Below are 72089 nucleotides of genomic sequence, written 5' to 3' on the forward strand. Positions count from 1 at the left end.
ATTTCTGAAATTTTGTTGTTTATCTTTTGGATTTCTAGTTGCTGTTTTTTCATGGTTTCTAATTGTTTATTCATTTTGACATTTTGTTTTTGTATTATTTTCCTGAATTCATCTATTGCTTTGTCTGTGTTTACCTTGATTTTGGCCATGTTTTCATTATTTTTGCCTGTGTTTTCCATGACTGTGTCTATTTTTTCCTTGGTTTTGTCTGTGTATTTTTTTTTTTTTTAATCTCTTTCCTAATCCCTTGAAGAGCCCTAAATATTAGTCTTTTGAATTCCGTATCAGGTAATTCCACTGCCTTTTTTTCTACTAGAAGCTTATCTGAGTCTTTATTTTGGTCACTTTCTTTTAGCCATCTTGTCCTGCTTTTTTATATGTTGTGGTATTGTCTGCTGTCTCCAGGACATGAAGGTATTATTTTCTTTATTTATTGATGTATGTTTGTTGTTTACACCCTGCTTTTTTGTTTTGTTTTGATATATCTGAGCAGGCAGGCCAGGCATGCTTTGCTGCTTCCGCGTCTGTCGGCCTGATAGCTCTCACCACCTTATCCGGGTGGGCAGGTCAGCAGCAGTCAGGATGAGCCCACTTCACTGTACACTGGATTAGCGAGGTGGCGTAGAGCAGACTGGATGAGTGCCGTCTGCCTCCTGATGTTGATCCAGTGGTGTGAGAACATTAACAGCTCCTTGCCAGATGGGTGGGGTTGTTGGATGAGGAGCAGTATGGGCTCGCTTCCCATGGTTCATCAGCTGATCGAGTGGCAGGAGGGAGGGGCAGTGTGGGCCTGCCTGTTGCGTGGCAGGCCTGAGCGCTGGGGATGCTCTAACATTGTAGCAGGGGCCAGTGGAAAGGTGGGGGGAGGTGATGTATGGGACTGTGTGGAAGAGAGAAAGAAAAGAGGGCACAAGAAAAATAAAAATAAAAGGGGTGGTGTGGTGGTAGCCAGCAGGTGGGAATGGGGCACACCCTGGTGCTGGCAGGAGGAGAAGGGTGGGGAAGAAGGTGAGGGGTGGGAAAGCAAGTTTCTCTGTTTACCGGCTGCTCTGTCGCATGTTGGGTGCTCCACGAATCTGCCTTCCTGTGATCCCTCTGGGGTTGCTGCTGGCTGTGTTCCAAGATGAAGACACTGTGCCATGTTAGCTGGCAGGGAACCTCCACTCCATATCTCTCCTCATTCACTGTTTTCTGTCAGTTTGTTTTTCCATTCAGTGTTTGATCTAGTTCTTTATCCTTTCATTTGAAGCTTAGGGTTCCAGGATTGACGTTTCTCAGGTCTTTGCTGCAGAGGGTCAGCATGTTGCATCTGTCTAGAGCACCATGTTGGCTCCACCTCCTGCATTTCACAAATTTTGATATATTGTGTTTTCATTCTCATTAAGTTCAACATATTGTTTAATTTCCACTGTGATTTCTTCATTGACCCACGGGTTATTTAGAAATGTGTTAACTTCCTAATATTTAAAAACTTTCCAGATATCTTTGTTTTATTGGTTTCTAATTTAATTCTCACATAGTCAGATTATACACGCTGTATGATTTCAATATTTTACATTTGTTGAAACTTGTTTTACAGTTAAGAGCACAGTCTACCTTGGTGAATGTTCTCTGTGCAATTGAAAATGTTGTGTACAAAAAGAAAAATATTAAGAAAAAGAAAATAATGTGTAATCTGCTGTTTTGGGTGGAGTGCTCTCTAAATGTAAATTGGGTCCAGTTGCTTGTAGTGTTGTTCAAATATTCTGTGTATTAACCAATTTTCTGTCACTTATTCTATGAATTACTGACAAGAGTGTTAAAATATTCAACCATCATTGTAGATTTGTCTATTTCTCATTTTATTTTTGTCGGTTATTGTCTCATTTGTTTAAAGTTCTGTTAATGGATATGTAGACATTTAAGTTTGTTCAATCTTCTTGACAGATTGGTCTCCTTAACCTTATCTCTCTTTATTCCTCAGAAAGTTCTTGTTCTGAAGTCTAGTTTGTATGATATTAATATAGCCACTTTAGTTTTCTTTTGATTAATGTTTACATGGTATATTTCCCCTATACTTTTACTTTTTACTTGTCTGTGTTTTATATTTAAAATGAGATTTTTTTCTAGTTAGCATATAGTTTAATATTGGATCTTAAAAGTTATTCTAACAATCTATGCCCTTTAGTTCCATTCTTTAGATCATCTATTATTGCTATTGTTAGTTACCATTGAGTCTGTTCGAACTCATGGTGACCCCATGTACAACAGAACAAAACATTGTTCGGTCCTGAGTCATCCTCATGATCATTGATATGCTCTATGTCATTATTGCTGCCACTCTGTATTTTGAATGTCTTCCAACCTAGGGGACTGTCTTAGTCATCTAGTCCTGTTATAACAGAAATACCACAAGTGGATGGCTTTAACAAAGAGAAGTTTATTCTCTCACAGTAAGTAGGCTAGAAGTCCGAATTCAGGGCATCGGCTCCAGGGGAAGGGAAGGCTTTCTCTCTCTGTCGGCTCTGGAGGAAGGTCCTTGTCATCAGTCTTCCCTTGGTCTGGGAGCATCTCAGTGTATGTTTAAATAACATTATTCTATTTCAACTATAAGACCTTTACAATAATATATTTCCATTTCAACCTCCCCATCATTTGTGCTAAGGAGCCCTGGTGGTACAGTGATTAAGTGCTCAGCTGCTAACTGAAAGGTTGATGGTTCAAACCCACCAGCAGCTCCATGGGAGAAATATGTGTCAGTCTGATTTTGTAAAGATTACAGTCTTGGAAACCCTATGGAGCAGTTCTCTGTCCTATAGGGTCATGATGAGTCAGAATCTACTCAACAGCAATGGTTTTATCATTTGTGCTATTGTTATAATTCTTATCACAAACTGCACAATAAATTTTTATTTTTACTTCAAGCTATTATCTTTTAAAGAAATTAAAAGTTAGAAAAGAATGTTTTATACTAGCACACATACCATTTCTGACACTCTTCATTTCTTTCTTTAGATCCAAGTTTGCATCTGGTATAACTTTCCTTTTGCCTTAAAAATTTCCTTTAACAGTTCTTTAGTGCAGATCTGCTGCTGATGAATTCTTTAAGCTTTGTTTTTTATGAAAATATTATATTTCACCTTAATTTTTGGAGGACATTTTCACTGGATATAGATTTCTAGTTTGACACTTTCAGCTCTTTAAAGGTGGTATTCCACTGTTTTCTGGCTTGCATAGTTTCTGAAAACATTCTGTATTAAGTCTTATCTTTGTTCCTTTCTACCTAATGTATCTTTTTTATCTCACTGATTTTAAGATTTTCTTTATATCACTGATTTTCAGCAGTTTGATTGTGATGAGACTTGAGGGGTGTGTGTGTGTGTGTGTGTATTTACTTGTAATATGTGGGGCTTCTCAGATCTGTGGATTTACAGTTTCCATCAGATTTGGAAAATACTCAGCCATTATTTCTTCAAACGTTTTTGTCCCCTTTCTCTCTCTCCCTGACACTCTAAGTACATGATGTTAGACCATTTGATATTGTCCCATAAGACAATCGTTTTTTAGTTTTCTAAATCTCTTTCATTCAGTTTGGTTTGATCCAAGCTCACTAATCTTTACTTCTGCAATACCTGATTCTCTGTTAATCCTATTGAGTGGAATTTTGCAGATGTATATGTATGTTTCATTCTTAAAGTTCTATGTAGTTCTTTTTCAAATCTTTTCTTTCTCTGTTCATTATGCTCATATTTTCCAAATACTTGTACATAGTTTTCTATTTCCATCATCTCTGTCATTTCTAGGTCTGTTTCTACTGACTTTTTTTTCCCTCCTAATTACAGGTCACAGTTTCCAGTTTCTTGGCATGTCTAGTAATTTTTTTTGTTGGATTCTGGACATTGTGATGTTACATATTTGAATGCCTGGATGTTGTCTGGCAATTGTGGATTGTCTTTCTGTTTGAGGCCTGTTTTTAGGCTTTACTAGAGTGAATCTTTAGTACCTTCAGTTCAGGGATAGTTCAGCCATGCCTCTAAGGCATGACCCCTCTTAGAGATGTTAACTCCACTCTGGTTGGTTTGAGTTCATAATGTCTCTCTACCCTCTGTGAGCTCTAGAAATTGTTTAGCTAACAACTCTGCCATCTTTCTTTGCCTAGGCTAACAGAGTGTCTTTCAATGCGTGCGCAGCCTATTACTCAGCAAAAACTTAAACAGATCCCTATGCTGGAGCTCTTTTTCTGCATAGCTCCATTTATCCCAGAATTATGCTTTACAACTTCCAGCTGTCTCAGCCTCCATGAATTCCAGTCTCTTCCTCAACTCACAAAGGCTGCCAGGCTCCATTTGGTTTTCATCTATCTTTGCCCATGGTCTGGAAATTGCCTTCTGTTAGAATGCTGGGGCAATCAGAGGGCTAAAAATTTGTTTCTCCACTCTCAGGGATCAGAGTCCTGTGCTGCCTGTTGTCCAATGTCTGAAAACAATTGTTTCATATATTTTGCCCAGTGTTTTAGATGTTTACCATGAGAGACTAAGTACAGTTCTTATTATGCATCATAGTTGGAGGCAGGAGTCTAAACTGAATTTTTAAGTATTTCTTAGACCCTGATACTCTCAGTTTTCTTGACCAATAAACAAAAAATACAGTTATTACAGATTATTTTGTGGTTTGGGTACCAAAGTTTCAAGACATTCTATTGTCCTTTATTCAGTTTTTCCTGAATGACTCACAAAATGGCTGACGGGAGCTAGAACTTCAGTTGTGCTATAGAACATTATCTCTCATACATGAGCAGCTCTACTTCTGTGTGCTTTAAACAACTGAGCTTTATTTTTCAGATTCCATATTCTAACCTATATCCCCTCCCTAATTAAAAAAAAAATCACTGTGATGCTTTTGTAAAACTACATTGATTTTTCTCAGTCCACATATCTTATCTGGTTTATGAACCTCTACATCTTCACATATCACCCCTTGGGGTAGATAACTCATGGTTCAGTATTTGACAGACATGGGTTGAGATACCTCAAAATGCCAATTTAACAACTGTTGGGAGAATGCATGTGGTAAGTCTGTACTTGGAATTCCAGAGTTGAAGAACCAAGTGACCATAGTTTTTAGATCCTTTATTGTCAAGAACTAAGCAAAGCCAAGTAGGGAGTGGTCCAACTTCACTTGAAACTTATTACTGGAAGAAAACTGACTGGATTATTTCCATATTTGACATGGATAGGGGGTTAGAACTAAAGCAGCCATAAGGACCCTAAGGCTTCAGGTTACTTTGAATTTACTTTTTCAAAAAGCAGTGTCTAAGTTTCAAACTGAAGTGAAGAAGTACAAGTGGTTATTAAGGTGTTGTTTTTCACCATCATTCTCTAAGCTTGGCCATGGGTGTTTTGGGGCCTGTGGATGTGAAGACTTTGGGAAAAATCCAGGGAGGTCTGGTGGTGTGAGACACCACCACTGGCAGTGGGCAGCTGTTTCATCACCCATGGTCTGAGTGGCTTTTTACTTGGCCACAATTCTGCAAATAAGTTATTTTGTGGTTTGGGTATCAAAAGCCTCAAGACATAGCTATTAAAGATGATATTCCACTGTTTTCTGGCTTACAAGAGGATAAATACACAGACACCCCCCCCCCAAGTCTCATCACAGTCAAACTGCTGAAAATCAGTGATATAAAGAAAATCTTAAAATCAGTGAGATAAAAAAGATACATTAGGTAGAGAGGAACAAAGACAAGACTTAATACAGAATGTTTTCAGAAACTATGCAAGCCAGAAAACAGTGGAATACCATCTTTAATAGTTATGTCTTGAGGCTTTTGATACCCAAACCACAAGGATTTTTTTCTGAGCAGACTGTAGAACTGGACCTGATTTTTTTTCACTTTTCAATGAACAGGTCCATAGACATTATGCCAAAACAGAATGATATTTAGATACTGAAAAGTACATCATAGTCTATGACATTCTTGGCTTTCTGGAATAGTAATGACCAAAAGTTCCAGAGGATGGATTACTTTTCAGCTGGCAAAAGGGATGAAGTGGATCTATGTGTGCTAACAGGGGGAAGGTCCAAAATATATATTTATGTTAAAAAGGAAAAAAAAGTACATTTTAAAATATATAGTGATTAAGACAATTCAATTTTTATATTAAAAATCTGTGTATATGTACATACATACATGTATATATATTCTGTGTTGGTATATGAATATTAAAATCTGGAAAGATACATCTATTAATGAACTATTCAGTGTTTGCTTCTGAGTAATTCACTTTTGGGGGGAGAAAAGATATTTTTCTTTTACTTTATATACTCCCCCATATTAGTAATTTAAAAAACTGACATTTATTGAATACTTACTGTGTGCCCACCCAGCATTGTGCTAAGCATTCCAAATACCTATATTGTCCTAAATCTTCATAACCCTGTGACTATTCTAGAATTCTGTATTGGAAGTGATTTAAGGTGGTAAGCTGTCAGGAAAAAGCAGAGCTGTTTGCGTGCTAGGCACATCATTGTTACCCAGATTGTATGTTTATTTAGGATGAGTTGGTGTGTGTGTTTGGGGGATGCTGATGGAGATGGGAGGGGGTGATTAGTTCTCCAAGCAATCCCTTGCTGCTAATACTACTTATAACAATCCAACGAAATTAGTACTATTATTAGTCTCAATTTATAGATGAGGGAACTGAAGCACAGAGGTTAAGTGATTTGCCCAGTGTTACAGCTAATAAATAGCAGAGCCAAGATTTGAATCCCTATCTATTGAAATACACAGTTCAGGGTCTTAATTTAAATTTGTTAAAACAAGACAAAGTTACTCTCGTAATTAAAAAATATTCAAAAATTCAAATGGACAGTCTAAAAAAGTGACTTTAATACATTGTTGAGACAGAGATGAAAAAAATTTTGGAATATATTATCACTGATCAAGGTGGGTATCAAATTAGAATAAATATCTATCTAATGTGTTAAGGAGCAATGCTACTGATACTAAATTTCATCAGAGATTAGTTTATGTGACTGTCTATTTTTACCTTTTTTAAACAGGAGAGATTTACAAATAGTGTTTGTGCAACATGGAGCTTTTAGGTTCTACTTTAACGGCAACTTATGCCCACCCTAGACCAACACCAACCAACTTTCTACCAGCCATCAGTACCATAGCATCAACCTATAGGGACCGCTTCCCCCACCACAATTTGACGCATAGCTTGAGCCTCCCTTGGAAACCTAGCATGTACTACAAAGTGGCCTCCAATTCACCGACCTTGGCTCCATACTGCACCAGATCTCAGAGGGTGTCCGAGAGCACCATGCTTCCCTTCGTTTGCAACAGAACCACTCTCTTCACCAGGTATACTCCTGATGATTGGTACAGGTCCAATTTAACCAACTACCAAGAATCCAACACCTCCCGCCATAATTCAGAGAGACTAAGGGTAGATACAGCTCGCCTGATTCAAGACAAATATCAGCAAATGAGGAAAACTCAGGCAGATTCCACCCAAAATTTGGGAGAACGAGTCAATGACATAGGGTTTTGGAAATCTGAAATCCTTCATGAGTTGGATGAAATGATTGGTGAGACCAATGCACTCACGGATATTAAGAAAAGATTGGAGAGGGCTTTGATGGAAACTGAAGCCCCTCTTCAGGTAACTATGAGACCCTGTGATAAAAGAGTCTACATTTTCATTATAATAATCCACTGGTTGAATTTCTGAGGCTATTTATATATTGAATTATGTTTCACTTCACCTATAGAAGCCAATCCCCTATCGATAAGTCTGTAGCTGGTTTTAGTAATGGTAAAATCACTGTCATTTTTACACATTATACAGAGCAACCACTTAACTGGACAGAATTCTAAATGCAAAACAAAGAAAACTCATTAAAGAGATACCATTAGGACATGGAACATTTTATGGTGAACATGTAGTCTTCCCATCTTTCATATTGGCTAGCTGATCATTGCTGTCCCTGGATTAAGTAAACAACGTGTGAGAAAAAACTTTGTTCTTCTAGTCTGTGTCATGAAATGCCTCCTGTGCATACTCTATGATTCTGGTTCAGGGCACAGTGAAAATTTATTTTGGGAGATGGATTAAGTAGAGAGAAATGAGACTTAGGTTAGAATTAGGCCAGTTGCCCTGGTAATAGAGGCATTATTTCAGCTGATGACTGATCTCTGACCAGGTTCTGGGTGGGCTCCAATCCCATCTGACCCTCTGAGCATGTGATGGGCACTGCAGCCTCACTCAGTCCACCACCACTGAGAAAAGGTCATTCTTATTTTGACGGTCTGCAAATTATAGAAATTATTCTAGAAATTGTATATATTTCTGTGAGGAAAGCTAACCACCTTTTTTTTTTCTTTTTTCATTTTTGTGTAACTTGTTTCCAGTAGGATAAGCAGTAGGTCTTTGCATCTGGTAGTAAAAGAGTTTAGGGAATTAAGGAAGTCTAGTGGCTTGAATGGAAACCCTGGTGGTGTAGTGGTTAAGAGCTACTGCTGCTAACTGAAAGGTAGGCAGTTCGAATCCACCAGGTGCTCCTTGGAAACTGTATGGGGCAGTTCTACTCTTTCCTATAGGGTCACTATGAGTTGGAATCGACTTGATGGCACTGGGTTTGTTTTTTTTGGTTAGTGGCTTGAAGAGTTTGCTGGTCACCTCTGCACAGTGTCACTTCTTATTGCATCCCCTTCCCACTAAACACAAACACAAATACACACAACCCCCAGGAATCCCAAGAGAGGCCCATAGTATACTAATGATATCTTTTAATTAATTCCTTATGAATTCTTGTTTTGCATCAGATGCCCTTCTCTGAGCCTGGCCTTATTTTGAGAATTACTAGGCTATTCTACACCGCTTTCCCCACTGTCTCCAAGGATTTGAAGTGTCCTTAAAACAATAGCCACTTGACTGTTTCTTCCCCTAGTCCTCCTTCAGTGATGAGGGCTTTCAGTGAGATGGGTCTAATTTAAACTTTTTCCTGCGGTTTTTGTCCAGATGTTGTTCTGTGTTTGAACATTTACTATCGACACAATATTGAAGATCCTGATTAAAATGGGAGAGAGTTAATTGCATAAAGAGATAAGTCTCAAAAGAGAAAATATTGATGATCAACTAATATCAGGAAAAATGTTAAACTTAATAATAAATGTGCAAATTAAATCAGTGAGGTAACCATCTTTGGCCTATCAACCTTGCAAAAATGAAAGCTGATAGCATCTAGGGTTGACAAAATGCAGAAAGTTGGCACTTTTATGTATTGCTGGTGGGACTGTCAATTGGTAAAAACTTCCTGGAAAGCAATCTAGTAATACGTGCTAAAATAATCAGAGTTCCCCTCAATCCATTATTTCCTCTTCTAGTAAATGCAAATTATACTATTAAAAAAAGAGTAGAGGTTCACTCGATTTTATTCAATGATACTATATTCAGATTTTAGTGTACATGCTATTATGTTTTATGCTTTTAAAAAGTTAACATTATACAGTCATCCCATGTCATAAACTAGTATTTGACAAAAACATTTTAACAGCTGCATAATGTTATTGCATACATAATTTATTGTTAGCAATTTAAGCTGTTTTCCACTGAGGTCATTAATATACTTTGTCTCAAAGAATATTTCTTGATTCAGGCCTTCTACTTAATGTTAATTCTTAAAAGTGTACTATAAAGTTGTAAGGACATATAACCCCAATTTGTTAAACAAACAAACAACACAGTGATGGGATTATGGCCAAGTCATATTTTCTTCTTTCTTTTCCGTATATTTTTTTCTTCAATGGATAAGGCTTTTTTTTTTTTTTTTTTTTACAGTGAGGAAAGGAATAAATAATACTTTAAATATAATCACCTGCATTTTTGGCTGCACAAATATTGTGATGTCTTTAAAGTTTATAATTTGTTTCCTCCTCAGTCTTCCTTAGTAGAAAATATTTGGAAATAATGTCTGCAAGACTATGCTTCATGTTATTAAACTATTTTTCTCGAAGAAACTAATGCTAATTAATGGGGATCCAGTAGATGCCATCTGATTCATTCTCTCAATTTTCCAAATTAGAAATTTTTTCAAACTACTTTGAAGAGCTAACCCTGTACCTTTTAACTAGCAGCAAGGATTTACATATTTTTCGTAGTCTGTTTCATGCTAAATTTTCAACAAAATGTTGGATAATTTGGTATTGGGAGTATCTATTGACTTGTTTTAGTCATTAGAACTGCTAGTCACTGATTATAGTCAGTTTGTGTTAATGCTTTTCATTATTTATGTATCTGTAGGTAGCCCGAGAATGTCTACTTCATCGAGAGAAGAGAATGGGAATCGATCTAGTTCATGATGAAGTGGAAACACAACTGCTCACAGTAAATTCTGGGGGAAATGCAAGAATAACAACAAGCATAGTTGTAAACATGTGCTTAATATGTAGAAACAAAAGATGATTTTCTATAAAACCTATAAGGGTTTTTGTATCAGATATTCATAGCTTCTAGAAAAGATACATTTTTGCTTGGTTATAAAAGTAATATATGTTCTTTGAAAGAATTGGAAAAATATAGAAAAAGATAAGGATAAAAGTCATCTGCATTTCTATTAGACAGAAAGTCACTGTTAAATTTGGAGTTTGTCTTTTTTTTAAAAAAATCATACTTAGATAAACGCCACCCAACTCACACAAATACGCACAAACTTGTCTTCAAGAACAGAATAATATTTTATATATAATTTTGAATCCTGCTTTATTCATTTAAAATTATATTGGGGTAATTTTCCCATATCATTATTCTTTTAGGTATGATTTTTAATGACTGCATAGTATTCCACAATGGGAAGGACCTATCTTTTTTTTTTTTTAATCAATCCCCTCTTGTTGAGTAGTTATGTTGCTTCCCTGTCCCTCTCTTTTTTCCCTATTTTAATAACACCACAGTGTCCCAAAATATTATTAAGGATAACTGTATGTAGCTCTAATTCAGAAAGTAAAGTTGATGTCAAAGGGTATGTGCATTTGGAAAGCTTTTGACATACAGCCAAATTGCCCTACAGAAGCTTACAGTCATATCTGCTCTACTACGCGATTCTCCTGCTACTCTCTCTTTCCCACCTTCCATCAAGGAAATATGATTTAGTTCCAAGTTCTCTGACCTTCATCTCCTAGACTTGCTCCCCCAAGGTCTCTGCTTTCCATTAAGATCTCCACCATCGTGAACCTGGAGCCCTTCGTTGTCTCTCTCTTCAGCCCAGACACTGTGTTAAACATCAGTTCTCTACCCCTAATGGCCTGCCAGACATTTTTACTTCGGTAACTCATTTTTTGTTCACATTCATGATGCCTAGAAGCAAACTTTTCTGTCTTCCTTTTTCTATTGATGGCACCAATGTTCTCTACTCACCATGGCTTGGCCTGCTTACCAGCATCTCCTCAACCCTGTCATCAGTTTGTAGCTCTTGTAAATTGTTCCTCTGATTTGCATCTTGCCTCTGTCCTTTCCATTCCAATCCCCCTACCATTATTCTAACTCATCCTTTCCTGCTTCAAAGCTGGTTAATGTGAAATCCCCCAACACTTTCCCTTTCCCCAGTGTCTTAGCTTCTTAGTGCAGCTATAACAGAACTAACACAGGCAGTGGCTTTAACTGACAGAAATGTGTTTTCTCACAGTTCAGGAGGCTAGAAGTCCAAATTCAGGGCGTTGACTCTAGGGGAAGGTTCTCTCTGTCTGCTGTGGAGGACAATCCTTGTCTCAGCTTCTCTGGCATTCTTCTCACATTCCTTGGACATCTCCACGTGGTATCTGTCTTTTCCTCATTTGTGCTTGCTTCTCTCTGTGTCTAATTTGCTCTTTTTATATCTCAGAAGTTTAAGACACCCTACACTATCATGTCCTCATTAACATAACAAAGAAAACCCTGTTTCTAGATGTGATTACATCCACAGGTATAGGGGTTAGGATTTACAACACATACTTTTAGGGGACACAATTCAGTCCATAACACCCAATTTTGCTTGTATCTACATATTATTTCTAGCTTCTTTCTTCTTCTTAAAATCCTTCATTGACTCCCTGATTCCAGCAAGAGAAAACCCACTAAGGCCTTCCACCATCTGGCTCCCACCTAACTTGTCAGTCTCATTTCCCACTCTGACCTGATGAGCTCTGCTGCAGCACATTGATCTTCTCCATCCTGAATCAGCTTTGCCTTTGTGTGATGATTGGTGATAAGGAATTAAATAAGATGAGCCAGCAACCTGGTCATCAGAGGCACTTCATTGTCACAAGCTGTCCACAATCCCTTTTAGCACTACATTACATTTTTTTCAATGAACCATGACACTGAGGATGATAAACAAAAGTTTCTTCTTTGCTCTTTCCTTTATTCTCCTTATCCAGTTTTCTAAGAGAAATCTGAGTTGAAATGGTATACTCAGGAAAGCTTTGGCCACCACAGAGAGGCTATATAATCTTCTCTGTAAACCCACCCCTCCTACTGCTGAACACTAGGGATTAGGAATAGAACTTCCTGAATGAAGTGTTGCAGTGATGGTTCATTGCTCTGCTGTTTCTTTTTTCCCAGTCTCTGGTGAATCTAGCAAATCTTAAAATAATCTGTCCTCTACTTTGTCATCCTAAATGGACAGGAATTTACTAATCTACCTGTCAGTTTGTCGTACTGTGGTGGTTTGTGGTTGCTATGATGCTGGAAGCTATGCCACCTGTATTTCAAACACCAGCAGGATGATCCATGGTGAACAAGTTTCAGTGGAGCTTCTGGACTAGGAAGAAAGTCCTTGTTATCTACTTCTGAAAATTAGCCAATGAAAACCTTATAGACCACAACAGAACATTGTCAGACTCATTTGCTTTGGCCACATCAACAGGAGGGATCAATCACTAGAGGAGGACATCATGTTTAGTGAAGTAGAGGGCCAGCATGGGTGAGGGAGACTCTTGATGAGTAGCTGCAATGATGGACTTGAACGTGCCGGCAATAGTGAGGCTGACACAAGACCAGGCAACGTTTCGTTCTGTTGTATGTAAGGTTGCTATGAGTCAGAGTTGACTTGACAGGAGCTATTTATCTGTCTATCCCTTGGCCTCTTGTTCTTACCAGTCCTGAGATGCTCTGCCTGAAGTAAATTATAAGCCAGTTCTAACAGCTTAACCTCACCAGTTTGCCCACAAACCAGCACACTGTGGTGTTTCCAAGAGATTTCTTGAATCTGGGCTACCTCTGGTGTTTCCATTATTCTAGCAGTGGCTCTCAAACCCAGCTGCACATTAGAATCACCTGGGATGTTGTAAAAATATCAGTGCCTGGATCCTACCCTGAGAGATTTTAATTTGAATATGGAGTGGAACCTAGGCATTGATATTTGTAAAATACTCTCCAGATAATTTTAATAAATAACCAGGGTTACGGGCCACTGCTTTTTAGAGGTTTAGGTTTTCCAGGTTAGTGTCAGGGGCTGCTTTCTCTCAAAAATAACTGAATCTGCAGTTATACTAATAGTGTATCACTGAGGGGCTGCCTTGATTCAAGTAGTGAAGGTATTCTGCGTGTGTAGCTTACTCGAGGTAGGGAAAATGGATCTCAATTTTTAGAACAGCTAAATAAGCATTAGCTAAGAAAAACAGGTAGTGTTAAAAAACCTGCTTTTGAAAAAGAAAATATTCAGATGCAATGAAATATTTTCTCATGAATTCTGTTGACTATTATTCACGTTGAATCAACGATACTCAACAAATCTTTACAAAAGCACTTCTCTTGGGGAATAGGACATCATCCCATCCTCTTGGGACCCCCAGATCATGCCAGTCCCTTGGACTTTGATGCCAGATAAGTCTGCAGAGCCGTCCAATATACAACCTCCCCTGGCGTTCCTAGGAACGTGGGCTGGGGCTGCTGCTTGGGGCCTGGTGCTAGCTGGCCAGTTTCCTCTCACAAGTGGCTTCTCCCTCCTTTGTGTTACAGAAGCGGAAAGCAATGACAGTCTCATAGGTTTCCTGACCTGTGCAAGAATGAGTTTTGGAGCTGTCAGTTGACTAGATCTACTGCAGTAGAGGCATTTCAGCATTTCAGATGAAGGGAGACATTTCAGTGTGGTGTATCCCATGGGGGCTGTGCTGTGAGACAGAGTTTAATTGAACCTTGACACCAGCATGGTATCATGCAAGCACATGATCAGACAGTTCCCCAAAGAAGAATATCAAATGACTAACAAATATATAGAAACATGCACATTTGTAATAATAAAATGCAAATTTAAGCGATTTACTGTTTTGAGGGGTCCTAGCACATTGGTCCACCACCCGTCTGTCAGTTTGTTGTACTGTAGTGGCTTGCATGTTGCTGTGATGTTGGAAGCTGTGCCACAGGTATTTCAAACACCAGCAGGGTCTACCATGGTGGACAGGTTTCAGCAGAGCTTCCAGATTAAGACAGAGTAGGAAGAAAGGCTTGGTGATCTACTTTTAAAAATTAGCCAGTTAAAACCTTATGGATCACAACATAACATAGTCCTGCTCTCTTGCTTTTGATGTGTCATCAGGAGGGATCAATCACTGGGGGAGAACAACATGTTTGGTGAAGTAGAGGGCCAACGAGGGTGAGGGGGCCCCTTGGTGAGATGGGCTGCCACAATAACTGAAATATGGACTCAAACATGCTGGCAATTGTGAGGATGACACGGGACCTGGCAGCATTTCACTCTGTTGTACGTAAGGTCACCATGAGTCAGAGCTGACTCTTTGGAAGCTGTCTGTCTGTTACACTGGTGTTGGTTGAGAGAAATGATAATGACCACTGCACCCCCATTCATTGCTATAAACAGTGTAACTTTTCTGAAGGGCAGTTTGGCTGTACTTGTCAAAACCTTAAAAAATGCACACTCTTTGATAGTGCCTAAATATTTATTGAGATTTTTCACAGCAGCATGGTTCAATGTCATGGGAAAATGCTCAAAGTTTAAAATGAAAAGGAGGCCACCAAACAATATATGGAGTATGATGATTTTTTACTTTAAAAAATGATCATGGTGATTATGCACTTCTTTTGTTTTCCTCTTGGTGCTATTTTGATTTCAAAAATTTTCTAATGTGAGTATGAACTTCAGAGGGAAATGGATGTTATTAAAAAGACTCTGATACAACATGTACTTTGTACTAGTATATACATATTGGCAGCATCCAAACGGAACATGTGGTCAGTATGGAGGCCTAGCTAGCACGGGGGCTTGGGCAAGGACAGGAGCGGGGCTGCTGTGCACAGGTGGGGACGTAGGTGAGGGTTGAGCCAGCCGGGTGAAGCCGACCTCACGGGCAGACAAAGAATTTTGATTTTTTTTTGTGGTGGTGGTGGTTTAATTGAGGGCCAGAAAACCCTAATCTTTTAACCATGTCAAAACTTGTTCCATAATATAATTTCCCTATAGCCCTACAAAGAATGGATCTTAGTTCAATAATAAGATTACAGTCTCACAGGCCATATAGGTAAATAAGTGAATGTAAAATTATTCTCTAGTTTCACTTCACTATTTTTTTTTAACAAAGTTTTCTCTCATTGATGACTTTGAAAGTTACATTGATGAAAACATTAATGTGTGTTTTTTTTTTTTTTCAATCGAGTAGGAAGTCGATATTATTCAGTGTTGCCAAGAAAGAATGAAGCTGCATTTGGATAAGGCCATTGCCCAACTCGCGTAAGAGCTTCACCTCTCCGTAGTTTATGAACTATCATTAAAGCTTTCATGCCTTCATTCGGATCTCTTTCAGCCTTTATCAGACTACACGCACACACACACACAAACACGTTTTTATTCAAAGGTTAACATGTGTACTTGAATAAATTTGCTTTAAACTTTTATTTAAAGAAATAATTTTCACATGCTGTGTAAAGGATTTCTGCCTTAACTGTGAGTGAGTTTGGCTAAGATTTCTTTTAACTCAAAATACTTTTATTCTTTGATAAGAGACTGACTTGTATATATTCAGTGCTAACAGTCTGTGCATTTCAAGGAAGGGCAGTTGGAAAAGTAATGAATCGTGGCTCACTTGTGTTTATTTCTTATACCCCCTTGAAGACTCAGCCTTAGCTGAGTACACCTTCTAGTGCTCTGAGTACACCATTGCAGTATCCATCTCATCCCACTGCGTGATAATAGTTTATCGATCCTACTCCCCACCAGAATACAAATTCTGTCTTTTCTTGACAATAAAAAAAAAAACGAAAGCCGTTGCTGTCGAGTCGATTCCAATTCATAGTGACCCTATAGGACAGACTAGAACGGCCCCATAGGGTTTCCAAGGAGCACCTGGTGGGTTCAAACTGCCGACCTTTTGGTTAGCAGCCAAGCTCCTAACCACTGCACCACAATAATAGGTATTTAATATTTATGGGGAGGGGGATGATAATAAAAGGTAGGTCTTAAGCAATGATAGCAGCTGTCAGCATAGAAAAGTGTTGATTGAGTGTGCTGCCCAACATTAATAGAAAGATCAATGTCCATTTGCTTATGGCCATACAAAGAAGTAGTGTCAAATATATCATACAAGGGAAAGAACTATTATGCTTATACTAATGTCAAGGATAATGTGTGCCCCACCCAAAGGAGTGTTATTAAAGTTGTGACTGCTTAATTAGTTTGCCCACTGCGCACAACAGATTTGATGCTGCTGCAAAAATCAGGGAAGTTTGTATTGCTGAGATATCTGTCGAGCTATGGATGGAAGGTTCTTTAATTCAGAACTTTATGAGAATAGGCAAAAGATTAATTAAGAATGACTGACTACACATGGTTTGGTTAACTACAGTTTCTTTAAACAGCTATAAGTATAAGGCAGTGCAATTCTGACATTAATATCTGGTTTCTGCGCCCTAGGAACTGCAGAAATACTTAGCTTAGTGTGGTTCACAGAACTGTCTATTCTGTTCTCTTGTCCGGTTCCTAATCCTCATTTTCTTTCATATTCTATAATCGGCTGCTCATTCTATATGCCTTTGCTTTTCTTGGCCTACATTGTCCCACCCAGAAGAGGCACATCTTCAGGTCAATCCCCATTACAAATGGTCTCATTCCTGGCCTTACTGAGGGCCTTTGCAGAAAGTTTGGTCTCAGCATGTGAACTTGGTTAGAACGGACTTTATGTATGGAGTCTTTGTTGGTGATCCTTCTAAGGAGCTTGACTTCCCTTTAATGCACAGTGGGCAAGGTGCCTACCTCATTTTCTGGAATCCGGGATCCTGGATCTCTAACTGTGACCCCTGTGCTCTGTCCAGGGAAGATGCTGGGATTTTCAACTCCACTTGTTTTGGAAGGAACAATGAAGCCCTTGGTTGGAATCTCATGAGGCAGCAACATGGTAGCCATGTTTCTTCCCATCTGTGACTATGAGACAGATTGCCTTGAGCTCTTTTCGTAAGGAGACTCTGAGGTCAGGTCAAAGGGGCTCCAGGCAGCCCCTCATTGTCAAGGGTGAGAGGAAGCTGGCAGGGGGTTTTGGTGCTAGACCACAAATGAGAAAGGCCTTGTAATTGATTTCAGCCTCCTCCTGGCAGAGTTAGTGGTAGACCTAAGGCAAGAGACTGAACGCAGAAGTAGCAAGAGGAGGCGGCTTTCTAATATTTTATCCTTTGCATAAGTATAATTTTTATAATTCACAAAATGAAGATCACTTACATTATGCCACTCTCATTGCCACTTATTGAGGAAAAAAAATTTAGCTCTGATGGGTCAGGTGACACAGGCTAAGTTAAAGGCTAAGTTAAAGGGAAGCTGCATTCATTCATTCAATTCAGTGCAATATTTACTGAGTGATTCCTGTATGTCAAGACCATTTCTGGGTGCTGGGAATACAGAAATGATTAAGATCATCTAGCTGCCTTGCTTTTAAAATACTATCTATGTGCTAACAACTCCCCAATTTTTACTTCCAGCCCAGACCTCTCTCCCAAATTCCAGCAGCCCACTTGGTGTCCCCAGTAGATGTTTAACGGACACCTCAAGCTTAACGTGTCCGCAGTTGAACATCTATCTTCTCCCCCAGCCTACTTACCCAAAACCTTTCCCATCTCAGTTGATGGAACTCTGTTCTTCCAGTTACTCAACTTTAGCTCTCGTTTCTCACTGATGTCCCACCTTATAGGAGATTCTCCTGGTTGTGTCTTTAAAACATGTTCAGAATCCAAACACTTCCTACCTCCTTTACTGCTACCCCTTGGCCCAAGCTGCCGTTATTTCCTGCCCAGATGACTACAATGGTCTTCTAATGGGTCTTCCTTGAACCCTTCAGACTGTTCACAACCAAGCACCAGAATGATCCTTTCAAATTTAAGTGAATGACCTCTTTAGGAGTAAAACCTGAGTCCTTACAATGGCCGACAAGGCCCTGAATATCTGGTCCTCCCCCTTTCATGATCTTTACTCAAACATACCCTTCCTGACATTAAAATCACAGCTCTCCATAACTCGCATTCCTGCTCCGCTTTTCCTGGTTTTCTTTTTGCATTGTACATCTAACAACCCACATGATTTGCTTATTATGTATATTGTCTGCCTCCTCCCAGTAGAAGGTCAATCCCTTTAGGGAAGAGATGTTTGTTTTGCCCATTGATGCCTCCCAGGCTCTTTGAACTAGGGCTTTGAACCGGTTTGTACCTCTGCTGAGAATTTGCATTTCCCCCCCAGATATACTGAACCAAAATCTACATTTTAACAAGATCCCCAGTTGATTCTTATGTATGATAAATTTTGAGAACCACTGCTGTACTAGTGGAGCCCTGGTGGCACAGTGGTTAAGAGCTTGGCTGCTAACCTAAAGGTCAGCAGTTGGAATCTACCAGCTGCTCCTTGGAAACTCTATGGGGCAGTTCTACTCTGTCCTATAGGGTCACTATGAGTTGGAATCAACTTGACGGCAACAAGTTTGGTTTTTTGGTTTTTTTGCTCTACTAGTGGGAGCCCTGGTGGTGCAGTGGTTAAGAGCTCAGGCTACTAACCAGAAGATTGGCAGTTCGAATCCACTAGCCACTCCTTGGAAACTCTATGGGGCAGTTCTACTCTGTCCTATAGGATTGCTATGAGTAGGAATCAACTTGATGGCAACGGGTTTGGTTTGGTTTGGCTCTACCGTTGGTTCTCAGAATTGGTCCCTAACCAGCAGCATTAGCATCACCTAGGAACTTGTTAGAATGCAAGTTCTCAGCAGGGGTTTGAATTGGAACTAACTGGTTCAAAGCCCTGCTTAGAACAGTGCCCAGCACAGAGTAGGAACTCAGTAATTATCTGTAGAGTATACTATTCTATGAGCAAAGATGTGGTTCATCTGGGGCCTGGGCCCACCACCTGGACCTCTCTCTCTGGCTGTAGAGTATCCTCTCTGCCTAGCAGGGCAGGGAAGACCCTGCATCTCAGAGTGACCAAGGCCCCTTCCTCCCCAGCAGGGTGTTGCTGGAGCCTGAGTGGGCCACCAACCCCTTACCTCTTTCTAAGCACTCTCTAGCTCATGCCTTGGAGGATAATTTGACCCTTGGTTTATATCTCCTGGAAAACTTCTGAGCCTCACCATTACTGCAAGCTAAGGTCACCTTCCATGGCTAGAGAGAAGCTCAGCTGTAAATGCCTAACAGTTTCTTGGGGAGGAAGGGGGTTGGGATGTAGACGAGGAAAAGGAAGAAGGAGAGGAAGGCATAGAGGTGGACAGTGTCTTTAAACTAGTGTCCTGTCTGGAACAGTCCGTGTGTTAGGGAGGTGGGCTGCAGGCCTGGGGCTCAAGATCCCCAACTCCTGTTTATCTGCACCTCCTCTCCCACCCCCACCCCTACATGAACATGATGTGGGGACAGGACAGGAGTAAAGGATCTAATGACTCATTGCAGTGCACATCTCCCAAGAAGGATCCTTTTAATTGTGGAGTCAAACATGGTTTGGAGAGACCAGAAGAGCAATAATGAGGGGACCCAGCCCAAATGGGCCACTCTACTTCCTTATATTAAATTGTGACCTTCACTTGAAGCTCCATTTTCCCACTTCATATTCCAGATCTGTCAGAGCTTCCCAGCATGAGCTGGAGAAGGACCTGAGTGACAAGCAGGCAGCCTACCGGATCGATGATAAGTGCCACCATCTGCGCAACACCTCTGACGGCGTCAGCTACTTCAGAGGGGTGGAGAAGGTCGATGCGACGTAAGTCAGGCACACCACTATGGCTACTCACACGTCATTTAACACAGTCTTTCTTCTTTCAGAATGACTTGGTGCAGCTTACAGGTTGTTAAAACAGAAAACATGGCAAGATGTGGAAAGGATAAAGACACACACATCTTACAATAAGCCTTCAGTCACATCCAGTAATTTTTAAAATTCATTTTGTTGTTGTTGAGAATATATACAGCAAAACATAAAAAAATTCAACAGTTTCTACATGTACAATTTAGTACACTGATTACATTCTTCCAGTTGTGCAACCATTCTCACCCTCCTTTTCTGGGTTGTTCCTCATTAACATAAACTCACTGCCCCCTAAGGTTCCTATCTAATCTTTTGCTGTTGTCAGTTTGATCCGATATAGATAGTTCTTAAAACAGCACAATGTTCAAGGCAGACCTTTTTCACTAGTTAAATTAAACTATTGCTCGGTTTTAAGATGACTTCAGGGAATATTTTTGGTTTAAAGTATAAAGATGATCTCAGGGCAATAGTTTCAGGGGTTCATCCACCCTCCACGTCTCCAGAGTACATGAGAATTTGAAATTCGGTTTGGCATCTCCACCTTTTGATTGAGATTCTTCTGTGGAATCTTTGATCAAAATCAGGCACCATCCAGTTCTTCTGGTCTCATGGCAAAGGCGGCAGTTTTTCATGGAGGCAATTAGCCACACATTCCATATCTTCCTCTTATTCCCAACTCTCCTTCTTCCCCTGTTGCTCCAGGTGAATAGAGATGAATTGTTGTGCCTTAAATGGTCACTTGTAAGCTTTTAAGACCCCAGGCACTATGCAATGAACTAGGAGGTAGAACAGAAGCACTAAACACATTATTAGGCCAATTAACTGGGATGTCCCATGAAACCTAAATCTTCAAACCAAGGGCACAAATCCCATGAGCTGTTTGGTTGTATATAAGCAGCCTCAGCTGTTGTTGTTGTTGCGAACGTATCTATCACACAACTTTTGCCATTTCAACTTTTTACAGGTGTACAATTTATTGATAGCAATTACAATAATCAGCTATGCAACCCTACCCATAATACAATTTTTCCATCACCGTAAACCCCCCTTTTCCCCTCCCTTCTGCCCCTGGTAACCACTAATAAACTTTGGTCTCTGCATATTTGCCTTTTCTTGTCTTTTTATATAAGTGAGGTCATACAATATTTGTCATTTTGTGATTGGCTTATTTCTCTGAGCATAATGTCTTCAAACTCCATCCATACTGCAGCTTCTATCAAGACTTCATTTCTCCTACTGGCTGAGTAGTATTCTTTTGTAAGTATGTACCACATTTTGTTTATCTTTTCATCTGTTGATGGGCATTTAGGTTGCTTCCACCTTTTGGCTATTGTGAATAGTGCTGCAATGAACATTGGTGTACAGGTCTCTTTTTGAGTCTCTGCTTTCAAGTCTTTTGGGTATATACCTAGGAATGGAATTGCTGGGTCATATGGTAGTTCTATTTTTAGTTTCTTGAGGAACTACCGCACTGTTTTCCAAAATGGCTGTACATTTTGCATTCCAACCAGCAATGGATAAGGGTTCCAATTTTTCTACATCCTTGTTGACATTTGTTATTTTCTGTTTTTTTTAGTCTTAGCCATCCTAGCAGGAGTGAAATGGTTTCTCATTGTGGTTTTGATTTGCATCTCTGTGATGGCTAATGATGCTGAGCATATTTTCATAAGTTTGGTGGCCATTTGCATGTCCTCTTTGGTGAAATGTCTATTAAAATCCTTTTCCCATTTTATGATTGGGTTATTTGTCTTTTTGCTGTTAAGTTGTCAAGGTTTTATATATATTTTGGTTATTAGATTCTTATTGGATATATGGTTTCTGAAGATATTTTCCCATTCAGTGGCTTGTCTTTTCATATTTTTGGTAAAGTCTTTTGATGACAAATGTTTTTAATTTTTATGAGGTCTTATTTATTTTGTCTTTTGCTGTTTCTACTTTTGTTATTATATTAGATAATCCATTGTTGAATGTTAGACCTGACAACATTGTCCCTGTTTGTTCTTCTAAGAATTTTGTGGTTTCAGTTTGCACATTTAGGTCCTTAATCCATTTGGAATTTGTTTTACATGTATGATGTGAGCTATGGATTCTGTTTCATTTTTCTGCATGTGGAAATCCAATTTTCCCAGCACCATTTATTGAAGAGACTCTTCTTTCCTCATTAAATGAACTTAGCACCCTTGTGAAAAACCACTTGACCACAGATGTGTGAGTTTATTTCTGTACTGTCAATTCTATTCCATTGTTTTATGTTTCTATTGTTATACCAGTACCAATAGATTACTGTAGCTGCATAGCATGTTTTAAAATCAGGAAGTGTGAGTCCTACTTTATTCTTCTCTTTCAACATTATTTTAGCTATTGGGGCCTCTTGTCATTCCATATAAAGTACAGGATTTGTTTTTCTATTTCTTTAAAGAAAAGTGTTGGAATTTGGATCAGGATTGCGTTTAATCTATAGATCACTTCGGGTAGTATTGACATCTTAACAATATTAAGTCTTCCAATCCACGAACCTGGAAGATCTTTCCATTTAAGTCTTCTTTAATCTCTTTCAGCAGTGTTTTATAATTTTCAATATATAAACCCTTCACATCCCTGGTTAGATATTTCCTAGGTATTTTATTCTCTTAGATACTGTTGTAAATGGAATTGTTTCCCTAATTTTCCTTTAAGACTTCTTATTGCTGGTGTGTAGAAACCCAGCTGATTTTTGTTTGTTGACCTTGTACCCTGCAACTTTGCCAAATTCTTCTATTAGCTCTAGAAGTTTTCTTGTGGACTCTTTTGGATTTTCTATATATAGGCTCATATCTGTGAATAGAGATAATTTTACTTTTTATTTTCCTGTCTGCATACGTTTTATTTCTTTTTCTTGTCTTATTGCTCTGGCTAGGACTTCTCATACAATATTGAATAGAAGTGGTGCAAGTGGGCACTTTTGTCTTGTTCCTGATTTCAAGGGGAAAGCTCTTAATCTTTCTCCATTAGGTATAATGTTAGCTGTTGGCTTTTTGTATATTCCCTGAATCATATTGAGGAATATCCCTTCTATTCCAATCTTCTTTACGGTTTTCATCAAGAAGTGGTTGTTGGACTTTATCAAATGCTTTTTCTGCATCCATAGAGATGATCATGTGGTTCTTTTCCTTTGTTATATTGGTGTGGTATATTATGTTGATTGATTTTCTAATATTGAACCATCCCTGCATCCCTGGAATAAGTCGTACTTGGTCATGGTGTATGACTCTTTTAATATGCTGTTGATATGCTGTTGGATTCTGTTTGCTAGTATTTTGTTCAGGATTTTTGCATCTATATTCATAAGAGATTTTTGCATCTAGATTTTTGCATCTAGTTCATAAGATAATTGGTCTGTAGTTTTCATTTCTTGTGGTATCTTTGTCTGGTTTGGGTATCAGGATTATGTTTGATTCATACAATGAATTAGGGAGTATTCGTTCCTTCTCTCTCTTTTGGAAGAGTTTAAATGGTATTGGTGTCATTTCTTCTTTAAATGTTTGGTAGAATTCTCCAGTGAAGACATCTGGTCCAGGATTATTTTTTTTTCCAAATGGGGGGAGGGTTTGACTCTGTTTGGGTAGGTTGTTTGCTTCTAAGAATTTGTCTATTTCATCTAGGTTATACAGTTTGTTGCCATACAGTTGTTCATGATATTCTGTCGTAATTCTCTTTATTTCTGTTGGGTCAGTTGTAATGTCCCCTCTTTCATTTTTTATTTTGGTTATTTGCATCTTTTCTCTTCTTTGTCAGTTTAGCTAAAGGTTTGTCAATTTTATTATTTCAAAGAACCAACTTCTGGTTTTATGTATTCTCTCTGTTCTTTTTTCTGTTTTTGATTTTATTTATTTCAGCTCTGATCTTTGTTTTTTTTAATTATTTTTGTTTATTTATTTATTTTTTATTGTACTTTAGATGGTTTAGAGAACAAATAGTTTCTCATTAAACAGTGCACGTATTGTTTTATGACAATGGTTAACAACCCCATGACATGTCAACACTGTCCTTTCTCAACCTTGGGATCCCTATAACCAGCTTTCCTGTCCCCTCCTGCCTTCTAGTCCTTGTCCCTGGACTGTTGTGCCCCATTAGTCTCTTTTTATTTTATGGGGCTGTCTAATCTTTGGCTGAATGGTGAACCTTGGGAGTGACTTCATTAATGAGCTAAAGGGTGTCCGGGGGCCATACTCTTGGGGTTTCTCCAGTCTCTGTCAAGCCAGTAAGTCTGGTCTTATTTTGTGAGTTTGAATTTTGTTCTACATTTTTTTTCAGCTCTGTCCAGGACCTTCTGTTGTGATCCTGGTCTCAGCTCTGATCTTTGTTATTTTCTTTCTTCTGGTAGGTTTGGGCTTAGTTTGCTCTTCTCTTTCTAGTTCCTGGAGTTGTTGAGTTAGGTTGTTAATTTGAAATCTTCTTTTTCATGTAGGCATTTATTGCTATAAGTTTCCCTCTGAGCACTGCCTTTGCTGTATCCCATAAGTTTTCATTTTCATTTGACTCTAAGAAATTTGTGATTTTTCTTTTGATTTAATCTTCCTTGACCCATTGGTAGTTTAATAGTTTGTTGTTTAATTTCCATATTTTTGTGTATTTTCTAGTTTTTTTCTGTTATTAATTTCTAGCTTTACTCCGTTGTAGTCAGAGAAAATACTTTGTATGATCTGTATTCTTTTTTAAAAGAATATTTGTTTATTGTTCTAACTATGAAAATAACACCTGCTCAAAGTGGAAAGCCCAGAAAACACAGAAAAGACACAGTAGTGTACAGGTTGAAAAAACAGCTTAACTTTTCTCTTAACACTGCTTGTTAAACTTGCACTGTCAGTGATTGCTTTTGTGTCATGGATTGACTTTTGTCTCCCAAAAATGTGTGTCAACTTGGCTAAGCCACAATTCTTAGTATTGTGTGATTGTCCACCATTTTGTCATCTGATAGGATTTTCCTATGTGTTGTAAATCCTACCTCTATGATGTTAATAAGGCAGGATTAGTGGCAGTTATGTTAATGAGGTAGGACTCAATCTACAAGATTAGGCTGTGTCTTAATTCAATCTCTTTTGAGATATAAAAGAGAGAAGCAAGCAGAAAGACATGGGGACCTCATACCACCAAGAAACAAGGGCCGGGAGAATAGCATGTTTTTTGGACCTGAGGTCCCTATGCTGAGAATCTCCTCGACTGGGAAGATTGATGACAAGAACTTTCCTCCAAAGCTGACGGAGACAGAAAGCCTTCTCCTGGAGCTGGCACCCTGAATTTGGACTTCTAGCATACTAGACTGTGAGATAATAAATTTCTGTTTGTTAAAGCCATCCACTTGTGGTATTTCTGGTAGAGCAACACTAGATAACTAAGACAGGCTGGTTTCACAGTCTTTTCTAGCTACTCCCCTCCTTTTTTAAAAATCAGTTTTATTGAGGTAAAATTCACGTACAATAAAATGCACTTAGTTTAAGAGTACATTTTGATGAACTTTGACAAAGCTATATGCCTTTGTCACCAGCACCACAATGGAGATATGGAAACTTTCGTTACCCCAAAAGTTTCCTTATGCTCCCTCCTAATTAACACCCTAGTCCTGGCCTACAGGCAACCACTCATACCCCCTCCCCCTTTTAAAGTGAACTCAAATGGATTCTCTTGACTCTACTATGAGATAAGCAAGGCCAGCCATCAACTTTTACTTCTAAATTCTTCAGGTGTGAATCATATTCAGACCCTGTGCCCTAAGTGGTCCCCATGAGACACCTCTCACTTGGTTAGAGGTGAGGAGGAAGCATCTTCCTCTCCTCCTTGGTGGTGGGTAGTAGACTGGTATGGAATCACACACTCTGACCACTTACTGTTGTTAGATGCTGTCTAGTCAGTTCCAATTCATAGAGACCCTATGTACAACAGAACGAAACACTTCCCAGTCTTGTGCCATCCTCATAATTCTTGTTATGTTTGAGCCCATTGTTGCAGCCACAGTGTCAACGAAAAAGAGGAAGTGAAAGTCTTTCTCTTTTTCGTTGACCCTCTATTTTACCAAGCACGATGTCCTTCTCCAGGGACTGGTTCTTCCTCATAACATGTCCAAAGTAGGTAAGGTGAAGTCTTGCCATGCTCGCTTCTAAGGAGCATTCTGGCTGTACTTCTTCCAAGATAGATTTGTTTGTTCTTCTGGCAGTCCATGGTATATTCAATATTCTTCGTCAACACCATAATTCAAGTGCATCAATTCTTCTTTGGTCTTCCTTATTCACTGTTTAGCTTTCACATGCATGTGATTGAAAATACCATGGCTTGGGTCAGGTACACCTTAGTCCTCAAGGTGACATCTTTGCTTTAAACACTTGAAAGTGATCTTTTTCAGCAGATTTTCCCAGTACAATACATCGTTTGATTTCTTGACTGCTTCTTCCATGGGCGTTGATTGTGAATCCAAGTAAAATGAAATCCTTGACAACTTCAATATTTTCTCCACTTATCAGGATGTTGCTTATTGGTCTTGTTGTGAGGATTTGTTTTCTTCATGTCGAGGTGCAATTCATACGGAAGGCTGTTGTCTTTGATCTTCATCAGTGTCTTAGTTATCTAGTTAACAGATATATTAGTTATCTGTTATCCATAAAAGAATAACACAAGTGGATGGCTTCAACAAACAGAAGTTTATTCCCTTACAGTCTAGTAGGCTAGAAGTCCAAATTCAAGGTGTCAACTCCAAGGGAAGACTTTGTCTCTCTGTCAGCTCTGGAGGAAGGTCCTTGTCATCAATCTTCCCCAAAGGATGTGCTTTTCCTTTGGCATTACTTTCTTGGTGGTATGAGGTCCCCCATCTCTCCGCTAGCTGCTCTCTTTTATATCTCAAAAGAGATTGGTTTAAAATACAATCTAATCTTGTAGATTGAGTCCAGCCTCATTAACATAATTGCCACAAATCCCATCTCAACTTCATAGAGATAAGATTTACAACACATAGTAAAATCCCATTAGATGACAAAATGGTGGACAATCACACAATACTGAGAATCATGGCCTAGCCAAACTGATACATATACTTTTGGGGACACAATTCAATCCATGACAATCAGTAAGTGCTTCAAGTCCTCTTCACTTTCAGCAAGCAAGGTTGTGTCATCTGCATATCACAGTTGTTAGTCTTCTTCTATTCCTGATGCCGTGTTCTTCTTCATATATTCTAGTTTCTCAGATTATTTTCTCAGCATATCACCATTTATCTGTCAGTTTGATGTACTGTGGTGGCTTGCATGTTGCTGTGATGCTGGAAGCTATGCCATCAGTATTTTGAATACTTGCAGGCTCACTCATGAGGGACAGGTTTCTGACTACTTAACTCTCCATTAAGGGCCTCTTCCTCTTCTTTTTTTTTTTTTTGGCCTAATAAAAAAGCACTGTATTGTGGACCTTCACAGGGTTATAAACCATTTAACAGGACAAAATAACAGTTTGACCAGGAAAGTTCTAGTTTAGGCTTTCATTCTCATAGTTCGACAATAAGGAATAAAAATGTCACCCTAATCAGGGGAGCCCTGGTGGCACAATGGTCAAATGCTCGGGTGCCAACCGAAAGGTCGGTGGTTTGAAACCACCAGCCGCTTCGAGGGAGAAAGACGTGGCAGTCTGCCTCTGTAGAGATGGTTGTTGTTATTGTTAGGTTCTGTCTAGTCAGTTCCAACTCATAGCAACCCTGTGTACAACAGAATGAAACACTGCCCTATCCTGTGCCATCCTCACAATGGTTGCTATGTTTGAGCCCATTGTTGCAGCCACTGTGTCAGTCCGTCTTGTTGAGGGTCTTCCTCTTCGCTGATCCTCTACTTTACCAAGCATCATGTACTTTTCCAGGGACTGATCCCTCCTGATAACATGTCCAAAGTATGTGAAACATAGTCTTGCCATCCTTGCTTCTAAGGAGCATTCTTCCAAGACAGATTTGTTCATTCTTTTGGCAGTCTATGGTATATTCAATATTCTTCACCAGCAACATGACTCAAAGCCATCAATTCTTTGGTCTTCTGAAGATTACAGCCTTAAAAACCCTATGGGACAGCCCCACTCAGTCACATATGGTCACCAGGAATCATAATCGACTTGATGGCAGTGGGTTTGGTTTTGGTTTTTTAATCATTCCACTGCCATCGAGTTGATTCCAACTTCAGTGGGCCTTTTCCACTTCTAACATGAGTTCTTGCCATCTCTTATATGTCCTTGACTGATAGTCTAGGTTAGATCCATCTCCTTTCCAAGTGAACTTCCCTTTAAAGTGTGGGAGTATGTAGTATCTATGTTATTATTTTGGGTCATTGAGGCCTGAGCTAAAACCCCTAACCAACAATAAGAGTCTCATTAACTATCCTATTACACCACCAACCACACAAATGTCACCCATAACCCTGCTACCACCTAGAGATACCCACTGACAGAAATTTATCCTTAGTCTTTCCAATATTTTTCCATGCTTATAACTATAGATTTGTATTTTTAAGTAATGTTATTACTCACATACTCTTCGTATAGCCTCTATGATTTTTTTCACTTAGTGATATTAAAAAACATTGTTCAAGAAAATAAATATTCCTCTACAACATGAGTTTGTGTGCTACATGGATTCCTTTTTTGAGTGTACCATAATTTACTTAACTTTTTCTTTAATTTGGACACTTAGGTTGTTTCCAATTTTTCTGAGATTGGCGTAAATATTGGTGAAATTAATATATATATCTGTCTTTACTTATCTATACCTTTGGGTACATTATTCCCTTAGAATAAATTCCTAGAAGTGGAATTTCTAGGTTATACACATTTTAAAAGGTTATTGTGCCTTTTTACCCTCTAGCATGATTGTGCTGATTCAATATTGCTACCTGTAGGGTATGAGAGAATCTTTTTCTAAATACTCTCACCAGCACTGCAAGTTATCATTTTCTTTAATCTTTGCTATTCTGATGATGGATTCATAGTACATTGTTGTTCTTATTAGTATTTCTTTGGTTATTCATGAGGTTGAATTTTTTCATATGCTTATTAGGTAGATTTGACACATTTGTAACGGACCTACATACCCATAGACATCAATAATCCTTTTTTCCCCCTAAACTGGCAGAGAAGTTAGTTTATACTTTGGCTGTATAGAAAATTGGTTAGCAGTAAAATAAGGAGCAATTAAGAAAAGTTTAAAATATGCTTTGCTCAGATGTTTACATAAAACTGTTGTTGTTAGCTGCTGTTGAGCTGGTCCCTGACTCATGGTGACCTCTTGCACAATGGAATGAATGCTACCTGGTCCTGTGCCATCCCCACAATCAGCTGTGGATCGGACCATTGTGATCCATAGAGTTTTCACTGGCTGATTTTTTGAAGTAGATTGCCATACCTTTCTTCCTACTCTGTCTTAGCCTGGAAGCTCCACTGAAACTTGTTTATCATTATAGCAACACACAAGTTTCCACTGACAGACAGGTGGTGGCTGTGCATGAGGTGCATTGGCTGGAAATTAAACCCAGGTCTCCTGCATGGCAGGTGAAAATTCTACCACTGAACTCCCAATGCCCCCATGCAAAAAAACTAAAATCAGTGATTGGAGGTTTGTTTTTTTAAAAGTTAAAAGGTTGCCTACAGATTATCTAGACCAATCATCCTTGTCACCACTGTCTGGTTCTGCTTCCTCTTCTCAGGGTCTCTGTGCCTGAGTCCTGGACCAAGTTCACCGATGATAATATTCTCCGCTCCCAGAGTGAACGCGCAGCCTCGGCCAAGCTAAGAGATGACATTGAAAACCTCTTGGTTGTGACAGCCAATGAAATGTGGAATCAGTTCAACAAAGTCAACCTGTCTTTCACCAACCGCATTGCTGAAACAGCAGATGCTAAAAATAAGATTCAGATTCACTTAGCCAAAGTAAGTCAACCCCTGGTGGTACCACTTAGCTGGCCTAGTCAGAACAGGGCGATCTGGGACCACAAATTTTCTTACCTCATCCACAGATACACCATAAAGCACATGACCTCCTGGCCATACAGAGTAAAAAAAATTAAAAACAGTACAAAGCGTATCATTTATTTTAACCAGGTAACCAGGTGTAAAAATGAAATTGAAATTCATTGGCTTGGGGAACACAAAGAATGCACTATGTAATGAAGTTTCTTAGTATTTAACAGAAACAAAACGTTATTAAAGTTTAATGAGTCATTGTATGTAATTAGAAAGTGGATTTATTATTAGAACATATGGTAGGAATGTTTTCTATTAAATTATCTTGGGCCCTTTTTCTGAAATACAGAACTAAATACAGGAAACGATTTGGTATTTCAAAGTATTTCTAATATTAAAATTTTTAAGTGGTCTAAGTATAAGAGTTTTATAATGACAATGAACTGAAGGATTCAAGCAGAGTTTATATGTTTCAAATAAAGAAGGAGCTCTTCCTTCACTTAGTATTAGTCTTGGCACCCTGGTTATTTCTGTGGATTATGCTGCATATAGTTTACTGTTTCTTGGCCGTGTGGCATCATGTTCCAGGCTGCAGCAGCTTACCTTTCCTTCTCATTGTGTCTTCTTTGGGGAACAAATGTTGTTTGAGCAAGACTGTGTGCTGTATACAGTGAAGGGTAGAGAGAAGTTTAAAATGTAGTTTTTGTTCCCAGAAAGCTTATATTTATGGAGAAGAGACGCATAATATGAAAAGATCATAAACTGTTGATAACACTAGAAAATTACAAATTGTGGTTGCCAAAAAACAAATACAGAATGTATTGTTAGGGTTTAGAGGAAGAAGTGAACCTTATAGGTGGGGTAACATCTTGAACACAGCCTTGGAGGTAGCACATCAGAGGTTGATTTCAGGTCTGTAAAGAGCCCAGTTATGCTGGAATAGATGATCTGTGTCCTGGGAGAGAAGAATGAACAGGTAGGTTAAAGCCAGACTATAGAGGATATTAATGGAAAAGGTGGATTGAGATATATAAATGGCTGAAACACAGGTTTTAGAGGCCTCCTGGATGAGAGAGAGATGCTGGCTAAGAGCTGGGCTAGCAAAGAAGCAGAGTTGCCTGGGAGCTGAGTGATCCTGAAGCTGTTACCTTGGCTATGAGCTGGGCCATTTAGTAGCTGAGGCCTACAGTGCCTGATCGCAGAGAGGCCTAATAGCAGAGAGATACTAAGAGAGTTGAATGTGATGCTACATAGTCTATGAGCTGGGCCAGTTAGAGGCAGAGATCTGATAGCAGAGAGCAGCTAAGAGAGCTGAGCAGGCTGTGACACTGGCTGTGAGCTGGGCCAGTTAGTGGTGGAGAGGCCAATGGAGGAGAGGCCTGATGGCAGAGAGGCCCAATGGCAGGGAGCAGCTGAGAGAGCTGTCCTCGTCGGAAGCTGTCCTGCACTGAAGAAGGGAAGGAAGTGCTCTCCACTTCAGAGATCTTTCCAGACCTTGCCTGTGTGCTTCCTAATCCAGATCCGAAGTTGTTCTTGTTACTTCCAAGTTGATCCTGATCTCAAGTTGTAGTTTGTTACTTCCCTAATAAACCACATAGCTATGAGTATGGTTTGTGAGTTCTGCATGGCCATTGCAATGGATTATCAAATCCTGCAGAGAAGTAGAATGCTGTGGGAGAAGCAGCTGGTGTCAGAAATAATGGAGAAGTGGGAAGGCAGAGATACACCTAACCTCTGCCCCACAGGAACCAGCTTTGTGCTGATCCTGATTCTTATCCTTCACAAATCTAGATAATTCATTATGCTGCATTACAGGAGCTACCAGGAGGTTAGGCAGGCAGAACATGAAGGGAGTGGGCATATGCTATTAGTGGCATATTTTTGGCAGCAAATGTCAGGAGAGGGATTGGAGAGGCCTGAATGAGAGAGTGGTGGTAAAGACATGTGGTTTAAAAAAAAAAGAAAAAATTGATGATACTTGGGCCTGTCTCCAGGTCACAGGAAAAAAGCCAAGGAAGAAGCAGCATAATGTGAAGGGTGTGGAGAGATGGGATTGCTAAGACCAAGCCCCTAGAGTAGATAGGAGAAGGGAGGGCTTTCAGAGTTAGGAGGGGGCTCACTTTACAGAGGAGGAGGAAAAAGAAAGGGGTCCAGGTTTATGCAAATTGGGGAAACCCCTTTAAGAATAAAAAAATAAGAATGCAAAATGGCCAGTTCCCTTCTTTTGTGAGGGTCCCTGAAGCTTAAACTTGGTTAGGAGGAACACATCTCTCTGAGGTTGGTAGAAAGAAAAAGTGGGATGTTAGAAAGGCAAGGGCATATTGATGTGAGAAGGAAAGTAAGGGCCACTCAAACCTCATGGCCTCACTTTTCTCAGAGTTAGTCACAGATGTGTGCTGGGGTGAGGGATGGGGAGAAAGCCCTGATTTGCAGCATTTAACATTTCCATGGTGTAAATATTCCCACTCTGACCAATTCCAAGCTATGGGCATGACATCACTGAACCTGGAAATGGGAATTGGCATGCTCAACCAGCTCTCCAGAGTGGGTGAGAGCCAGCTCCAGCAGACACTGCAGAGTCCCTGGGTACAGGGCTACACATGGAACAAGGTTCTCAGTGACTCGACCACCTCACTGGAGAGGGCAAGGCAGGCGCTGGCACCAAATGGACAGGCAAGAGGGGGAGCAGGTTGTTGCTGCAAGAACTCTGGCATTTGTGTCTCTTCATTCCAGACCCTGCAGGAGATCTTCCAGACTGAGATGACTATTGAATCAATTCAGAAGGCCATCAGGGACAAGACTGCCTTCCTGAAAGTAGCTCAAACCAGGCTGGATGAGCGCACTCGGAGACCCAATATTGAGCTCTGCCGAGACATGGCTCAGTTACGGTAAGGTGGGAGCGTGGCCATTACAGGAGGGGAAGCCTTGGTCTCACCGTGGTACAACCTGCCAGCCTGACTGTGATTCTGGGCAGTTCATAAAGGCTCTTTCTGCCAACACACTGGTAATTTGTAGGGACACTGAGTTGCTATGAGTCGGAAATGACTTGATGGCAATGAGTTTTTTTTTTTTTTTTTAAATTTTATAGTAATGTTCAGCATGTGTGGGCCTTCGTTAGAAGAGTTAATGAACACTTAGCCTCATTCAACAAGGCCAAGGTGGCATTTGAATTTCTTTACATTTCCCTGGAGTCTTTGGAGTTTCCAGAACGCCTCTCTTATAGACAGCAGAGTTCATAAGTTTTACGGACATTTCTCAGTGCTAATGACAGTACAACTAGAGCCAGAGACAGAACACGGGAATTGCTGGGAGATGTACCAGCTACCAGTTGTTGCTGAGTTGATTCCAACTCATGGCGACATTGAAAACTGTGCTCGGTAGGGTTTTCAGCGTCTGATTTTTCCGAAACAGATTCCCAGGCCTTTCTTCTAAGACATCTCTGGATGGACTCGAACTGCCAACCTTTTGGTTAGCAGCCAAGCATGTTAATCGGTTGCACCACCCAGGGACTCCACTGGGAGACTAGTGGGCAGAAAGTGGAGGGAGTGGGCATACGCCACTTGTTGGATATTTTTGGCAGCAAATGTCAGGAGAGGAATTAGACCTGGATGAGAGAGTGGTGGTAAAAACTGAGGATTTGTCAGAAAAGGGATTCGTGGTACCAATTCCACTGGCTGGCCTCTTTCAGCAGTCACTTGCTCTTGTCTGCTTTTGTCACTAGTCTTGTCGTTAAGACCAACCTCACAACCCTGAAGTCCCTGATGCTCTCATGTGGACTCATTTCACTTTGTTCTGTTCTCAGTAGGACTAGAAAGCAGCTGGTGTTCATCAAGCACAGCTCCCACATGTACATGGAGGGAGAAATATGACTCAACAGTTTACCTACTAAACACTGAAAGTATTTTATTATTATTATTTTAACTTTAAAGATTCCTTTCAGGATGGGCTTGTGAGGAATTGGCCAAGATTTTTTTCTCCCCACGTTTTGGCTTCATTTCCAATTTCCCGATACCTGCAGTTTGCCTTTTCTTTCTGGATTTTATCTGAGGTCTTGAAATGTTCCATGCAGAAGTGAATTCCATTTATAGCAACTGGAAGAACAAAGGGGCAGCACTTAAACTTTAAAATCCGTTCTGGTCCAGTGGGAGATGCCACTGGCCTTGTCTTCTACCTGATCCCATGATAGTTGTGAAGGATTTGTCCTAAGGATAAAACTCTTTTGAACACTACCAATGAAGCAAGTAGTGGGTTGAGAAGGTAGATTTCCTGGAACAGAAGGAAAGGGAGATCTTCGTGAGACCAACACTGATTAAAATAATAATAAAATATAATGATCGTGATAATAATGTTATTGTTGTTAGTTGCTATTGAGTCAGCTCTGACTCATGGCAACCTTATGTGTAACAGAATGAAACATTACCCGGTCCTGCGCCATCTTTATGATTGTTGGTATGTTTGAGTTCATTATTGTAATTATTATGTCAATCTATCTTATTGAGGGTTTCCCTCATTTTCGTTAACCCTCTACTTCACATAACATGATGTCCTTTCCTAGCAATTGGTCTTTCCTGACGACATGTTCAAAGTAAGTGAGTCTACAATTACGACAGCCTCCACCAGACTGAGTCCAGCTCAACTAGATGGTGCTCGTCTACCATCATGGACTGCTCTGACAGGGATCACAGTAGAGGATCCTGGACAGAGCTGGAAGAAAATGTAGAACAAAATTCAAACTCACAAAAAAAGACCAGACTTACTGGTCTGATGGAGACTGGAGAAACCCCGAGAGTATGGCCCCCATACTCCCTTTTAACTCAATACTGAAGTCACTCCTGAGGTTCACCCATCCACCAAGGATTAGGCAGGCCTATAGAACAAATGGAAATCCTGGTGGCATATTGGTTAAGAGCTATGGCTGCTAACCAAAAGATCGGCAGTTCGAATCCACCAGGTGCTCCTTGAAAACCCTGTGGGGCAGTTCTCCTCTGTCCTTTAGGGTCGCTATGAGTTGGAATTGACTTGATGGCAATGGTTTTTTTTTTTTTTTTTTTTTTTTTTTTAAATAAAACAAGCAATAATACACATAGCTCAACCATGTATATAAGACTAAATGAGCACACCAGCCCAGGGGCAAGGACAAGAAGGCAGGAGGGGACAGGAAAGCTGGACAAATGAAAATGGGGAACCCAAGGTTGAGAAGGGGAGAGTGTTGACATGTCATGGGGTTGGCAACCAATGTCACAAAAGAATATGTGTATTAATTGTTTAATAAGAAGCTAATGTGTTCTGTAAACCTTCACCTGAAGTACAATTAAAAAAAATAAAAAAGTGAGTTGAGGATTCTCTGTCTTCACTCCTAAGGAAAATTCTGGTTGTATTTCTTATAAGACTGATCTATTCATTCTCTTTTGCAGTCCACGGTATATTCAATATTCTTCGCCGAGACCACAGTTTGGTGTGTCCATTCTTCTTCTGTCTTCCTTTTTGATTATTCAACTTTTGCATGCATATGAGGCAATTGAAAAGAAACATGGCTTGGGTGAGGCTCACCTTAGTCATCAAAGTGACATCTTTGCTTTTTAAAACTTTAAATAGGCCTTTTGCAGCTGATTTGCCCAACGCAACACGTCATTTGATTTCTTGACTGCTGCTTTCATGGATGTTGATTGTTGATCCAAGTAGAATGAAATTGTTGGTGACTTCAATAGGAATAAAACCAAAACCAAACCCATTGCTGTCGAGTCAATTTCGACTCATAGCAATCCTAGGTGCTACCATTTATTGATCTTTTTCTGTGCTGGGCACTCTGCTAAGTACGTTAGAGTATCTCATTCATTATTTTCATTTTACAAATGGGGAAACTGAGGCAAAAGGGAGTTGAGATACTTGGCCCAGGTCACCCCTGGTGCTAAGAAGGAAAGCCTCCATTCTAATTCTTGTCTGTCCCACGGCAGGGCTGTATTCAGCCGGAGCAGCTCTTTGCTTCTGCCTCTGCTGTCTTTTGCACTGTAGGGATGCTTTTACCATTACCCCACTATGCACCTGATCTCATTTGGCCTTCTCAGTGCCCATATGAAATGAGTCAGCAAAGCAGGTACTGTATCTACATCTCTTTCTCATGGTGGACGAAGCTGAGGTCCACCGAGGAGATCATGACTGTCAAACCTTTCACACATATAGCATGTGTGTCATCTTAGTTGGCTGCTAGGAAGCACATGTTAGAATACAGACAAGTGACCTTCATTTCTTGCATTAACTGCATCTGTCCTCGTGGAGCGTCATCCAGGCCATGGTCACAGGGAGCTCACCCTGCTGCAATGTTTTTCAAAGTGGGTTCCTCAGCAGCCTTATTCCCATGGAGCCCATTCTTTAGGATAAGCTGCCTCCATAGAGGTGGTGCCTGAGGTGTTTCTTCATTTCAGAAGACCCTAGCAGTGAGACCACATCCACTTGGCCAGGTAGGCTTGGAAACGAGTTGTGACTTTATGCAAACATTTTCAGGAGAAGCTGAGCTAAAGTTTTATTCCCCAGAAATTTCTGCTGTGTCGTCCAAAGTGGAGATGGAAATGAATCATTCAGACTGCCATTAGGTAAATACAGTGTCACTTTTTAAAAGGATTTTGAGAAGCTGTCTAATATGACTTTGGGAATTATCAAACAATGAGGCATTCATAGCTTGCTCTGAGAAGCTGAAAGATTTTTACTCTTTTTTTCCCCTTTACAGTAGAACAGAATTTGCTTTTCCTTTACTTCCCGTGGACTTCAAAGTATGTCTATTTCCTCAGTTTATTGACTTTAGGACAAAACCTTCTGTGAAGATTTCTAGTTAAAATGTCCTGGCCAAAAATCTGGTCCTGGGGTAACAATAGTGGAATCGAGGAGAATTATTGGAGGAGGGAATTATTTCCTTACTAAACCCATTGTTCTGAAAGATTAAGAAAAAATAACGTTCATAAACCCGCGGGAGTGAAGAATGAGAAAAGTTGCCCTTTTTATTACAAGAATTTTATTTTCAGTTACAATTTTCTAAACAAGTTCTTTTGAAAGTGATTCTAAACATTCTTGGCATCACTGGTGGCAGGCCAAACTAGGCTCAACTTTACCTTAATAATCTTGACACTTTTTTTTTTTAAACTACAGTAGCTTTATTTGTATTTTCAGTTCTGTAATTCTGAAAGAAAAATGAGTGATTTTAGAACAGCTCTCTGCAATCTGCCAAGAAGAAGGAAATTGAGAGCTGAAATGTGACCTCGAAAGAAAACAGATCTTTGTTTGTGATTAATTGAAGGTGACGATGATGACAGTGAGCTTCTAGCAGCTGGGGTGAGGGCAGGGCAGCATCACCTGGCTGTGTCCACACAGCACTGCCAAAACAAGGGTGTCACTGCCTTCAGCCAGACGGTGCATCTGGATTTTTTTATTTTTTTAAACATGGATATTTTAACCTGTGCATTTTCAAAAGTTCCCTCACAGACAAATTTTCCACTAGAATAGAGTCTGGCTGCGAGGAGCAGGGACTCATATATCATCCTGCTCTGTTTCCTCCTTTGGGGTTCGCGGCTTCTTTTGAAGCCAGGGGGAGTGCCCCCAGGTGGAGTGGGAGACGGGCAGGTCCAGGGTGATGTGAAGAGCCTGCCGCCATAAATCCCTTACTAGCCATCTGCAGCAGCCTCCTGAAGATTTGTGTCTTTACCCTGGTATTAAAAAAAAGACTTTCTTTTTAATCCAACTTGATCAGAACAACATAAAAATGTGCTTTAAGATCAGTTCTCAAATTTGCATTCACCATCCTCAGACCAAAAGAAACTTTGGCACTTTGTTTTCATCCCACTCCTCCCGCACTGAAAGTGCCCCTGAGGTGTAAATGGTTAACACACTCGGTGCTAACTGAAAGGTTCAAGGTTTGAGTCCACCCAGAGGCACCTTGGAAGAAAGGCCTAGTGATCTACTGCCGAAAAATCAGCCATGGAAAACCCTATGGAGCACAGTTCTACTCTGACAGCTATGAGTTGGAGTCAGCTTGATGGCAACTGGTTTACCATTGAAAGTAAGAAAACGGTAGAGCTTCCAAGACAAAAGGAGTTGTGGGGTGTGGTATGTGTTCACTCTTGTTGCTTCTCAGAGCCTGCTCAGGGGCCTTGTACCAGTGCTCCTTCTCCTTTGTAGACCTGGCTGTTGCAGGTGGTTGAGAAAAGAGTCCCTTACCCAGGGGATTTCACCAGGAGCTGTCCTGCCTGTGCTTCATGGCGTTGGGTCTGGTTCTTATTGTTGGTAGACCCGTGGACCTGGACCTTTGGGAGGCTTCCTGCCTCCTAAGGCTGCCTCCTTCATCTGGGATGTGGAAGTTTGTCTTCATCTGACAGGTATTTTTTGCCTATGAACTGCGGGGGCATCCTCAAGTGGTGCAAATGGTTAAGTGTTTGATTGCTAACCAGAAGGTTGGGGGTTCAGGTCCACTCAGAGGTACTTTGGAAGAAAGGCCTGGTGATCTACTTCCAAAAAAATCATTAACTGAAAACCCTATGGAGCACAGTTCTACTTTGACCTACATGGGGTTGCCATGAGTCGAAGCTGACTCAGCAGCAACTGGTTTTGGTTTTGGTTTTGTGAACTGCAGGAGGGGCAGTGCATACAGCCACAGGCAAGGTGAACTCAGGTGGATGCTACTTCTGTGGGGTTTGCAGTTCACCAGGCAATTGCAGCACCCTGGGGGCTACAAAAGGGTTGGAGTTCTCAGAACACACAGCATCGGGCAGCTGTCTCGTCCAGGGTTGTTGTTAGCTGTCGTCAGCTTAGCCCCTGACTCATGGTGACCCCATGCACGACCGAAGGAAATGCTGCCTGGTCCTGCGCCATCCCCATGATCAGTTGCAGATTGGACTGTTGTGATCCATAGGTTTTTCATGACTGATTTCCAGAAGCAGATCGTTAGGCCCTTCTTCCTAGTCCATCTTAGTCTGGAAGCATTGCTGAAACCTATTCAGCATCATAGTAACACACAGATGGCTGCCCAGGAGGAGCATTGGCCAGAAACTAAACCCAGCTCTCCCATATGGAAGGAAAGAATTCTGCCACTGAACCACCACTGTCCCCACTAGTCCCAGGGTTAGGGAGGGAATTCGCAAAGGAGTGTCGCTTAACCTGATGTTTGAAGATGGCATAATTGAGCTGGGTGAGGAGTGGGTTCCAAGCAGCCTGGGCTGAGGAAGCAGTATGGGTAGAGGCCCTGGGGTCAGGGGCAGAGCAAGCACATTCTAGGACAGCCCTGCAGAGCAGAGAGTGAAGTGAGAAGTGGTTTGTGCTGAGGCTGTTTGTGAGACAGGAATAACATGACTTTATGATTGAGGACTGCAGAGCATGAGAAACAGGGAGGGATCAAGGATGATTAGAAGGTTCTGGTTTCAGCATCTGCAAGGATGCTGCATCATTGCCTGGGGATAGGAAATCCAGCAGTCTGGGTACTGTGAGGCATCAGCTCCCATACTCCCCCTCAGACCCGGAAGCCCTCAGTCAGCCTCAGAGCTGGGTCAGCCAGGGGCTGGAATGTCAACAAGGAGGTGGTGCCCAGAAGGCGGGGTGTAGTCCAGCTGTCCGAGAGGTTCCAGATGTCTACATTTGATTATTATGCTTTCAGAGTGAAACGTTTCCCCCATTGTGGCGTTGTTAGCCAGGTCGTTTTAGATAACCTCTCTAAAGGTCAGGAGTCCCTGGGTGGTGCAAATGGTTAACACACTCGGTGCTAACTGAAAGGTTGAAGGTTTGAGTCCACCAAGAGGCATCTTGGAAGAAAGCTCTGGCAATCTACTTCTGAAAAATCAGCTACTGAAACCCCGTGGAGCACGGTTCTACTCTGACACACGATGTCACCATGAGTCACAACTGGATGATGATAGATACAGGGTAAAAAATGAGAGTTTGTTTTCTCCCCTCTCCCTCATGCTAGCTCAACAACAGCTAATGATTTGGTCCGTAATTTAGAATTTGTCGTTTAGAAAAAGTAAAGCATTAGGGCTTTGAATAGAAAAAGAATATGTTGCTGTATATGCCATGTTAATATTCTGTGGCTTCTTTATTTGTGGCTGGCACAATACTGAGCACTATGGTAAGGTTGCCAGGTTTTGCAAATTAAAATACAGGATGTCCACTTAAATTTGAATTTTTGATAAACAGTGAGTAATTTCTTAGTATTTAAGTATGTCCTACATATTGCATAGAATACTTAAATAAAAATGCTTATACTAAAAATGTGTTCATTAGTTACCTGAAATTCAAATTTAAAGGGCACCTTGGATATTCCCTGGTGACCCCACACTGTGGAGATTACAAATAGAAACACGATGGGTCCGACCCCAAGGAGCAGCGGGCAGTGTGCTGGGCCTGACTTACCAGGGTCTCTGCTTCTGCCCTTTTCTCTGATCACAGAGACTGAAGGGGGGGGACAGGAAGTGGGACTCACTTCCTTCTGATGCCGCCGAGGCTCCTGGTTTCCGTCTTGGCTTCCTGGATGATTGGCACAGTGCATGAACACATGTGGGCCCTCGGCTACAGAGAGGGCAGCTTATCAATCCTGGGCGCAGTTTTCTCATCTGTAAAACAAGGAAGCCGGTCCTGATGACCTCTGACATTTGTCTTCCAGCTGTGAAATTCTGTAGGGTCATAAAATTTCCTTGGTGTAAAAATTGTCATATGGCCTGGAGATTTTTCTATAGTAACCATATCCTTTTCTGTCTCTAGGGATGTCCACATCTCTGTGTTCATTGTCACTGTTCTCTGTATAATATTGTATTTTAATTAATTTCAAGCCTTTGTAGTCTGCTGATAAATGAACCCCAAAGTAAAGAAAACTTTGTCTTTGTATCACTGGTTAAAATTTGGTGAATAGGAAAGTCCAGACTTACTGGACCAGTAGAGACTGGAGGACTCCCTGAGATACCCTTTAAATCTTGACCCAAAACTATTCCATGAGGTCACTTTATGGCTAAACAGCAGACTGACTCATAAAATAAACAACATCACTGTGAGTAATGTGCTCCTTTAAAAAACCATCCATATGAGACCAAATGGTTAACACTTACTCTAAAGCAAAGATGAGAAGGCAAGGGAGCAGGGAAACTAGATTACTGGAAACAGAAAAACCAGGATGAAAATAATGAGAAAGTTGACACACTGTGTAAAATGTAACCAATGTCATTGAATAAATTGTGTAGAAATTGTTAAACGGGAACCTAATTTGCTGTGCAAACTTACAATGAAAACAGAATAAAATTTTATTAAAAAAATTGATGAATAATTTGGAGTTGTGTCTTCAAGTTACCGGAGTCAGAGGAGCAGCATGGTAACTGGAAACAGTTTATGGGTAATTCTGGTGGCTCAGTGGTTAAGAGCTCGGCTGCTAACCAAAAGGTCAGCAGTTCAAATCTGCCAGCCACTCCTTTGGAAATCCTATGGGGCAGTTCTACTCTGTTCTGTGGGGTCACTAGGAGTTGGAACTGACTCGATGGCAACTTTTTTTTTTGGTATAGGTAGTTCCATGCAAAATTATAAGAAGAGTTAACTAAACTCTATCTACATCAGTTTCCTCATTTGTAAAATGGTGAAGATCATAGTATTTATTTCATGGTGTTGTCATGAAGATTTGATTGTCTGATTATGAAAAGCAATTAGATTAGTATGTATAGGATAAAGCATACAATAAATATAAGTTGCTATTTTATTATTATTATTAATGCTTTATAATTTGTTATAAAAACATCACAAAGTTAAAAATTAAAATTATTAAAAAGCACACAATAAATTATTTGCCGCGGCATAATAGGCAAAGAAAAATCAATATACCTACTACTTAAGAGTTATTTTCAAATAAAGAAGATAAATACTAATAACCCAGTAAAAAAAGGAGAAAAGTCAGGGAGGGACAATTCACAGAGGAAATGCAAAATGATCAAGGGACATTTAGGAAATGCTCACTCATAATCAAAGAAATGCAAATTAAAACAACTAAAACAATGTTGATTAGAGTAATTTGGGATGGAAACGCTAGATTTTTTTCATGAAATGATACCATTTCCCCTTTTTTTCCCCTTCTTTCCAATTTGAATGTTTTTATTTCTTTTTGTTGTTATTGTTTTTTTATTGCATTGGCTAGTATTTCTAGTACAACGCTAGTTAGAAGTGGAGAGAGTGAATGTACTTACATTGTTACCAATCTTAGGGAAAAAGCATTAAGTGTAATGGTTACTGTAGATTTTGTTTATTTTTTTCCCACCACACTTTTTATTTTATTTTTTTTAATTATGCTTTAGGTGAAAGTTTACAGAGCAAATTACTTTCTCATTCAAAAATTTATACACAGATTGTTTTGTGACATTGGTTGCAGTCCCTGCAATGTGTCAGTACTTTCCCCCTTTCCACCCGGAGTCCTCTGTGTCCATTTGTCCAGGCCAGTTTTCCTGTCCCTTCCTGCCTTCTAGTCTTTTCTTTTGGGTAGGAGTTGCCCATTTGATCTTGTATACTCGATTGATCTAAGCAGAATGTTCCTCACCTTGTTATTATTTTTTTCATAGGCCTGTCCAATCTTTGGCTGAAAGGTGAACTTCAGGAGTGGCTTCAGCTCTGAGTTAGAAGTTTGTGCGGGGGCCATAGTCTCAGGGGTTCCTTCAGTCTCTGTCAGACCAGTAAGTCTGGTCTTTTTTTTTGTGAAGTTGAATTTTGTTCTACATTTTTCTCCTGCTCTGTCCAGGCCTCTCTATTGTGACCCCTGTCAGACTGGTCAGTGGTGATAGCTGGATACCATCTAGTTCTTCAGGGCTCAGGTTGGTGGATGCTGGGATTCATGCGATCCATTAGTCCTTTGGACTAATATTTTCCTTGTGTCTTTGGTTTTCTTCATTCTCCTTTGATCCAGATGGGACCAATAGATGTATCTTAGATGGCCGCACACAAGCTTTTAAGATCTCAGACACTACTCACCAAAGTAGGATGTAGAACATTTTCTTTATAAACTCTATTATGCCAATTGACCTAGATGTCCCCCGAGACCATGGTCCCCAGACCTGAACCCCAGTAACGGGGTTCCTCTAGGTGTTTGTATGTGTCTAGGAATCTTCTATGACTGTGCCCCCTTTGTGCTTTATAATATATGTGAATGTATATGCTGCACATACAAATGTGTTTGTAAAAATATCCACAGCCTAACCTATGTATGTATGTGCATACACTCTTATAAGCCCTCCTTACCCTATTTGGCATAAGTGTCTGCCTGTGCATCTGCTTGTAAGTTATTATTTACAAGCATAAGTTATTATGCTTGTGGATAAGGAAATGCAAAATGATCAATAGACACTTAGGAAACTCTCACTCATAATGAAAATCAAAAAACCAAACCTGTTGCTGTTGAATCGATTCCGGCTCATAGAGACCCTATAGGATAGAGTAGAACCGCCCCATATGGTTTCCAAGGAGCACCTGGTGGATTTGAACTGCCGGCCTTTTGGTTAGCAGCCGAGCTCTTAACCACTACACCACCAGGGTGTCTCATAATGAAAGAAGTGCAAATTAAAACGATATTGATTAGAGTAATTTGGGATGGAAATGCTAGGTGTTTTCATGAAATGATACCCGTCCTCCTTGCCATCGTAATGAAAACATCGTAATGTTTTCCATCATCACAGCATGACTGGCGCTGTGGCTTGTTCCACTGTTTACTCTGGAACACCAAGGCAGTGCCTTAGGGCCTTGCGGCAGTGGGTGTGGGTATCCGAAATGGAATGATTTCTAGGAGTGCCCTGTGAACTCTTCCCTCCCGCTCTGCCCCAGTAGGATTGGGCTGAGTTATATGACCTTTAGAGACTCTAGCCACTGAAAAAAGTTTGCTGTCTCCCCTTCTTCCCAGTTATTAACTTCAAAATAAAAACAATTCTCAATGATGAAATAAATGTAAAGAAGCCCAGGTAAGTTTTGATTTTTTTCCTATTTTAAAAAATATCAAATGTTTAAAAGGTTTCTTCCTTTTTAAATGTATTATTTTTAGTTACCATCAAGTTGGCTCTGACTCATGGTGACCCCATGTATAACAGGATGAAATGCTTCCAGGTCCCGTGCCATCCTCATGATCACCAGCATGCTTGAGTCCATTGCTGCCTTCCAACGTAGGGGCTCATCTTCCAGCACTGTTTGGAACAGTTTTCTGTTGTGATTCACAGGGTTTTCACTGGCTAGGCCTTTCTTCCTAGTCAGTCTTGGTCTAGAAGAAGCTCCACTGAAACCTGTCCACCATGGGTGACCCTGCTGATATTTGAAATGCTGGTGGCACAGCTTCCAACATCACAGCAACACGCAAGTGACTACACTACAACAAGCTGACAGGGTGGTGGTTAAAATGTACACATTTACAGATTTAATACAGATGTGTGTGTGTTTGTTTATGTGCTAGTGCTAGTTTGCCTTTTGGATTATGGGGTGTGGTTAATTGGAATGGCTCTGGCAGCAATGTACTAGGGCATGGTACCTGAGGCACACACAAGCATTGTTCCCTTTGCTGTAGGAAGTAGTTCTCCTGGGGGATCCATGTGCCACCCCACACAGCAACCACATCTCAATAGGTATTCAGTAAGTATGCATGCCCTTAATTCAGCTTAAGAGTCACTGGGTGGTGCAAATAGTTAAGAACTCAGCTACTAACCAAAAAGTTGCCAGTTCGAATCCACCCAAAGGTGCCTAGGAAGAAAGGCCAGGCAATCTACATGCAAAATATCAGCCACTGAAAACCCTATGGAGCACGGTTCTACTCTGACACACATGGGGTCACTATGAGTCAGAATTACTCAATGGCAACTGGTTTTTAATTCAGCTAATGACCAACTAGGGGAGTGTGGCCTCTGCTAACCTATCCTGGTTCTTATTCCCTCCTGCAGCCTTGTCAACGAGGTGTATGAGGTGGACGACACCATCCAGACCCTGCAGCAGCGCCTGAAGGACGCGGAAGACACCCTGCAGTCACTGGTGCACACTAAAGCCACCCTGGAGCATGACCTGGCGGTCAAAGCCAATTCCGTTTACATAGACCAGGAGAAGTGCATGGGCATGCGCAAGACCTTCCCCAACACGCTGCGCCTGGTCGGCTTCTGCTAGAGCCCTCCTCCGAGAGTGGCTTGATACACTACTAGGTAACCGTGGAGCAGGAGTGCTGTTGCAGCGTTTTAACCGAGTGCTAACTTACTCACTTATTAAAGGGTTATATTGATAGAAATGTACCAGTCTGCTGTCTTGGGAAGGATTTTGTTTGCATCCAAACCTTAATTCTACTGTTTACTAGGCTTCTGGGCTGTGGGAAGGGTATAAAAATATATAATCAATGTAATAGAAAAAGAAGATTATTTGTATTGTTCTTGTTATTTTCTATGTGTAAATGAATGGGCAGGAAAGGAGGAATGTATTCTCTCTGAGACGACTGGGGCAGGAATCACAGATGGTGGATTCTGAGCTGTGCCTTCAAGGATTCAGACAGAGAATGGGAAAAGTCTGGGTGCATGTAGTTGGGGTAGTTCGAGCAAAAACAGAGATAGAAAATAGAGTCATTTGGAGAAATGGTAAGTAAAGTAGTTTGACTGTGGTGCAGGTTATATATGAAGAAATGCAATGAGTGGTGTGCCTGGAAAAGTAGGTGGGGGCCTTGAACTTCAGCTTTAAGAGTTTGGACATCTTTGCTCAGGGAAATGGATTTTACTGAACTGGAGAGATGGCAGTGGTAACATAGACAGAAGAAATGCAAAATACGACACCAAATCAGCTGGTCTTGGTAACTATGTACATATGGAGTGCGAAGGGATTCAGCATGACTCAGAAGCAAGGAAGCTAGATGCGCCCTGCTTCTAGGACAGCCTGTGGTAGCTCAGGGCTTATTTTTAAAATAACGGTTTTTTTTCTTGATTACAAGTAAAAAAGTATTTGTATGATGCATATTTTGAAAAATAGAAAAAGAGCATAAAGGAAAAACTGAAAATTTGTCAACATTTTATTGTATATTCTTTCAGTCTTTTTGCTATGAATATATATACAACATATATGTGTGTATGTATATAAACCAAACCAAACCTGTTGCCACCGAGTCAATTCTGACTCATAGCAACCCTATAGGACAGAGAAAAACTGCCCCATAGGATTCCCAAGGCTGTAATCTTTATGGAAGCAGACTGTCACATCTTTCTCCTGCGGAGCCGCTGGTGGGTTCAAATTGCCAACCTTTCAGTTATCAGCCAAGCACTTTAATCGCTGTGCCACAAGGGCTTGTATATGTTGTTGTTAGGTGCCGTTGAGTTGGTTCCAACTAATAACAACCCTATAGGACAGAGTAGAACTGCCCCATAGGGTTTCCAAGGAGCAGCTGGTGGATTCAAACTAACCTTTTGATTAGCAGCCAAGCTCTTAACCACTGTGCCACCAGGGGTCCAAATATATATATATATGTTTATAAATATAATAATGTATGATCTCAAATATGTTACTAAATACATATATATGTACTAAATACATATATTTAGTAACATATTTGAGATCATCTTGCTGATTTGTAACCTCCTTTTCCCCTATTCGAGGAGCCCTGGTGGCGCAGTGGTTAAATGCTCGGCTGCTAACCAAAACGTTGGAAGTTTGAACCCACCAGCTGCTCCGAAGCTGTAAGAATGGTGTGGGGACGGTGTTTGACTTCCTCTCTAACTTCACAACAGCCCCAGGCTGATTGTTATGAGGCAGAAATCAGCCAAGCCTCCTCTCTCCGGAATCTTTACCAGTTCTGACACCAACCTTCCCTCCCACAGCACTTTCTACTTCTCTGCTGGGTTTGAGAATTCATTGCAATAGCCACACAGAACTCACAGACAATACTCACAATTATGGGGTTAATTAGGGAAGTAACAGTTACAATTCAGGTTCAGGAACACTCAGAATATAGTTCTTCAATCACGACAGCCTCTTCTCAGCCATGTCCGCAGGCACGCCTCTCTCTGGCCCTCAACCTCTGCCCTGCTTGGGTAAATGTTACAAAGCTCTTTTAGCTCTGCTGATAAGTGCCCCAAGGCACCTACTCCATCACTAAGCCTCAGCCTGAAGGTGCTCAGCTCTAGCTCCGTGGGTCAGCAAACCTAGCTCCACCAAGTGCCCGGAGGCTCCCTACTCTACCAGCAAGCCTCCTTCCTGAAGGCACTCATCTTTCTTGCTCTGTGGGCTAAGTCTTCTGAGCTGTCTTCTGCCAGTCTCCTGGTTCTGCTGCCATTTCTCTGCCACCCCTTCTTGCTGTCTTCAGTGTTACAGTTCTCTCTGTGTCTCCTGGAACTTCTCAGTGTAGGAATCTTGAGTCCAAAGGATGCGCTCGGCGCCTGGTTCTTCTTCCTTGGTGGTGGTGAGATCCTCTCCTTCCCACCTCCAGGATGGCTCATTTTAAGCCTAACAGGATGGCAAAACTGACCAGTTGCCTTGGTGGGCCACAATTACCTTATTTACACAGTCCCACCCAATCACTTGGGTTACAAGACCATGGCGAGAAAGACCACACAAAAGCGATCCATTGCCACCACAGTGGCAGGAAGATATGGCAGTCCGCTTCCTTAAAGATTACAGCCTTGGAAACAGTATGGGGCCGTTCTGCGCTGTCCTACAGGGTCGCTATGAGTTGGCGTCAACCAGACAGCAATGGTTTTTTTCCCCTCTATTCAAATATTATAAATGGATTCACCTGTCGTTAACTGTTTATCCACAACATCATTTTTAAAGATTCTCCCTTTCTATATCTAGAAATAATCAATGTTGCCTATAGAAGCTTCAGAAAATACGAACATAGGAAGAAATTCAAAATCTTCCATATTCTTTCATATCAAACTAACTAGATATTTTGATAGATATATATTTATTTTATTTCTATATTTACATACATATTTTCATCTCAAGAATGGGACCACACTGAGTAAAACAGCTTACTATGTGTCAGGCATGGTTCCAAATGCCTTACACCAACTCAGTTAGGTTTTTTTCACCATGTCATTAAACACTTTATCACAACTTCATTTTTAAATGGCATTTTAGCACTTTATTATGTCGAAGTACCAGAAGTTTTTATAACCAATTCCTCGTTATTGGATATTTATATTGTGTCTGAATCATCTCTATAATACACAACACAATCATGAAAATGTTTTTGGCTAAATGTTTGCAAACATCTTTAATATTTTCCTTAACATAAATTCCTAAATATGAAATTGGCACATCAAAAGTTATGTACATTTTTAGAAAGGGTTTTGCAATGTGTTGTCAACTTGTGTGAGAGGGCCTCTCTCTCTGACCTTTGCTAACCCTATGTTATCTTCTTCCATTTTATCGTATACAAATTAAGTCTTGTTTCTGTAATGTCTGCTTCTTTGGTAACTAGTGATGTAGAATGCTATTCATCAGGTATTTGTACTTCTTGTGTGAAATTGACTCTGTTATTTGCCTGTTTCTGATGCCTGAGTATTTCTCTTTTCTTCACTTATTTTTAAGATTTTCCTGTATATTAATCATATGACTCTTTTGTCCTGTGTATTGGACATATATTCTTATATGTCACTTGCCTTTAAGTTTTATTTATGGATTTTTAATATACAGAAGTTGAAACTGATACGTTTCCTTTATGATTTATGTGTTTGGAGTTATGCTTGGAAAGCGCTTCCTCATTCTAAGATAAGGATTTACGTATAACTTCTTCTACTTCTTTTATGATCTCTTAAATTACATTTAATCAATCTGGAATTAATTTTGATATGATGTAGATCTATGCTAGCTTTGAGTCCTTTTGCTCTAGAATCTCTGGAATAGGAGGATGAGACTGCTGGAGGCAAAGGTTTTCTCTCTTATTTCTCGCTGCTCTGTCTCTCCTATCAGCATTTCTCTCTGCATCCCTGTGTTCTCCTTGCTCTGCCTTAAGGACTTTCCAGCATCCCCAAACTCCCTTTCCCTTTCTCTCTCTTTCTCAATTTATATTTCTTAAAAGTTTAAGACCTTGGTTTGTCAATTTTGCAAAACATCTAAAAGTGCTAGTAGAATTGATAAAAAGATAAGCTTGTACTGTTATTTTTGTGATCTTGGTATATCATTTGAGAAATCAGATAGTAGGTTTTCTCATTCTCTCTTTGTTTCTAATGGAAAAAAAGATATTTAAGTGTCACAAACACTTAGTAATTAGAGTAACCAAGTGTTAGTAGTCATCATTTTTAGGCAACAGTAAGAATAAACCTAAATGCCACGTATCCTGTATTTGTCATGGGTTTGGGGGAGAATTTTTCTTTTCTATGAATTAAATTATGTTATCTTTTTTGAGGAATATATGCTTGTGGAGTCCTTTTGCTTAAATATATATATACTTGGCCTTATGAGACTGTGATGGGAAAAAAATGCAGTCCAGACATAGAAACAGGCTAGTTTTTCTGTTATTTTGGTGAACTGTGGGCAAAACTCAATTCCACAAATAAACATTTGGTTTCTAGTTAAAAATGTTGTAGTTAGTTCCCAAGGGCAAATATTGTGATGCTAAAGTCCATGAACATCCAAGACTCAAAATGTGTGGCCCTGTTTAAGAATCACAGATCACCGCAAATACCAGCACGTGATCTGACTTTATATATTCAGGCCCCAACTATCTTTAATATTACGTGCCTTCAAAAAGGGCCACTGGAATGTGAGAGGCTCCACTTACCCAAGCATCGTGCAGATTTAGAAATGTGTTTAACTGCCCCTAAATAGCCAAGTCACCTATAATTTTAGTAATTTCCGTTTATATCTCTGGAGAGTGTTGTCATAAACACCTCACCTGGCACTTTAGAGTCCTGAATTCACACTGTAAATAACTGAAGCGTGGGGTCTGGTTTTAGGTTACAATTTTTGTTTTGCACTGAAAACAGGAATGGATTTTTTCCGTTTTGTATACTAGCCTGATCCTAAGCACACAGGAGAAAGAGGTGAAGTTGCTGCTTGTCATTGTGCCCCAGATCTTCCCTCCCAGTTCCCACTCATCTAGCTCAGCAGCTCTGGGTTCACCACTGATGCTGATGACCCAGACCAACCTTCTGGGCAGAGTGCTTTGATGAGGTGTTCCAGATCCTGTATAGGATTCATGGTGTCATGGACTGAATTGTGTCCCCCAAAATATGTGTTGGAATCCTGATCCTTAACCCTGTCAATGTAATCCCATTTGGGAATAGGATTTTCTTTGTTATGTTAATGAGTCTGTATCAGTATAGGATTTGCCCTAACCCTAATCACTTCAGGGATATACAAAGAGCAGACTAGGCGCAGAAGCAAGGAAGCACAAACACGGGGACATAGATGCCATGTGGAGATCACCAAGGATCCAAGGAACAGAAGCTGAACGAGACAAAAATCTTCTCGCGGAGCTGACAGGAAGAGAGCCTTCCCCTAGAGCTGGAACCCTGAATTTGGACTTCTAGCCTCCTAAACTGTGAGAAAATAAGTCTCTGTTCCTTAAAATCCACCCATTTGTGGTATTTCCACTACAGCAGCACTAAGAAACTAAGACATGTGATCTGATAAATACACACGCCCTAATGGGGAAACATAATACATAATCACTTCACCCAGATAGCACCAGGGCCCTGCTGAACCATTGGTAGTGCTTATTTGAAGTGTTGGATTGAAAAGGATTCTGAGGCCATGCGTGAGCTCAGACAGGTGTGGTGCAGGGAAATGTTTTATATGGCCTTTCTAGCCATGATCTTGCAACTCCAACAAAATGATTGGCTGGGACTATGCAAACAAGGTGTGTAAAACCTTTGCAGGGGTTGGACAGTTTACTATCACTATGCAAATAAGGTGACGATGGCCTACCAAGGGAATTGGTCAGTTTTGCCATCCTGCTGGGCTTAAAAGGGATAACCGCACAGAGTTTCAGAGCGACCTCACTACCATCAAGAAGAAAAGTCTGGAGCAAAGCATGTCCTTTGGACCAAGAGCCTGGGTCCCTGCACTGAGAACTTCCTAGACCCAGAAGAAAGAGTGAACACTAAAGATGGTGAGGAACACAGTGGTGAGCATGCCCGCCCATGGAGTGAGAGCTGAGTGCCTTCGGGCAGGAGGCTTGCTGGCAGAGCTAGAGGAGTGGTGACACTTGGCCGGTGCAGGCAGAGGCCTGAGTGTGCCTGTGCAAGGGTTGCCTCAGAAGGTCCTGTGGAAAGGTTTTCCTATAGCAAGCTGGAGCCGGGCGCCTCTGGGCAGGAGGCTTGCCAGCAGAGCTGAAAGAGCTGTAACGCTTGTGCAGGGCAAGAGAGGCCTGAGTTGCCTCGTGCAGGAGTTGCATGCCTTCCCCCCACCCCCTGTAGTGGGGGCCTGGTTAACATGGTAGCAAGAGAGCCCTGCAGGCCCAGGTAGTGTGGCGGGAGCTGGCAACAGAGGCTTAGAAGGATGCAGAGGCAGAGGCTCGGGAGATCCGGTGCAAGGGTCTTCCAGCTGGCAGCAAGGCCCAGCGGCAGAGCAGAAACCTCAGGGGTCAGCCATGCAGGAACCCGTGAGCAGCATGGTGGTAGCCGGAGGCAGTGGTGATGTGAACATGGCATCTGACCTGACTCCACGGTGCGCCTGCCCAGTGACATGAGAATGCACATGGGTAATTTGAGGAAGGGTAAGCGGTTCTCCTTTGGGAAAATGCGGTTATTGTTTACTGTTTGCTTTCTATAAATAATAATAATGGCTTTCACTTTGTCAACAGTGTGTAAGTGTCTTCTGTGTCCGGCTTGATCCCAGATGAATGTAACACCCATGGAATGGCTGGTGCCAGTGGGTGTACGTGCCTCATTCTTAGCAGTCTATGGCTGCTTGGAAGTCGAAGGCAGAGCCTGTCTGCATGTGCAATGCAGATAGACAGACATGCATGTACATGTAACAGCTAAGAATCACTTAGTGTCCCTGAGTGTTACCTGCAGGGGTCCAGGATGGAGATGTGGCAGCACAAATACTGTTATTCCTTGCACTAATTCTTTCTCAGCACAGATCCTTAGCTTTCAATAACAAAAGGGTCCTGCTTTGTGCTATGGCCTATTCCCTTGAGACCTTGATGTCTGCTAATTTTGGTGGGAGCTAATGGGATACTCTTCATGCTGTTCCTGCTGCCCATTTTTTTTTTTTTTTTTTAAGCAAGGACCTTCTAAAGACCATGCCATGACCCCAAAAGAAACTCTAGGGACATCTTGGTAGAGTGAGGAGGGAGCCCGCTGGGCACAGGAAGCCTTTTGCTGATAGTCTAATCATATTCCGTTGTGTATGGGGAGGTCTGTGGAAACTATAAAAATTACTTTTATGTCTCAAGTACTTTATCTTTCCTCCTTTTAAGGTGAAGGTAAACTTTAAGGTGAAGTGATATCTTTGACTGGGTTTCAAAATGCTCACCTTTGCTTTTTAGCCACGTAGTCACTCATACATAGGGATACTTTCCCTACTTCCATCAAAATGGTGCCCTGCTTACCTGACAACTTGCTCTTTAGGAAAACCTATGCATCTACTGATAACAGAATCCTACATATACATATTGGGGCTATTCATTTATTTGCAATGAGCTAGTTATTTTCACCTCCGGACACCAGCTCATTCTATGTCAAAGATAGAGGCTTCTGAACAGAGGAGGCCAGACAAGCTGTGAGGAAAATAATGAGCCAGGGCCACAGACAGAGCCCCAGAGCCCCATACATATGGCAGTTGGAAAGATTAAGTCATTGATCCTTCAAAATAGTGCTGGGGCAACCACCTTTTCCTGTTCCCTAAGGTAGATGTAGTCATTCTTTCCCAGGCTCTTGAGAGAAAATAACCATGCTTCCAAGTATTCATGTCCAATCTCCTCCCCTGAATATGGGCTGACTCTGTGATCACTTTACCCAGCAGAATGTGTGGAGGTAACACTGTGCCAGCTCTAGATCTAAGCTCTGAGAAGGCCTGGCATCTTCTGTCTTTATGCTCTTGGAATCTAGCTGCCATATAAGAAGTTCGACAACTCTGAGGTCACCATGCTGTGAGGAAGCCCAAGCCACCACAGGGAGAGGCTCATGTGGAGGAGAACTGAGTCCCTGGCCAGTAGCCCCAGATGAGCTCTCAGGCTCAGGCCAGCACCACTGGCAGCCATGTGAGTGAGGCTGTTTATAACCTTTAGTGCTCCAAGTGCCTCAGCTCCCACCATGTGAAGCAGAAGAACCACCCAGTCAATGAGAATCATGAGAAATAAGAAATTGTGGTTTTAAACTACTAAGCTTTTGGGTAGTTTGTTATGCAGCCATAGATAACCAGAACAAGTTTCCACTAGCTCCTCAGATTCCAAGTACCTGGAGAGGGAGGAGGGGAATCTACCAGTTGTTGAGTGCTTACTTATTCCTACCATATAACGTAACAATCTTGTGAGATAGTGTTATTATCACCACCCTGCAAATGGGCAAATAGAGGCTCAGAGGGGTTAAGTAACTCCAAAGAGGGGTAGTTACTTGCCTAGGGTTACTCAGATAGTATCATTGTGGATTGAGGATCAACCTCCCTGTCTGACACTAGGATCTGAGCTCTTAGCCACCATCCTGTACTATTAATTGCCTTCTGAGAGAGCATGCCCAGACAGTGGCTCCCCTTCTATCACGTGGTGGGAGTCGTAGTGCCAGAACCTAACTTCAGGATGGAGAATGACCAGGATCAGCCCAAAGCTGATTCCCATGAGGTGGAGGTCAGACCTACCTCCATTCTCCAAACTTTTTACCAATTCTGACACCAGCTGTCCCTCCCACGGCACTCCCTACTTCTCTGCTGGGTTCAATGATTCATTGCAACGGCCACACAGAACTCACAGACCATACTTACAGTTAAGTGGTTTATTAAGGAAGTGACAGGGTATGACTTGGGATTAGGATCAATAAATAGGCTAAAACTCAGGATCAGGATCAGGAAGCACGTAGGCAACATCTGGAATGCTCCCCCAAAGAGGAGAGCAGATCCCTTGCTTCATCAGTGCAGGATAGCCCTCTCAGATTCTCTTGGCTGTGCAAGCAAGCAGGTCGTTTTCTCTGCCATGCCCACCCCCTCTCAGCCCCGTGAGGACAGGCTTCTTCCCAGCCCCCTGAGGACAGGCTTCTTCTCAGCCCTCTCAGGTCAAGACAGGCCTTCTCTCGGCCCCCTGAGGACAGGCCTCTCTGCTTTCAGCCTTACTGCCATCAGCCTCTCCGCTGCTAACTGACCCAGCTCCTAGCCAGTGTGTGTGGCAGTTTTGTTCTGTTCTCTTAGCTGCATTCCTACAGCAGGCTTCTGCTGTCACCATCAACTCTGCCACAGGGCCCCTTCTGGGCCTGTTGCCACTGACTCTGCCACAGCTGTCTTCAGTGTTACAGTCCTTGATCCCTGTTACAGTGCTTTTAGAAGGTTCTTTGCCTCCTCTCTGCTTCTTTTCTCTTCTTTCTTCCTTCTGCTTCTATCTGTCCACCTCTGTGGGTTGGCTGCATATAGAAGCAAACTCCTCATCAATTTTAAGGCATTACCCTCCAACCAGGGCCAGGAACTGACCAATCACCTCTTGGTAGATCACAGAGATTTGATTTGCGTAGTACACTGTAGTCATTTCATTTGCATAGTCTCTAGTTACTTCATTTGCATAGTCTTGACCCATCCTTGCAAAGTGCATACCAATCACAGGGCAGGCTGCAGTTCAGGGCCAGACAAAAAGTATCAAACCTCAAGTTGTTTAAGCTTACCCAGGAAATGTCAATCAATCTGGACAAAAGTAGCAAACCCTCTGGGCTAGGAAACTAAGGCAAAGGTAACTCCTCAGGGTTTAGGGGAAAAATCTCTCAGGCTGTTTTTCCAAAGAATCTGAGCAAAAGGCCTCATAAAGCAACTCATTCACCACACTTTTTCGGTGACAACAACAACAAAAATGTATAAAATAATGTTATTGACTGATTTAGCATTAAGCGTGGGAGCTTTTAAATCTTGAGAACTTTGTATAAAATTAAGACATGAATGGGATATAACTTGTGGGCTATTGATCATATTTTGAGGCTGATAAAGAGAATGATAATAGTCAAATTTTGCTGAGCACAGATTTACATATTTTATCATCGCAGCTATTCTCTAAGGCACATACATTTAAAATACATTAGCATTTTTAAAGTGAAGAAATTGAGACTGAGAGTGGTAAAATAACCCAGAGCAAACCACTAGTAAGTTTCAGAGTCAGAAGGTGAATTCAGACAGCTTTGTTTCCAAAGCCCATTGCCTCCAACTAAGCTGTTTAGCCACTACTCATCTGTCAGTTTGCTGTACTGTGGTGGCTTGCATGTTGCTATGATGCTGGAAGTTATGCCACTGATATTTCAAATACCAGCATGGTGGACAAGTTTCAGTGGAGCTTCTGGACTAAGACAGATTAGGAGGAAGGACCTGGTAGTCTACTTCTAAAAAAACTGGCCAGTGAAAACCTTATAAATAGCAGCGGAACATTGTCTGATATGCCACCCCAAGACGAGCCCCTCAGGTTGGAAGACACTTGGAATACGACTAGGGAAGAGCTGCCTCCTCAAAGTAGAGTCGACCTTAATGATATGGATAGAGTCAAGCTTTCAGGACCTTCATTTGCTGATGTGGTACGACTCAAAACAAGAAGAAACAGCTGAAAACATCCATTAATAATCAGTATCTGGAATGTATGAATGCGGTGTGATGGGTCGCTTTTGTGTGTTTCTCGCCATGTTCTTGTAACTCCCACCCAGGTGATTGGGTAAGACTGTGCAGATATGGTAATTATAGCTGACCAAAGGGATTGGTCAGTGTTACTATCCTGCAGGGCTTGAAATGAGCCACCCCAGAGGCAGGAAAGAGCAGAATCCCACCACCACCAAGGAAGAACAGCCAGGAGCCAGCACGTCTTTGGACCCGGGATCCTTGTGCTGAGAAGCCCCTGGATCCAGGAGACTGAGAGAGGGAGTGAGCTGTAACCCTGAAGACAGTGAGAGGCAGTGGCAGGAGAAACCTGGCAGCATGAGACAACACGGTGGGCTTCCCAGCCCACGGAGCGAGAAAGCTGAGTGCCTTTGGGCAGAGGCCTAGGGCCAGGGAGAGGCATGCTTGCGAGCATGACTGGGAAGAGGCTGTCTTGATGGAAAAACTGTATCCTTGAGTGTTCCTGGGCCTGAATTGTAACCTGTTACTTCCCTAATAAACCCCATAATCATGAGTATGGTCTGTGAGTTCTCTGGCCTTTGCAATGAATTATCGAACCCAGCAGAGAAGTAGTGCCGTGGGAGGGATGGTTGGTGTCAGAATTGGTAAAGATGGCAGAGACAGGAGGCATGTCTGACCTCTAGCTCATAGGAATCAGCCTTGGGCTGTTGATCTTGATTCTCCTTCCCCCTTGTGAAGTTAGAGGAGGTTAGAAACTGCTCCCAAGCCGTTCCTACAACGAAGTATGAATCTAGGAAGTCGTCAAAAGTGAAATGGAACTCTTCAAAAGTGAAATGGAACTCAGAAAGATCAATACCTAGGCATTAATGAGCTGAAATGGACTGATAATGGCCATTTTGAATTGGACGATCATATGATACACTATGCTGGGAATGACAAATTGAAGAGGAATGGTGTTATATTCATCATCCAAAAGAACATTTCAAGATCTATCCTGAAGTACAGCGCCATTAGTGATAGGATAATACCCATATGCCTACAAGGAAGACCAGTTAATATGACTATTATTCAAATTTATGCACCAACCACAAAGGCCAAGGATAAAGAAATTGAAGATTTTTACCAACTTCTGCAGTCTGAAATTGATCAAACATGCAACAAAGATACATTGATAATTACTGGTGATTGGAATGCAAAAGTTGGAAACAAAGAAGAAGGATAGTAGTTGGAAAATATGGCCTTGGTGATAGAAATGGTACCGGAGATAGCATGATAGAATTTTGCAAGACCAATGACTTCTTCATTGCAAATAAATACCTTTTTTCAACAACATAAACAGTGGCTGTACACGTGGACCTTGCTAAATGGAATACACAGGAATCAAATCGACTATATCTGTGGAAAGAGACCATGGAGAAGCTCAATATCATCAGTCAGAACAAGGCCAGGGACCGACTGAGGAACAGAACATCAATTGCTCATAAGCAAGTTCAAGTTGAAACCGAAGAAAATTAGAGCAAGTCCACAAGAGCCAAAATACGACTTTCAGTATATCCCACCTGAATTTAGAAACTATCTCAAGAATAGATTTGACACACTGAACACAAACGACCAACGACCAGACGAGTTGTGGAATGATATCAAGGACATCATACATGAAGAAAGCAAGAGGTCATTAAAAAGACAGGAAAGAAAGAAAAGACCAAAATGGATATCAGAAGAGACTCTGAAACTTTTGCTAAAGCGAAAGGAAGAAATGATGTATTCAAAGAGCTGAACAGAAGATTTCAAAGGGCAGCTTGAGAAGACAAACTAAAGTATTATAATGAAATGTGCAAAGACCTGGAATTGGAAAACCAACAAGGAAGAACACACTTCTCAAGCTGAAAGAACTGAAGAAAAAAATTGAGCCTCGAGTTGCAATATTGAAGGACTTTATGGGGGAAAATATTGAACGACTCAAGAAACATCACAAGAAGATGGAAAGAATACATAGAGTCACTCTACCAAAAAGAATTGGTGGACATTTAACCATTTCAGAAGCTAGCATGTGATCAAGAACTGATGGTATTGAAGTCCAAATTGCACTGAAGGCGTTGGCAAAAAACCAGGCTCCAGGAATGGACAGAATACCAACTGTGATGTTTCAATAAACAGATGCAGCCCTTGAGGTCCTCACTCATCTATGCTAAGAAATTTGGAAAACAGCTACCTGCACAGACTAGAAGAGATCCATATTTGTGCCTATTCCAAAGAAAGGTGATCCAACAGAATATAGAAATCATCAAACAATATCATTAATATCACACATAAGTAATTTTGTTGAAGATTATTCAAAAGCAGTTGCAGCAGTACATCGACAGGGAACTGCCAGAAATTCAAGCCAGATTCAGAAGAGGACATGGAATGAGGGATATCACTGCTGATGTCAGATGGATCTTGGCTGAAAGCAGAGAATACCATAAAGATGTTTACCTGTGTTTTATTGACTATGTGTGGATCATAACAAATTATGGATAATATTTCAAAAAATGGAAATTCCAGAACACTTAATTGTGCTCATGAGGAACCTGTACATAGACCAAGAGGCAGTCATTCAAAAAGAACAACGGGATACTGTGTGGTTTAAAGTCAGGAATGGTGTGCATCAGGGTTGTATCCTTTCACTGTACATATTCAATCTGTATGCTAAGAAAATAATCCAAGAAGCTGAACTGCATGAGGAAGAATGCAGCATCAGGATTGGAGGAAGACTCATTAACAATGTGTGATATGCAGATGACACAACCTTGCTTGCTGAAAGTGAAGAGGGCTTGAAGCACTAACTGATGAAGATCAAAGACTGCAGCTTTCAGTATGGATTGCACTCAACATACAGAAAACAGAAATCCTCACAACTGGACCAATTAGCAACATTGAGATAACAGAGAAAATATTGAAGTAGTCAAGGATTTCATTTTACTTGAATTCACAATCAATGCCCATGGAAGCAGCAGTCAAGAAATTAAATGACATATTGCATTGGCGAATCTGCTGAAAAAGACCCCTTTCAAGTGTTAAAAAGCAAAGATGTCACTTTAAGGACTAAGGTGCACCTGACCCAAGCCATGATATTTTCAGTCTTCTTATATGCATGCGAAAGCCAGACCATGAATAAGGAAGACCGAAGAAGAAAGGATACCTTTGAATTAATGGTGTTGATGAAGAATATTGAATATACCACGGACTGCCAGAAGAACCAACAAATCTGTGTTGGAAGAAGTACAGCCAGAATGTTCCTTAGAAGCATGTACTTTGGACATGTTATCAAGAGGGACCAAACCCTGGAGAAGGACATCATGCTTGATAAAGTAGAGGGTGAGAGAAAAAGAGGAGGACCCTCAATGAGATGGATTGACACAGTGGCTGCAACAATGGACTCAAGCATAATGATGATTGTGAGGATGGCATAGGACCGGGTGGTGTTTTGTTATGTTGTACATAGGGTCGCTATGAGTCCTAATCGACTTGATGGAATCTAACAACAACAACAAACTTTAGAATGAAACAGACATTTTAAAGGCTGCAGTTTTAAAAAGAAAATTATTTTAAAACCAATGTGTTATTTTTCACAACATATTCATAAGGATATAATATTTTTAAATGATGTCTTTAGTACAATAATTTTACTTTGCTAAATCCTAGCTCTAAACTTCTTTGATTCTGTCTTCAAGTAGAATTTAAGGATAATATCTAAGTGTATACTCTGCCTTTGTTTTGTCAGATAGGGAAAAAAAATACAATAATTTGATAGAACACACTCAATTCTAGAAATAAAATAATGTTCCTCATCCTCCATCTTCTAGCATTCTGTTGTCAATACTCCTTGATTCTGATGGATGGTGGAATTGCCTTCCACATGCCTGAGTCTTCGGCAGCATATTTCTCCTAAAGAACAATCAATCCCAAATGGGAAGTGATTGCGTTTATCGACAACACAGGCATTGTGGTCCAGTTAACTAAAATAGATTCTTTCATGTATGTGTATGCATCTTGAGTTGTCATCTGAGCTAGAGTTATTGCTATATGGAGTTATAGCTAGAGAAATAGCCAACTTTCTCTAGAGAGAAAAAGAATTTGTGATTGGGTCCTTCTCTTTCTCATCTTGGTTTTGGTTTTCTTCGTCTTGTTGATTTTAAAATCTTTGTCTCACAATGTATTTCTTTGCTCAAACTGAGCTCAGGACACACAGCAGTGTATTAACAAAATGAGTGCTAGGCATTAGGGGGTCTAAAAGGAATCAAATTATGAAATACAGAGATCAAGAGTCAATGAAAAGCTAAAAAAATCTACAGACACAGCCATTTAGCGTGAATTTCAAGAGTCATTTGAGTTGTGGTTGTCTGGAATTCAGGTGAGCACCTTCATAGAGGAAAGAAGTTTGGAGATGTGTTTCAAGTTCAACCTTCAACAGAAGGATAAATGTTTATCTTGTAGGGAGGGGAAAGCTCAAAGGCTCAGGGCTGGGAGAGAAAGACCCTGTGGTAGTGAAACTATGGCCATCTTTACTGATCAGTTTCAGGTATAGAGAGCAGAATCTCCTCTCTCTAGTTCAAACAGAAAGCGATTCATTACAAGGTATTAAATGGCTTGTATGGTCACTGGTAGAGCTGAAGAAACAGACTCTTGGCTGACCTCGCTGAACAGCTCCCAAAGCCACGTTGCTAAGTTTGGCTACCACAGAAGCTTCCTCTTACCAGGACTAGGAAACTGCTTGTCCATTTGTGAAGCCACCGCTACAGCTACCAGATCCATAGCTATGCCACCTCTGCTGGGATCAGAAAGCTGCTTTTAGCAAATCAGAAAGCTGCAGACACAGCTGCTGACTCTAGGATCGTGACCCTGTTGTCCACAGGAGTAAAATTCACCCCCCCAACACACACCCTTCTTCTCCGTTCCAAATTCTAACCTTGTACCAGTACATCTCACTACTGGAAGCTAAACCACATGCAGAACCTGAGTCACAAGACAGACTGGAGGTGTAGTTTTTTTGTGTTTAAGCTTCTACAGTATAGCAAGGCATAGTTTCAGAAGTACTGTTAGATATTTGAGTAGATATTGAGGGAGGCAAAGGAACCCTGGTGGCACAAAGGTTAAGTGCTCAGCTGCTAACAGGAAGGTTGGCGATTCAAATCCACCAACTGCTCCATGGAAGAAAAGACCTGACAATGTGCTCCCATAAAGATTACAGCCTAGGAAACCCTATGGGGCGGCTCTACTCTGTCCTATGGGGTCTCTATAAGTCAGAATCGACTCGATGGTACAGAACAACAACATTGAGGGAGCCAAGCCACACTGTCCCAACTGGAATTGTGCAAAGATAGCACCTTGGTTAGGAGATTGTTTGGTTTGAACCAATTGACCAGGGTTTGGAGTTTGGACTTGTTCTTGGAAAGCACGCACAGAAATTTATAATGGTTTTGAATGAATATAATTGTTTAAGAAAAAAAAAATTAATAGTCTCATTACTTAGAGAGAAAGACACTGTTTCTGAAGGCATAGTTAGACATACAGAATACCTTGCATTTTCTTTTCACTTACAACCCTCATATCACACTCATTTGGGAGTGCCAATATTATAGAGTGATTATTGGTAGACATTTTGTTCCTGCTTAACAGATGAGAAAGCTGAGGGATAGTCGTCCACCAGGGGCATATTACTGAGCTACAGGTGAAATAGCTAGTGTGTTTTACATCCTACTTATATGAGAAGTGTTTAAAAAACAGACAAATGATTGGTTTTTACAAGAAAGAATTTTAGCATGAATTTAGCAGGCTAAGATAGATCTGTCTGTAAAATATAAAATAACTTTGAGGTAAAAAAACCCACTGGGCACAATATAGAAATGAGAAAGCCACATGATGGTTTATTCTGCACTTTGGGCAAGAGCTGTGACTAAGAAAAGAATTGAGGAGGTTGCCATAGTAGTTAAATTTTATCATTGGCTACCACCATGGTAGTCATTAATGTTGTACATAAAAGTATTTCCAGCATTCCACATTCCTAGCCCCCTTGTGGATGAGTGGATCCACGTGACTAGTTCTGGCCAATAAGCTGAGTGGAAGGGATGTGAGTCATGTCAGGCTTGAGTATTTAATTGCCAGTGTGAAACTCTCCAGAGTTCTCTATCCTTTACATGACAATCAGCAGCATGTGAGAGGTTCCCTGAGAGACTACAATAAGCAGAACTTACCTGCTGACCACGGTGGCCATATAACATGAGTAAGACGTATATCTTTGTAGTTTTAAGCTACTAACACTTTTCGGTTGTGTATTGTTGTAGCATAGTCTAGTCTATCCTAACGGGTAACACTAGCCACAAGAGTCAGCTGAATGCAGGAACTAAATAAAGAATGGTCTTTTTCTACTGTGAAATTCAGAATGCAGATAGTAGTGCTGGCTAAGCATTGGGGTAATTGCCCACTTCCTCTCTAGAAGTAGCAGGCTAAGACTGAGCTGTTTGCACTTATTTAGAATTGGAAATAGAACAAGGCAAAGCCTTCTAAGAACAGAAGGAGCCAGCCCAGAGGTGCAGGTGTTTTCAAGTCTGTAAGAACCAGAACAACCCAAAGCAATTTAGTGTCAAAACTCTCAAAGGCTGTAGGGCTGTGATGGCAAACTCAAATGCCTACTGGGCCAGCCAGGAGACATAAATAAAGGTTATTTATTTCCTGGTATAACTCTGCTGTAATAAAAACAACAGTTCAATCATGAGGATAAATGACAGCTAAAATTCAGCTTCTGTGTTGGGGAAACAAAGAGTGTTGGGAGGTGGAGAGCAGGCCTGGAATAAGCTGAAGAGTATGTACCCTGTCTAAAAGAGGAACCACAAATCTGCTCTGGCCAGCTATTGCTATGCAGGAATCTGGTCCTGTGTGGCTGAAGTTTTTGCCACCCTACTGCTGAGGTTATTTAACCCCTATTAAGAGTTAGGGGGCTTGGCTTAGGGAGATGAGATAAGGCAAGAATGAATAGCCTCAGATGCTTATTTTACAAAACGACTTAATACTATAATGGTGGGGTGGGGAAGTCCTGATTTAGATCTGGAGTGTAGATTTATTCTATTCATAACTTTAAATTGTAGCGTTGACAGCCATTTTTGGCCTGAGAGGAACTAAAATGCAAGAACGTACCAGCTGGAATTGGTAGTATTATATAGTTTTAATTTACTGCACTAGTATACAAATACAGTCTAATGGAGAATGGGAAATTGGATAAAAGATCATTCAGGGAAACTAAGATCTATGTTGTTGTTGTTAGTTGCACCAAGTTGACTTCACTGCATGGTGACCTGACGTATAATAGAATGAAATGTAGCCCTGTCCTGTGACATCTTCATGATTCTTGGTATGTTTGAGTCCATTGTTAAGGATATTGTGTCAATCCATCTCATTGAAGGTTTTTCTCATTTTCACTGACCCTCTACTTTGCCAAACATGATGTCTTTCTCTAGCGAATGGTCTTTCCTGATGATGTGTCCATGGTAAGTGAGCTGAAGTCTCCCCATTTTCACTTCTAAGGAGCATTCTGGCTGTGTTTCTTCTAAGACTAATTTGTTCATTCTTCTGGCAATCGAGGGTGTATTCAATATTCTCAACACCACAATTCTAATGGATTAGTTCTTCTTCTGTCTTCCTTTTTCATTACTTTGAAAGTATACAGTTGTTAGAAATCAAGAGATATTACCTATCCCCTAATATAATACATATATATCCATGTCTACACAGCAGTATTATACTGTCAATGAATTCTATTTATGAAAAATAAGAGAGGGTTGAGATTCTCTACTGTTAAGCTTGAGTTGTCAGCTAGACAACTAGAGGGAGAGGCACATGTGGGCTGAAACAATGAGCTACACAGGGTGGTTGAAGGACTTTGTACAATTCCCAAACTAGTAATTTTAAAGAGCTTGGCGATACATATTCTTGTGATTCTTTGCCTTTGCATGATTTTATAGAAACCTGCATAGAGCGTAATTTGGAGATGTAGAACACATCAAAATTTGAAAACTGGTTTTGTGTTAACGAAATTGCACTGGCTCAGTCAAGAGACCGAAACAACTAGAAAATTAAACTAGTGAAAAAAAAATTAGTCTAGTGATGAAAAGCTCAGTAAAGTCAGTTATGTGACTGACATAATTAAGTCAACTGTTTATTTTTAACATTTAAACATTTTTTAGTTAGGACACTTGAGTTTTTAAGGATTTGAGTTTTAAAGTTTTTATGGCTGAGTCAATGAAGCAAATGACTTACTTTTTGTACTTTAACATTATTTTAAATTATATGATAACAAAAAATACAACATTCTTTTAAAATAAGATAACATTATAGAGGGAGCCAAACTCTTTGACCACTACTCTGGTCCCCGTCTCAGAGGTAAATACTGTTACCAGTTTGGTGAGGCAATCTAATGTTTTTCATTGTAAAGACTGCTTGATTTGCCCTTTTGAAAAGTGTTACGATGTCTCTCAAAGCAGCAGTGAAAATTGCATAGGAATTTAAGAAATATGTTGATGAAGTGTTTTATGTAATCAATTAAAATCCCTAAGAAAAATATAAATTAGTCAAATCCAGTGGCAAGTGAGAATACAGTAAGACTCACAGGAATGGCAGAATGGTTCAATAATCAGTAACGCAAACCTCGGCCTTTCTTCTGTCACCCTGCTCGCTGGCTGGCTGAACCCCTTGTAGAAACAAAGCAAGGCATACTGAGTGAAACTCTGCTGGGAACTGGTGCTTGAACTGGGAGCTGTGATATACTCTCCTGCGGAGTCATCTTCCTCCTGTCTCTGCCAGCTAGTTCTCTGAAGATACAATATGTGAAAAATTGCAATTGGTTCATTTACTCGTTCACGCAATAAATAAATTTTTGCTGAGTATTTTCTAATATGTTTTAGTCTCTGGGATAAAATGATGAACAAGGTAGAAATGGTCTCTGCCCAATGGCGCTTAGAGTCTGGTGGAGTAGATTGACATTAATTAAATAATCACACATGAATTCAGTAATTATGAGAATTTAAAAGAGAGACATTAGATCCTGGAAGGCTTTCTTGAAGTTGTGACATTTAAGGTAAGAAAACAATATGCAACGTGGAAGGGATGGGATAGACCATCCCCCGCCCCCACCACCACCACCACCAAGGGTTTTCTAGTTAGAGAGAATTGCATTTTAAATGTCCCTGAAATTTTGAGGAGCTATATACAGGAGCTCTGGTGGTGCAGTGGTTAAGAGCTACGGCTGTTAACCAAAAGGTCAGCAGTTCGAATCCACCAACTGCTTCTTGGAAGCCCTATGGGGCAGTTCTACTCTGTCCTATAGGGTTGCTGTGGGTCGGAATTGACTTGATGGCAACAGATTACATACAGGTCAGATATGGGCGGGACTGGCTTTATGTGGGTATGAGACCTCTGCAGTTACACAGAGCCCTGTGTTCAGAAGGATCCATGCTTAGTTTAAGGAACTACTGTCACCATCTTGAAATTCTTAATAATTTTTCAACAAGGAGCCCTGTATTTCCATTTTTCCCTGGGTCCTTCAAATTATGTAGCTGGTCCTTGATGTGGGAGCGTGATCTTGATCCCAAAAGCAATATGTAGCCATTGGAGGGTTTTAAACCAAGGAGTGACATAATCCCCAATTCCTAAAAGAGCACTCTGTTTGTGATGTGAAGAATGGAAGGAAGAACATGGTTATTCCCATCTAGAGACTCACAATATGTCTGATAAAACCAAATTTGACCAAGGGGTAATAATAAAAGTAATACATTATGGGAATATATTTGAAGAAGACCCTGGTAAATTAGGGCGGGGTAGGGTCATCCAATAACGTCTTCTGGCTTAGATAAACTGCTATCCCTTATACTTTATCTCCCAATCTTCTTTTCTCTGAGCTAAATACCACCCAATTCCTTTTGCCTTTTCAACTTAAGGGTCAATTTCTTAAATCAATTAAAAAGCTTAAAAGTCTAAAGACCACCACTTCCTATTTAAAACCTCAAAATATCTTTTGGAATTTCTTCGTATCCTTGGCTTAACTCTAGAGGCTCTGTATAAGGTGGTGGGGCTACTTTTCCACAACAAGATCTCTTTTTTTCCTGTCATTCAATGAGCTCAGATAACTTCTAGATGATTATGATGAGGTTTTTCAGTTATTTGTCTGACTTCCTACTAATCTAATTTCTCAAGCACACTGGAGTGCATCCCAGAGACACTTGGCTCTCTCCTGCACTTAACGTAGCTTCTGTTCCAGGCATTTCCCATAAATAACATTTTATAACATTATTGCCAGCAATACCACACTTTCTGTGGTGTTATGTCTATCAGCTCTGTCCAACAGAACTTGCTGTGCTGATGGACATGTTCTATATTTTCTCTGTTCAAAATGGTAGGCACTAGCCAAGTGTGGCTACTGAGCACTTAAAATGTCGCTATTATGACTGATGAAAATGTGGCCAAAACAAAGGAGTAAGAGAGAGACAGAAAGAGACTCTTTTTCCATCTTTGCCAGGATCCCAGTCACTTTTTTCTAGACAACGTGAGTCTTTGACCTGTGAATATAAGCGCAGCTAGAAGAAATGTTTGATCAAGATGACAATTGTGCTACTATGTCTACCATAATTGAGAGAAAGCACACAGCAATAACCACTGAAATATTTATGAATAAAACTATATGATGTTTTGTATTTGCTGCTATAGGTCAAGCTAGTGGGGTATGGATGAATTGCAATTGGCCTTGAGCTGTTGAAGATGAGACACAGGTACATAGCACTTCAGGGAATTGTTCTGACTACTTTTGAATATGAAGTTTTCTGTGATAAAAAGAATAAAACAGGGGAGAAACTGTCTGGTTATGGCTTTTACCCTTCCTTGAAATGGGGCACTCTACATTAATAGAAACTCTCCTGACCTTGCTTTCTACCCAGGCCTACTCTCTTGCTCTACTTTGCTATCCCCAAAAAGCTACGAAGAGTAGAAATGCAAAAGTAATCACCAATATAGAAAAGAAACAGGCCTCGGATAAGCAAAGCATTATTGAAGAAAAAGAACAAAGTAGGAGGTCTCATACTACCTGATCTCAGAACCTACTATAAAGCCATGGCAGTCAAAATGGTCTGGTACTGCTATAAGGACAGACACAGAAACCAATGGAACAGCATTGAGAACTCAGGGGTAAATGCATATACCTACGATTAGCTGATCTTTGACAAAGGCCTAAAGTCCATTAAATGGGGAAAAGACAGTCTTTTTTAGCAAATGACTCTGGCAAAACTGGATATCTATCTGTTAAAAAATGAAACAGGACCCATATCTCACACCATACACAAAAACTAACTCAAAATGGATCAAAGACCTAAATATAAAACCTAAAACAATAAAGATCATGGAAGAAAAAATAGGAACAATACTAGGGGCCCTAAGACATGGCATAAATAGAATACAAACCATAACTAACAATGCACAAACACCAAAAGATAAATTAGATAAATGGGAACTCCCAAAAATTAAACACTTATGCTCATCAAAGGACTTCACCAAAAGAATAAAAAGAGAACCTACAAACTGGGAAAAAAATTTTAGCTATGATGTATCTGACAAGGGTCTAATCTCTAAAAGCTATAAAATATTTCAACGCCTCAACAACAAAAAGATAAATAACCCAATTAAAAAATGGGCAAAGGATATGAACAGACACTTCACCGAAGAAGACATTCAGGTGACTAACAGACACATGAGGAAATGCTTGCGATTATTAGCCATCAGAAAAATGCAAATCAAAACTGCAATGAGATACCAATCTCACCCGGATATACTGATGCTAAAAAAAAAACCCAAAAAACAAAAAATAACAAATGTCAGAGTGGCTGCGGGGAGTTGGGAATTCTTAGGCAGTGCTGGTGGGAATGTAAAATGGCACAATCCCTCTGGAAAATGATATGGCTCTTCTTTAAAAAGCTAGAAATAGAAACACCATATGATCCAGCAATCCCACTCCTAGGAACATATCCTAGAGAAACAAGAGCCATAACACAAAGAGACAAATGCACACTCATGTTCACTGCAACATTTTTTACAATAGCAAAATGATGGAAACGACCTAGGTGCCCATTGACAGATGAATGGATAAACAAATTATGGTACATACACACAATGGAATACTATGCAACCATAAGGAACAATGATGAATCTATGAAACATCTCACAACATAGATGAATCTGGAGGGCATTATGCTGAGTGAAATAAGTCAATCACAAAAGGACAAAATATTGTAAGAGACCACTATTATAAAAACCCAAGAAAAAGTTTACAAACAGGGAAAAAAGATCTTTGATGGTTACAAGGGAGGGGAAGGAAAGGGAAGGAAAATCACTAACTAGATAGTAGACAGGTGTTAACTTTGGTGAAGGGAAAGACAATACACAATACAGGGGAAGTCAGCACAGGTTGACCAAGGCAAAGTCATAGAGGCTTCCTAGACACATCCAAACACCTAGAAGGTCTGAGTTGCTGGGGCTGAGGGCTGGAGATCATAGTCTTGGAGATACATAGGTCAACTGGCATAACATAGTTCATGAAGAAAATGTTCTACATTCTACTTCAGTGAGTAGCGTCTGGGGCCTTAAAAGATTGCCAACAGCCATCTAAGATACATCTATTGGTCCCATCCCATCTGAGGCAAAGAAGAATGAAGAAAGCGAAAGACAGAAGGAAAATATTAGTCCTGTCTCCACCAGCCTGAGCCCAGAAGATGGTTCTTGTCTATCACCACCGACTGTTCTGACAGGAATCACAACAGAGGGTCCTGGACAGAACCGGAGAAAAAAGTAGAACAAAATTCAAATTCACAAAAAAAGACTAGTCTTACTGTTCTGACAGAGACTGGAGGAAGCCCAAGACAATGACCTCTGGACACTGCTAACTCAGGACTGAAGCCACTGCTGAAGTCCACCTTTCAGCCAAAGATTAGACAGGCCTATAAGACAAACGATAACACATGTGAGGAACATGCGTCTAGTTCAATCAAGTATAGGAGAACAAATGGGCAACACCTGTCCAAAGGCAAAGAGAAGAAGGCAGGAGGGGACAGGAAAACTGGACAAATGGACATGGTGAACCTGGGGTGGAAAGGGAAAGGAGGAGAGTGCTAACACAACGTGGGGATTGCAACCAATATCACAAAACAATTTTTGAATGAGAAACTAATTTGCACTGTAAGCTTTCACCTAAAACACAATAGTAATAATAAAAAAAACCCCGGAGAGACTGCCACACCTTAGCAGAGAATAGCACAGGATGCCCAGGGACTGGAAAGTCTCTGTGTTTCATGAAGGTCAGCAAGAACCAGAAGCAGTCCAGACATCCCTCCCCGGGGATCAGGATTATATGTGAATGTTTTTCTTCTCTCTCCCTCTCTCCAGATGAAGCACAGGAGAAGGAGGAGGTAAAGAATACAGAATTGTCTGAGCTTAAACGACAGAGTATTTATTTAAAAGACAGTTTCAACTGTAAGAGGCCTTTTGGCACTGGAAAAGTCTGAGTGAGATCCCGTGAATGCACAAGCTCAACTCCATGAATAGGAGTATAGGAACAGAATAAAATTGATTACAGAGAATAATGGTTACTTTTTTTGTACATCTGAATTATTTTGGGATGATTTTTGTCACATTTCCCTCTCCAACACATATTACAATGGGAACCCTTTAGCTTCGCAACAAATTTCTTCTACTCATTAATGCTTAAAAAGCTTAGAAGCACTGCCTGTTTGGAGGAAAGACTTCACTGAAATTAGAAGACTCTTTCTATGATAACCAAATCCTCATCTCAGCTATAACTGAGATATGCTAGGATTCCAGGAAGACCTGCTTGGTACTACAGTCTCGACAGTCTACCCTTGACAACGCCTTTGCCTGATAAGAGTGAGTCCCACTCTGCAGATGGCAGCCACAGTATGAGCAGCTGCCACCTTAAAATATCAAAGAACAATGATACCTGCATGTAATAAAGCCTCTTGCCCAGCCTTGCCAGAAACATCACCCTCTCCTCATGGGATGCTGATTTCCAAGTACCTCCTGATTGCCTGTATCTGTTTTCAAGTTAACACTTTGTGCCTTAAAAGTTCTGTGGGGTGATGCTTATCCCTCAGCCCCCTAGATTTTGATCAATTAAGAAACACAGAGAAACAGGCAAGGCTAGGTCAGTTCTGATGGAACTGCATTCAGCAAAGGCTGAAATAAGAGATGATGCCTGGAAGCAGGGCATTATAGAAAGCTCTGGACATTTACAGGTTCCTAGAGCCTGGAGCCTTGGGTAGGAGTGTAAGGAGGTTTTGCATTCACCTTTGCATCAGTTGTGATTACAGATGACCCTGAACTGATAACTCTCTTTGAAGACATTGTACACGTGTTCTTCTCTCTCTTCTCCCATCCCTGATCTCCACTCCTTTAGAAAATCTAAAGAGCCTGTCTCACGAACTACTTCTAAGTAGTTGTTTTAAAACAACAGACCATGACAACTCTCCCAGTGATGAACTTTGCTTACTGAATAAACGTTTCCCAATATCTTAGTTCCTAGTGCTGCTGTAAGAGAAATACCACAAGTGGGTGGCTTTAAAGAACACAAATTTATTCTCTCACAGTTCTTGGGGCTAAAAGTCTAAATCAGGGTCTCATCCATGTGATTCCTTCCTTGTAGGTAGCCCCAGGTGTTCCTTGGTTTCTTGCCTTGTAGTCAACCCTCACATGCCATCTGTCTTTTCTCATGTGTGCATCTCTGTGTCTAATCTTCTCTTTCTATGACTCAGAAGTGATTAGATTTAGAACCCACCCTACCCAGGTATGACCTAATTAACATAGCAAAGAAATTATATTTCCAAACAGGATTACATTGACAGTTTTAGAGGTTAGGATTCCAACACAAATTTTAGGGGAACATAATTTAATGCATAACACCGAAGTTCTAGTTTGTCTAAAGGGATTCTATTTCTGCCAAGATACTATATTTGGCCTGAAGAATATGACAAAAATGGCCTTCTTGTTGGATTTTCTCCACTTCCTGTCCTAGGGTGCCTCCCAAAAGTCTCATTTGGCATGCTCTACTTGGTATAGAGAAGTGCTTCAGAACCTTTTCTTCCTTGGCAAAGCTGTGATAATGTTCTAAACTTACCACTGATGCACTTGCTGCTGCTATTGTTCTTGTGAAGAAGGCGGGGGTCTGAGCTTTGAACTTCCCAAGCCAGGTTGTTGTTTGGGTGGGTAAACGGAAGTATCACCACTTGTCTGTCAGTTTGTCATACAGTGTTGGCTTGTGTATTGCTATGATTCTGGAAGCTATTTCACCAGCATTTCAAATATAGCAGAGTCGCCCATAGTGGACAGGTTTCAGCAGAACTTCCAGACTAAAAGAGACTAGGAAGAAGGCCTGGTGGCCTATTTCCAAAAATTAGCCATAGAAAATATTACAGTTCACAACAGAATATAGCCCAACATAGTGTAGGACGATGAGCCACCTAGGTTGGAAGGCACTCAAAATACTCAGTGACTGCAAACAATGGACTAATGCATACCAATGATCATGAAGATAGCGCAGGAATAGGCAATGTTTCATTCTGTTGTACATGCGCTCACCAGAAGTCGGAGCCAACTTGATGGTAGCTGTCTTAGGTTGGGTTCTCTAGACAAGCAAAACCAATAAACTTATAAATAAATATATATATATATACATACAGAGAGAGAGAGAGAGACAGAGAGAGATTTATATCAAAGAAATGGCTCATGCAGTTGTAGAGGCTGTAACGTCCTAAGTCCATGGGTCAGGAAAGAGGCTTCTCCTGATTCACATAGCCACAGGGGCTGGCAAACTCAAGATTGGCAGGCCAGAGACCAGGGCTGTTCCTCACAGGCTGTGAAGATTGATGAATCCCAAGATCAGCAGGCAAGACCACAGGTAAGCTGCTAGCTCAAGTCCCAAGAACCAGAGGTCAGGTGAACAGGAGCCAGCTGCAGGATCCACAACAAGCATAAGCCCCTAGAACCCTGCCTGAACATCTGCCCACACTCATGCAGGCCACATGCCCAAGGAAACACTCCTCTTCAACTGATTGGCTCCTCATAGCAGATCCCATCATGGGGGTGATCAAGTATCAAATCTCAACAGGGAAATGATCACACCATTTTATGACTGCCAAAAC

The 72089-nt window shown here is 40.7% G+C and overlaps 1 protein-coding gene across 1 annotated transcript; it reads left to right on the forward strand.

Annotated features, from left to right (window-relative positions):
• The first annotated feature begins 6933 nt into the window (after positions 1–6933).
• TEKT3 (tektin 3) lies at positions 6934–45444 on the forward strand. The gene is made up of 7 exons (XM_004375966.2): positions 6934–7649; positions 10290–10373; positions 15638–15708; positions 20047–20190; positions 29934–30156; positions 32923–33077; positions 45102–45444. Exons 1-7 carry the CDS (start codon positions 7071–7073, stop codon positions 45316–45318), a joined length of 1473 nt encoding a protein of 490 aa, XP_004376023.1. The 5' UTR covers positions 6934–7070; the 3' UTR covers positions 45319–45444.
• The last annotated feature ends 26645 nt before the right edge of the window (positions 45445–72089 follow it).

The sequence above is a fragment of the Trichechus manatus genome, unplaced genomic scaffold (genome assembly GCF_000243295.1).
Source record: "Trichechus manatus latirostris isolate Lorelei unplaced genomic scaffold, TriManLat1.0 scaffold00040, whole genome shotgun sequence".
Taxonomy (NCBI): Eukaryota; Metazoa; Chordata; class Mammalia; order Sirenia; family Trichechidae; genus Trichechus; species Trichechus manatus.

What these genes read in the sequence shown, in the direction of transcription:
- TEKT3 (XM_004375966.2), top strand. Translation starts at nt 7,071, where the DNA reads ATGGAGCTTTTAGGTTCTACTTTAACGGCAACTTATGCCCACCCTAGA. An exon ending in TGGAAACACAACTGCTCACA is followed by an intron (nt 10,374 to 15,637) that starts GTAAATTCTGGG and finishes TCAATCGAGTAG; the next exon opens with GAAGTCGATATTATTCAGTG. An exon ending in AAGGCCATTGCCCAACTCGC is followed by an intron (nt 15,709 to 20,046) that starts GTAAGAGCTTCA and finishes TTCATATTCCAG; the next exon opens with ATCTGTCAGAGCTTCCCAGC.